A 60,948-nucleotide genomic window follows, 5' to 3' on the forward strand; every position below is an offset into this window, starting at 1 on the left:
TGATTTATTTATTGATTTCTAATTAACTGAATCTCCCCTATTTACGGACTCCTGAAACCTAAAACTTATTGTCACTGAAGGTAGAGCCCAGTCTTTCCCTGTTATGATTACGTAGATGATTCGACACTAAGTCCCTGGGTGATCTGTTTGCCATTTCTGAATGTTCTGTCTGTCGAATATTCACTACCTGGTTGTGTCTGATGAATATTGACCTTGGGTTTAAATTAAATATATAGGCTTTCAAAGAACACATTATGCATATCAAACATTTAAAATTTACACAAAAATTAAACATCCATAAGGTGTATAACAGACTGCTCATATTTTTTGTACAAAAACCTAGTCTTTCTTCTGCTCAGAGAATTACATACTTAAATTACAGACATCATAATACCTCTACGTGTCTTGTAGCCATCACTCCCACAGGTTCCTTCTGTTTTGTCTCTGATTTCTATACTGGTAGCATGTCTGACCAGAAAATATTTCAAAGTACTGGTCTTTTGGGTAATATTGAACTTGTCGATGAAATTATTGTAGATCGTGGGTTTCTTATTAGAGTTGACTTATCAATGAAGGGTGCCACGTCAAACATTACTCCATTTTCTATTAGAAAGCAATTGTGCAGCAATGCAACCACTAAAAATAGGAGGATTGCACGAGCTAGCATCCATGTAAGAAGAGCGATTAGACGTTCAAAAACAACAATTTTGCAGGGTGTTATTGCACTCCATATTACAAGCAAATTGTAAGAGTGTGTACAATGTTATGCAACATTGACACTCAACTTTTAAAATCAGGACATCTGTAAATCTGCAGCCCTTTTCACAAAAAGAATTAAAAAAAAATAATTCCAGAATCTATGTACTAGCTTTTCACAAATCTAAGCACTGATAAGATTTTTTTTTACCTCATAGCAACTATATCTCAAGTCGCTTTATAATCATGTTTAAAGCATATATGATGTTAATAAAAATAATTGATTTTTTTCAAGACAATTAATTACAACAAAACTCATTGTGTGAACACACATATTGAATACAATCAAAGTGAAATATGAATGATTGAAATATCCTAATATCTTACAATTATCAAAATAACTTTTTGTGTGTAAAGGGCTATTGGTAGCTGAGCATTATACATTGATATATAGCATGTGTATAATATATTCATTTATATCTGAATTCCTCATAATAAAAAGCAAAATGATAATCTTCTTGTCGATATTTCCGTGTTTATTGATTTCAATGTATAAAATTTTCAAAATATAAAATATAAACTTAGCCATGAATGTTCTGAAAAAAAGTATTTCTATCAAAAGTATCAACTTTCACCAACTTGCATGTATACATCGTGTACATACCAGCAGTTAATGTTGCATAAACACTTTATAATTTGCCGTTTAAAAAGGTGTTAAGTTTGATGAGCATTTTATCAAAAAAGTAAGTATCAAACTCAGTCTGAGCAACACAGATTCCTTTTTTTGTGTAAACAATGAGATTGGAGTGATAGATGCTATATACATACAATGTACCCATTTTTCCTTGAATTTGATGATGGTATTCAGAGTTTTCAGTTATAATGATTTCACCTTTCTTATCCACAACCTTATCTTAGACACACTGTTTTGGATCTTCATCCCTTAAATTAAATGGGTACTTTACCTCAAGAATAGTACTTTCATGACATTTGCATGTGAAAAGACCATCAATAAAACAACCAATAAAATTCATAGTAGGATGTATTCTTAAACCTCTGTGTGACAAAAGTTGATAATTTATCGTTATAAGTGTACCTTGATTTCATGATCTTAGTTGTTTCATGGGAACTGGGCAATCATGTTGACATGGTCGTTAAGCCCATGAATTGCCCCAATCAGAGACTGACTTGATTTCGAAGGCTTCTATTTCATATAATGTTGCTCCAATGTGACGGTATCTACCATCAGCTCTGTAGAGAAAAAGTGTATGAGATGAAGCTTACACACATTCTGTTGGACAATATTTTTTCTCAGCTATAATAGTGTATATTGTATACACAAATGTTAACACATATGTATACACATTTGACTACTTGTCCATTCGTAAGTGTCAATTATCTCGATATACTGCCACAGGCGTATGTGGTCAGTAAAGCACGGCTTATTGGTTGACGCTATCCCTGTTGTAAAAAATGCAAAGGCAGACAAGGTACATGCATTTAAGTGATTAAACAAGAATTAAATAAACAATAATTTTAGCATGAACTATTAGATTAATTTTTTCTGTTTAATGAAAAAAACATTTAGTCACAGCTTCGCCACGAAAATGGTCATTGCTAATGTAATAACAATTTTATTTTGATGATCTCTCCTTTAAACAATGGCAAGTTTGCTGAAAAATAATTATGCGGTGTAAATTGAGAACGTTTAATTAACAATGATGCCAGAAACAATGAATTTATCCAAGAATTCACTTTACGTACAATCGGCAATAATATCACGACGATCGACCAAGCATGTTTTTTTAATATCCGACGTGCAGATTTTTTTATGCATACACAAGTACTTATCTTTATTTCATAACTGCAGTCCATTAAAAAATTCTTGAAGTATTTTCAATCAGAAATATGTTTTTAAATGCGTGTTCATGTAATGATAAATATAGAAACGCTAAATGGTATTTCTAAGAAGGGTAACTCTACTTCTTGTTTTCTAAAAGATGGGAAGTTCAATTCATCGCCAAAATCGTTATACCTCCATAATTTCTAAATTACAAAAGGTGGCGGTTTATCGAGAATTAACTATAGGAGTTTTAATGTAGCTTTGTTAGTTCATTCGACAGCCCCTGGATCCGGAAGGAATCTTCTTCTGTGAATTCATTCAGAATATCATGCACAGACAGAGGCTGATCATGATCATCTGGTAAACCAAGGTTCACCACTTCATCACAAAGCCTCAATAAATCCATAGGTTTTAATTTTGAAACAGAAATCCCCATTCTTTTCAAGAGAATTTGTACCTCATTAACTTCATACGTTGAAAACGTTGTAGTCGCCATTTTATCTATAGATTCTGTGTCGGGTATCATGTGACTTTGTAAAAAACGAAAGGTTAAAACCAGACCAGATAGAAGAATCAGTGCAGATGAAAGAGGGAGAAAACTTTCATCTATATTACTCTGAAAAACAATGCTAACTTTTACTGCAGCAATTAATTACCCATATCCTTATTTTCAAGCTAGTACTAAAGTACTTAGCTACTGAGCTGTAGTATTCCGTTAACATCTACACATTGTTTTAAAAACTCAAGTTTCTTCGATACTTAAGAACATGATCCAAGAATGATCATGATCCAAGCAAACACTCTCAGACTAATGTTATTTCAAAGCATTTTATAATAGAAAAGGATTTACTTATTTTTTTGAAAATCATATAATTTGATTAGCAGTTATTTTAAATCAGTACAGATTGCTTTGAGGTCTTTCGAAAAGGGGAATTTTTGAATATAATTGGAAAAAAGACAAAGCATATCAATAACTGCTGTAATGGAAAAATGCATTTAATCACTCGGAATTGAAATTTAAATAAAAACTATTTTTCAAGCAGGTGGTCGCCCGCCTGGCGCAGTAGTAAGAGCGTCTGCTCTAGAGTCGCAAAGTAAAGAGCCAATACTTACGTCGCAGGTTCGAATCCTACTGCGGGACATGGAGGCCCGTCCTTCGGATGAGACCGTATAAACCGAGGCCCCGTGTCACTGTAAGTGCTGGCACGACAGAGATCCCTCCCTGCTCAATGGCCCTAAGTGCCGAGTATAGGTCAAAATTTGCAGCTCTACACCGGGAAGTGGTGGCGTCTCCATATGAGTGAAAAATTCTCGAGAGGGACGTTAAACAATATACATTCAATCAACCAAACAATCAATCAAGCAGGTCATATTTCTAATGAGTAAAAAATGTGAATAATACACCAAAGACGTATAAGGTTATAAACAAGACACCTTCCTTTTTGCATACCGATACTAACACATGAAAATTATATTTCTTCATATGCTGAGCATTTAGCTCATTTGTATATATTTTGCATTCAATGCCATTAAATTTAAGGCTAATGCGAGTCGGATACCTTAAAGCTAACATTTGTAATTTCTATGGTCGTTATAATGACCTTGAATTTACCGGAAATCTGGAAATTTTTACGTTTATTTTATTTTGCGAATCTAGGTAAAAAACCTGTTGATTTTTTTACGCTTCAAAATTTTGCGAACTCGCAAACTAATTGCTAAAAAATAATCGACAACAAAAAATTCCAGATTTATGGTAAACTTTCATAAGGTCGTATTTTGGCTGATTTTTTTCATACCAATTGCTAGGCCCTTTTTATATTTTTTTGACTATGGAGTGTTCCTTCTATTTGATCAACATACATAGTTCATGTCGTGTGTGACCGGTCAACAGCCAGGGGATGCTACCTCCTCCTAGGCACCTGAACCCCCTTTTGATTTTTCTAGGGGTCGATTATGTTCTGTCCTCTTCACAGTTTTGAATTGTTCATAGATTTTTGGAAAATCGATTTTTTTTTCGTTATCATCGACCTTTTCATTTGATATTGTCTATGTTGTGTTCTTTATAAGATACTAGTATTTGTTGTGTTTTGTTTTGAATGACCTATAATTTGATTAGTTTTTAGTTTATATAAGAAATTAGCTGTGTTGTTTTTTTTTAATTGATTTGTATGAGCGACAACAAAATCATTGTCAATATTTTTAACGACCTTTTTCTTCTTTAAGGAAAAACTACTTTATAAATGTTTACAAATTTATTATGAAGAAGAAACCGCAACTATAATTGTTAACAACGAAATGACAATTTTAACAAAAACGCCATGAAAAGTAAAAGCACAATTACGAACATTTAACATTTAAAAATTTTCTCATGAAATAATTGAGTTGCGTTAACTTCAAAAATATTCATAAAAAACAAGTTATATCAAATAACATACATATTGTTTATATATCAATATTGAACTACGTACATTGAAAGAAAACAAGTTTTAAAAGTTTACGAATTTATTTAGAAGAAACTGCAACCAATGATTTTATAGCACGAACACATATCATAGTCAGATCAAATTTTAATGACGATGCCATAACTTGTTGATTTTCTTGGTACCCATGTTACTAATCCGAATGTGGTCAGCATCTGTTTTGCAGCTCAAATTAAAGTTAACGTTTGCCAAAATTTTAATTTCATACTTTGTAAACTCAATCTGTTTGGCAATTTCTGATATACTCAACTAGTTTTAAGATTGTTTTTTAGAACAACACTGACCACATACAGAATTTACAATATGTATTTATTACGCTTTTATGGTATGTGAGCAATCTTTACTTGATAAGTACAAAGAAAAGGCCCACAATAATAATAAATGGATGATAATATGAAGCAATACAAAAAATGAAATACAGAATGTAATACAAAAATTTTATATTTAACTAAATACCAATTTCAAAAATTAAATCGTGCATAAATAAAACAAGTTGACCATGGGCCACAATGCTCACCTGAAACTTTATGTCTGAAATAGCAGATGTTTTTTTAACTATTTAAAACTTTGATCACATATTGTGGCATCACCGACCCCTGGGGCCATGATTTGAACAAAAGTGATTAAACACAACCTGAGGATGTCTTCTTATATGAATATGAACTTAACTTGAGTTTGTTGTTCTTTGAAAGAAAATCTTAAGAATTGTCCTCCATGTATTACTTTGTAATGCTCCGATTACCCATTGAACCCATTAACTTTGCAAGAGGAAGTGATGTCGAGAAATTTTAATTTAAATTATTTAAATCCATACTACCTAATGGTTGCTTTCATATATGGTTAATAATCACGGCTCTGGTGGCCTTGACACGTTTTTACCCTACTATTCATCTGTAAAATTTCGATCGCCCATTGTGGCCCAACGTTATTCTTGGGATCCATGATATTTGAGCAATTTTGATTCTAAATCATTTGAGTATGCTTCCATAGACATTTAAGTAATCATAATCTTTTTAAAGAATTTTTTTAGAGTTTTTCTGTATATTCCTATGTTAAGTTTTTTTTGTCCTTTTTGTCCCCACTCTTTCCTAGGGGTCATGTTTTGTACAAACTGGAATCTGCACTACAAGAAATCCGTTCTTGTCCAGTATCTCTTTATCAGGTTTTAATAAGTGCCATTTAATTTTTCACTTACTCTTTGTTATCTCCCATTATAAGGTTAGACCTTTATTGAACAACTTTAAATTCAATATAAGGATGTATTGTTGATTTACTCAAAATTAAGCCTGTGATTCTTGAGAAAAATTGTAAAATATGTAAAAATTCCAAACAGATGGACAGCTAGACAGACAGAGAAACAATAGAAAAACTACGATCAGAACAGCTCACTTATCTTTGAGCTCCAATTAGCTAAAAACTTTTGATATTTTGTCGCAAAAAATGGATGTTCACTGGATCTCAGAGTCACATAGTTATTGAAATAGCATCTGGTACCTTTGAAGAAGGAATGTTGGTTTACTAAAGAGCTCTTCAAAGAAATGCTTATTCTTATCGTAAAATCAATCTATCATACACAGTTTTTCAAAGCATATACATGTATTAATTGTAAAAATTACACCAAGTTTAATAAAAATAAAATCGGTGGTAACCACCATCATCGTACAAAGTTTCATCAATCATATAAGAAATATAGTATATATATATATATATATTTATAAAATATATAAAATCGGGAAAAAAGTCCCAATTTGTATAAGTAGAAAAGGGAATTAATATCAAGAAGTTGATTTCCATATGTCTTTATTTCCTGTTAATCATTTTGAGATCATTTTTATGATTAAAAATTTCAACTATATTTATCACATAACTTTCAGATTCTATAATTATAAATTTTATGAAAATTGTACAAATACCTTCCGAGCTGCCACAAACATAAATTCCGAGCTGCCACAAACATAAATTCCTAGCCGCCAGAAACAAAAAAATCTTCTAAATAATTCATTGCTGACATGTAAAAGGAAAATGTCAATTAAATATTTTTTTAAATATATGAAATGAAAACGGAGCATTCGAAGTTTTTACATTTTACTAATGCTCTTACTTATTCATTTTTCCTTCAATATATTTCAATAAATTAAAAGTTCGATATGTATCTTATATGTATCATATATATCTTTTAAAATGAACTGAAAATGTATTCATAGAATGTCTATATTTTTATGGAAATAGAAACAGCGGGTCATTTAGCTTTACATGTAATAGTGTGCAAGAATGAAAAATTGCAAACACTAGAAATAAACTGCAGGATTTAAAACAAAGTATCTCTTCCTGCTAAACACAAAGTGTAATATATATAAATGGAATTGTTTTTCCGTAATTAGTGGTAACAATTCAATTTCCAGCGTTTAAAATTCGCGGGATTTCAAAAAGGGTTCTAATAAATTATAAGTAGTATGGAAAATTTACAGTTCTACCACGATTATTGACGAGATCAAAGGAATGCCGCGGACATTATTCTCCGCGACGGTCATCAAAAATTAGCAAACATTGAAATAAATTTTAAATATAATTTCCCTTTAAATTCTCAATTTCAGACTTTTGCACAAAAAGTTTGTTTCTTAAGAAAACAAGAATATTTCTTCGGAACAAATTAAAGGACGATTGAAGTGTACTAGACCATCATTTTCCTACAATATAGGAATATAACGTCAAACTCAAAGTGACATTTTATAATCCTCATTTAGAAGATTCATGATTCTTTTCTTACCAAACTATCTTTAGTAAAGAAGAATAATGAAACATATTGAGATAACAAAGAGTATTCAAAATAAAAAAAAAATTAAACAATACAAAATAGGAACACAGCAAACATGGACCCCAAAACCATCGTAGATAGGATCAAGTTCCATGGATGAGTAAGAATCTCTTGCCGGCCGGTCACACCTACCGTGTGCTCCTTGTCATAATCGGGAAATAACACTTAGTATGAAAAAAAAAACAATCAGCAGTTGAATTAATAAATTGTACCTGCTGTCAAACTGTTCATACGTAGAGCATGCTCTAGCATATCGAATCAAATGAGATGTATAAACTGTGTATGCATGCAGGTGATGAATGTATATTGCTGCATAAGTAAGGGAAGTTTAAGATGGAAAAGTTAAAGTAATCATGTTTATCAAAGAAACTTGGATGTAAGATTACCATGAATGTCTCTTTCAAGAAAACATCAAAGTATAAACAGATCTGTCATACTCTTTTATCTCAAGCTTATCTGGATATATCGTATCAACATAGGAATGGAAATTCCCATTGTTTATTGACAATACGTCTTAGATATATCTAAATGTCGAGTTGAAGTTCTAGTGTTTTCTTCTTTTCACGCATAAAAATTTGCACAAACTTTGCTTTATATGAATACAAAAACGGGTCTGCTAATAAGGGAGCGCATCTAGTACCATGGGAATTCCAATAGATTAGTCGAAGACCTTGTCTCCAAAAACCCATAGGTATTGTGAATCAGAAACTCAAGCATCTTTTTGATGTCCACTTTAGAGTACATGTGTGTGCAATTAGAATGAGTTTTTTGCAAAATAAATTTGCAAATGACCAAAACAAGATGAGTAAACTCTGAAAGACCCCACAAATCAGGGGCCAAAAAGGGCCTCAGCCAATCTTGTTCTTTTTTCAGATTTACTTCATTTCACTATAAAACCTTGACACCCATCTTAACTTATAAATTGAATAAAACTTGTAATACCGAAACAATGTTCGAACAAATTTACCTTAAAAACGTTTTCTTTCGCATTGATTATGAATTCGAACTTCTTGTCGCAATTAACTTGAGTAAATGTTAGACAATTTCATCATATTTTTCAAAGGATAAAGTATTTCTGATATTACCTTTCGATATCATGTACACTAAGTACATATAAATTCAAATACTGCACTAAATTTGTTTGATATTCAATGGATATTTCTTACTGTCAATAAGACATTTTTTCAATGTTTAAAATTTTGAAATAACTTTGAAGTCTTTTTAACATGTGCATAATTAATATCAAGAAACCGAGGGAACTAAGCAAACTTAATCAAAGGAAAACTTGCAGGATTTTTTTTTTCAAGTTTATTTTTAAATTTTCGTTGAACTAAAAATCCATGAGTGTCACACTCAGAGCTTCAAGGACAGATGAAATTGGAGTGGCAAAAGATAAACCCCCACCCCCACCAACAATCATACCTATACATCTCAAATCATTGAGATCGCTATACTGAAATACTAGAGCCCCAGAATCCCCCTTTTCAGAAAAGGGCACATTTTGTATTCCACGTATGACAAGTTGTGACATATAAGTGGTTGAAACGCGTTGTTGATCATCGGAGAGTGCGATATTTCGGTATCTGGCAAATATTTCCCCTTCTACCAATTTTCCAAGGGTTAATCCTGATACCATTCCACATTTCAAGACTCCTTCATTTGAATGATCTTGTGATTCTTCCCCAGAACGTATTTTACCACAGCAAAACTTTGGAAGTAAACTTCTAGAAAAACCTACAAAAATTGGAATATTTGATATTATGATAAAAAGATGGTATTTCTAACAAAGAAGGCTCTCACATAAAAATAATATTACAAATGTCTTAAACAAGAATACAATTATATAAGAGAAAAATTTAATTAAACCAAATCAAGTAAGAATGAAAACTACAGACATGGTGAATAGTAGTACAGGACTTGATTTCTTTTTACTACTTTAGTCACCTTTGCGACTTAAAATTTTTATTGTCGCCAACTATTAAATTAACGTTTTTATCATAATAATTCTAATAGGCTAAAATTTCTAATTCTAAGCCAAAGAGGTAGATCCAAGTTATGCATAAAATGGCCCTGTACTTATATCAATTAATAAACTATCACCCTCTTTCCCATTTCATATATCAAAATAACGTAGACACTTGGTGCTTTCATATTCCTGTAATAAAATTTCATTTTGAAAATCCAGATATTGGAAAACAGGTTTGAAAAGTTGCAATGTTCTTGAAATTTGCAGAAAACACGCGTATTTGACTACCTTCAGCAAAGAATTAAAAAATGAGCACAGCCCACGATCCAAAAAATAAAACATGTTTTTTGATCTTCAGAAACAGAGCTTTCATAATGTATTTGCATATTTTGGTTTTTGAGGTTGTGCTCTATATGAAATTTTGAAATGATGCTTCAACTTTAGGTCATTTTCAAGGGAATTTACATGATATGAGAAAAATGACGCATTTTATGACGTCATAATGCATAAACTAGATGAGAAATTACGTCACAACAAATAGATACGTGGTCACCAACATTCCAAGTGATAAATACTGCATTTGTAACCTAAACTTATCGGTTTTGATTTTTCAGAAATTCTCAGGGCCAAATAAGGCAAAAAGTGGCTCTACCTCTTTTAGAGGTGATATAAAGGCATTCACAATTTTTTGTGAGGTGAGAATTTTTTTCAATATATATATTTCAAAGACTTCTTTATACCATCAATTTAATCTATTGATTAATTTCACACTAAACGTATCCAACTATTACATAATTTTTTTAAGTGACAATAAATACATGCATCAACCAATAACTTAAATACGAATAAAACTAAAAAAAAGGACCCAGAAGTCTCTGTCGAGACTGTAGCTCTATTGGTTTGTACTTCTTACAAAGGATGAGAAAAAAAGTATCTCAGTGTAGTCTACTAGTGTGCCACTTTATATTAAAATCAAACCAAAACTGTACGAGGAGTAGCATTTTGAAAAATTGTTTACAGACGGACGGACATCTAGACAGACAGACGGACGGACAACTCACTGACGCATAAGCTCTTCTGGTCTCAGACCAATAGAGCTAAAAATGAAACGATTTTGATAAAATAATACCAAGTCTTTTCAATCTTGCCGTCGTCAGATCTGCAAGTAATGCTTTCCTTGGAATCCGATTTGTCAATTTGACAACTGCTGCATCAACACTAACTCCGTCTACAATGGCAGAGGAAGGAAAAACTGACTTAAAAACATTACCACATCTCTGTGACCCTTCGTACCATACAGATGGCTGAACAACAGGATATTGCAAATTAGATGCATTTCTCAACATTTCATCTGCCGAATGCAAAACATGGGCACATGTTATGAATTCAATTTCACCATCGTTCAACTGGACGAATCCACCAAGTGTTCCATGTCCATCTCCGCCTGTAAATTTAGAATTATATACATTTAGATACTCACATAACAAAATTTCATGAGCGTATTTTTTATTATACACAAGAAGCGCATTCAGGTACTTGAATTTACAGGTTTAATGTAGGCACCAATCAGTACATTTTTCAAAATGAAATTTAAGAATTAAAGAAAAAAAGGTTTTGTCTTAAAGTAAGGGATATATTCAGCTGCTTTGTTTTAAATTTTATGATGAAGATACTAACATCACTATTTCCTACATAAAATATATGATATATTTTGAATCTTGATTATTTACTTCAATATTCCTTACCAGCTAACAAATAACATTAATCAAAATTTTCCCTGGGTTCTGTCAAAACAGAGATGGTAGATTTTGTTTTATTTGTTTTTTATATCGATTTTGATTTGGTGCATCAATGAACCTTGTGAATATCAATGCAATACAAATATACTGGTATATTTATATGTACATTTTTGCTTCAATGGTGCTTCTAAAATTGATGTTATATTAATAATTTTATATGTTATTCATTCAATCCCAAGTTTAAAAACAATACAATGATTTTGCCACCATTTATTATGTACTGATTCAAAGGGGATATACTGTAAATGTATTATATTTAGCGTGTACAATATTTGTGGAATTTTATTTTTTTAACATGTTAGAGTAGATTTGACTTAGCGAAATTTTAAATCTTCTTATTTATGTTTATGTGTTTAAGACATTTAGCGTTTTACTTGAATTAGCGGCAGTGCTTTTCCGCCAAAACCGCTAAAAGAATACACAGCCAAATGTAATACGTTTACAGTAATATATTAAATCACATACCATCCCATCCTTAACCCCCTTCCCAACAATCACGCATTTTAACGCATATACCAATTCCTATTTCTAACGCAAAATCACACATACACCGTTTCCCCGCAATCACACCTTTTAATGTACTTAAAAAATCATTGAATCTTAAATTTTAATGCCAATTTCCTTATATTTTATACTTGAAAAATCTCAAAATAAAAAAAGTTATTTTTGCATTAAAATATTACGTTCTTATATTATTTACGCTAATATTAGAGAAGCGTTTTCCCACGCTTCTAGGTGCTTAAAGGAAATAGTAAATTTCTATTTCAATGACGTGAACATTAAGTGTTTGTTGCATAACAGTCCAGTAACTAATAAAGAGGCATCCCTCAAAAGAACCAATTCTCCACTAAAAAAAAAAACAAATGGTAGAGGTCAGCGGCTAGGATAAGACTGTTCGAAAAATATCAAACGGTTCAAACTGCAGTAACTTCTCCAAACTACCTTGATATGAGGTTATAATAGAAATTGACGTCACGTCACTGCATACTTGACCTTACTTGACGGGGAAAGTGTCATAATTTTAACATTCCTTTTTGATGACGTACATATCTTTAAGCATTATCATTTAATTTAAGTGTTCGGGTTGTTTTTTAAGTTACTGTGAGGTGTTTTGATGTTGAACATTTAAAATTTGAATATCCTTGTTCATTTTGCTTGTCTGATATATTCAAATAATAGCGAAAAACCGAAGGTCAAACGCTCCCCTTGCTCGCCCGTAGACAGGGTTAAAATTTCTTAACCGTGTTTATATTTGACATGTACAAGTGATTAACAAGAAAAAATGAAAAATATTCTGTGTGAATCTAAAGGAGAAGTATGTCGTCTAACTGAAGTTTGCTGGGAGATTGTATGTACATGTTGTTAATTCATTTTTGTATAAATTGCGGTAACTGACACCTTCTTATATTGGTAAGTTAAATTCCTCGTCTGATATTTTCTTAAGATATAAAAATCACACTAGCCCCCAAGGTAACTTTATATGTACCAGAGATCATGACGAATTTAATTATGTATCAAACTTTTCACAATAATTTTGTTTTGCACTTTTGCAGATCCGAATAAATGTTCGTCACGTGATCAACAGAATCACGTGACATAAAAAAAAATACTTTATTATGATACCCGATTAAACTGTTATCACAAGTTGATTGCAAATTCAAACAAGAATAACTTTTTGAAATTAAAAAAGGTATATTTTCGATGCATTTTAAGCCTTCTGACAGCCTTATCATAATTGCGTGATCTTAAATTAGCTCAATTGACTGCATACAGACGCCCAAGGAACGTAAAGGGCATGGAAGTAAGAATAAGAGTGGCCATTCCATTAGCTAACTCGGGCCTTAAAACTTGTTCTGACAGAAGATGTCTTCTCTGTAAGCACAGTTCTGACACAGACAGCTTTATCAGCCCCGTTACTGGCCGCACGTACATGTACAAAGTACTAGGGTATTGTCCTGTCATACTGACAACTGCAATACGTAATATCGCGACTACCAATGAGTACCTTGCAGTTATCTAACTTACTCCCGCTCTTTTGCGGGGGAGTCGAGAAAAGTGTACATTTCTGGGGGCAAATGACATTGTTTACAGTAGTGACAATCGAATGATTCGAACAATTTAATGCCGAAATCACGATGTTTTGCCAGATATTGAACTTCAAATAGTAGATCGTCAAATAAGGCAAGCTAAGAATATTTTATCTGCTTAAAAATGTGACGATTTTCAATGAAAATTTAACGAGAAGAGTCCGCTTGATTAAAGATATCGTTAAAAATGTGACAATTTAGAATTGGCTCCTCTCAAAAATATATTAAGCTGGTTCAGGGATTGTTTAGCGAGGTATTCTACCAGGATTTTTTACTTATCTGTCCTTATAAATGCTACAATGATCGATCTTGCATTGTATTGAATAGCACATTGCCCCCACCCAACAGACGATTCCTACCTCCATCGCGAAAGAGTTCCGCTAAGTTAAGTAATCGCGATATCAAGTATTATCATCAGTTGCCAAGTTTTCACCAAACAGTATGTTGGAAAAACAGGAGACCTCCGAAGAAGATTTAATAATCAGCGTTTAGCCATTTGGACCAAAAAACTGAATGAACCCATTGGAAAACATTTCAGCATTGAAGGTCAAAAATGGAAGGACATGGCAGTTATTGACAACAATTCAAGATGGACAAAAGCTCAGAGAAAAAGCAAGGGAAAGTTCTAGGTGCACAGATTGAAATCATTCCGCCTTAAGGACAGATGATACAAACAAATATTTTTCTTTGGAAGAGAATATACATCATGTCACAAGTTTATGATTCTAAGAATTCTTTCTCCTAAGAACTGGAAAATGAAATAGACTTGGAAAATATTCGTAATATTTCAATATAATTACAAATATGGACATAACACACTTAGAAAAGGTGTACAGATTAAAAACAAATTTCAGAATATGTTACGTTGGTGCCAAATGTGTAATTTAAATTTTCGAAAAATATACCAAGCCGGGTGTATTTAAAAATGAAAGCAAAATCGTAAAAATCAGCCAATGGTTTATTGTTAGTTTTTTTGTCATTTTGTATTTCCTCATGAAATTCACCCGGCTTGGTATATTTTTCTAAAGTTTATATTATACTTTTAGCACCAAGGTATCGTATTATTCTGAAATTTGTTTTCACTTGTTAACCTTTACTGAGTATGCTTTGTCTATATTTGTTTGTTTTTTATTGAAATATTAGTAATATTTCCCAAGCCTATTTCATTTCCCAGTTATTAGGAGAAAAATGCTATGAATTATCCACTTTTCAAAAATTTTGACACGATATGAAATCTTTTCAAAGGAAAGAATTTGTTTGTATCATCTGTTCTTTATGGTATTTACAAACTACAGACTTGACCAAGATAAACGTGAACTATAGAAAATCTCTGATTGTAACAAGCAATTTTATTCTCTCTATATAGGGTAAACGTTACGGTTCATTGGCAAAACAAAAAGAGTGAGGCTGAAAACACCATGGAGATGAACGGTGGAAAATGGAATGAAAGATGTACACCAAACCTGGGAGTCTTTATCTAGGCTGTGCCAGGATAGGCAAGCGAGGAGAAAGTTTGTTGCAGCTTTTCTCATCACAGGGTGTAAACGTCGATGAACATGTTTACAAATTTCAAAGGAGTTGAAAGAAAATGTTTCCATACATATTTACAAACCTACAAAGTTGTGTACAAATGAGCGATACAAAGGAAAAGAACATGATTTTAAATTGCCATGCAGATGCAGGCTTTTTTTTTTTGGCGACTGGTACAGTGTAAATAGACCTTTTGAAAAAATCTCCTAATGAAAAGTTTTCCCCTGTCAATCAACAGATATATTGCAAGAGTATAAAAAGGAAGAGAAATATTTACTCTTACCATTTTCCCGTGATATGCTTGCGCCCATTCTTAGGGGATCAAGCTGATCTTTTGAGTTTGCACAAATATCATAGTTGCCATGCAAATGAAAAAAACCCTCCCTTACATCCGTAGCGAATCCATCAAATTCTTTTGGAAATGCTTCTTCACCGACGGGAACAACGCCTTTATAGGAACAATATATGGCTATACAAGGTTCAGAAACGGCCTTTTTCTTCTTTGCTTTGTTCCGCTTTATCCGAAATCTCGATGCACGGATCATTTCCAGGTTTGAGTGTTTTTTCATTATTGAATCTCCATTTTCTTTCAGGTACTTGGTGATTTCTTTAATCTTTTCATGACCATAAACTTCAAATTCCTCCGTTTCATCCGACACAGTATTTTCCCTCCAAAGTTTATAAACGACAGTGAATTTTTCTCCATTGCATTGGTATTTTTCATTTTCAATAGCTTTCTCACTCTCGATAACGGAAACAATAACTCTTGTCCCTTTTGTCAAATTGTCTGTACTTGAGTAGACATCACCTATGTATAGATGTCTAATGTTAATTGCTCCATGCTTCTCATGAAACCACTCTTCAAAGGTTTGCAAGATGTCTTTTTTCGAAATATCTAAGTACAATTAAGGACAGAAAATACAAGAAATTATTGTATGCTTGCATTGATATAAATTTTTGTACATGTAAGCGTTCTGTGAGCATGATAAAAAATTTAATTTTATTATGAATATCTACAATATTTTTATAACTTACTTTAACATTATTATTAAACTATGAATGGAAAAGTAATGTATGCTGATAAGGTTTTTTTTTCAGTTTATTTTATTAAACATACATTAAGATATTTATCTTAAAATTTTTAAGAACAAAATTCTTTATAAAACTTATCTTTAGGATTGATCGAAGTTTAAACGAACGAACAAGCATTTTGTTCAGGCAATGTAATATTGTGTCTTCCAGAGAAGCATATCATTTTTGCTACATGGTCATAATTATGTTCAGTTCTATAAAACAAAATTCATAGGTATAATCTCCATACCGTTTATACCTTTTTCTGGCTTGCGACTTTTATTAGGTAGCATATCTCCTGAGCCATTACCAGGTCGTTTCCTGCTTACAGAAGCCATTTTATCCTAATGCTTTTATTTTTTTATCTGAAAAGAATGTCAACGAATTGAAATTAGAAAAGTACAAGAATTAGTATTAGTATTATGAAAATCACATAAACAAAAAACAAAATCAATGAAGATGATCAATTTATATCCCATTTCTGTTCCACCCTACATCCGGCGGCATTATTTGAATGGACTTTAATCCATAATTGCAGAGAATACTTTCATATCAAAAAATGACAAAGCTTCTTTTTAGCTAACGTGCGAAAAAAGATCGAGTGAGCTTTTCTGATCACCCTTGTCCGTTGTCTGTCCGTCTGTAAAATGTACAACTTCCTCGAAAAAATCACCGAGCCAATGTGAACCAAAGTTAAAACAAAGCATCCTTGGATAAATGAAAGTTTTAATTCTCAAAATGATAGACCACTCCGCCTTACACTGGGGAGATCAACAGGAAAAGATAAAACTAAGGTGGGGCAATTGAACAGATCTTCTCTGGAACCACTTAGTCAGAAATGTTGAAACTTATGTAGAAGCATCTTTGCGTTAAGTAGATTCTAAATTTTCAAATTTATGAACCTGGGGGTTGGGCAAGGCCACAAAAGAGGATCAAAGTTTAAAATTGAAGAAGTAAAAAAAAATCTTTTAAAATGTGCACTAAAGAACCACTAAGCCAGAAAAGTTGTGGAAGCATCCTGGTGTTTAGTGGATTCTAAATTGTTAAAATATTGACCACTGGGGGTAGGGCGAGGCCACAATAGGTTATTCAAGTTGAAGCCACGTTTTCTTTTGAAATACATAATAAAAAAAAATTATGCCCTTCCCTGACAAATGAATAGTGATTCAATCGTATCTTTTACTCAAAATTATGAAACTGTATGTTTTATAAACGGTTTCAATTAGCATGAATCTATTTGTAATGTCAAAATTATTTTACTTATTCAACTTGACTCAACAACTATTAGGTACATACTGTTCACTTATGTATTAAGCAAAATGTCTGACAAAAGAGAATTTTGCATTGTGTTGTTCTTGTAAATGTTTAACATAAAAATCTTAGTAGATTTTCCGCTTTAGTACATATATTTCTCAGCCAAGGTCCAAGGTAATTGATATCAATTTGATGTTCCACTTAATCTTGCATTTTATAATTAATGTTATAAATGCATCATACTAAAGTCAAGTGTTTTGTTTTCTTATGAAAGGGGCAAGGGACGCTGTATGAAAAATTGTCACTTTTCTGTTAACACACTTGAGAAATACTTTTTTTTCAAGGACAGAAACTCACAAAAATGAAGAAAGTGAAACCACGCCCCGTAACACTTCCTGGGCAGTAATTGTAAAGAAGTTTAAAGTGTTCAGCGATTGAAAATCTTAGCTAAACAACAGCAACTTGGTGAATTTAAAGTCATTCCCCAAATACTCAGAAGAAAATACTAAGAACTTGCAAACACTATATCATGTTTATAATACTGATTGAAGCCAGGCGCACAGATGGTTTTCCTCACCACAGAGGACTTTATATCATATCTGTTCCAACATAATACGAGAACAAGGTGTTCATGATATGAATTTTTAATAGGATGCCGGGAAAAAAATTTCTACTATTAGATGTGCAAATTCATAAGGGAGATAAAATTATCCGCTTCGAGAATTGCTCCGGCAATCTTTGTGATAAAGAGTGATTTTAACATGTGTGCATCATGATTTAAACTGTGTTTTCTGTTTCAGAGGGGTCGGGGAAATTATCAATATTTAAAACATATCATTATCAATTGTGTGATAATTGTAAAGTTTTGTGCTTCTTTTTAATTGTTTTGGTTGGTTCATTAAAATCTAGAAACGAATTATTGTCTCATGCATTCGCATATATCTTTCAACATACAGAATCTTACAGTTGGATAGCATTAGCTTTATACCATGTGAGTGATATTTAATATATCATTACACTTTTGTTTATTTGAGAAATACACCCTTTTGAAGATCAAAGAAAAATCTATCAGTCAGGGAAACATCATGTTATACCGCAACTACTCCGTAAAACAATTTTCCTTTCTTTTCAAAGAGTGCTGCCAGAGCTTTATGAAAATGATCTTTGTAGTACGCATTTCCATTGGTTAAGTTGGAAAATCTCAAAATTAGTGTGATGGACATTTGTAGCTGCAAATATTCGCTACAATTATTATAATGAACGACAGTCTGTGAACTGTTACTCAAATGCTCTAGTTAAGAGAAAATCCGACCGCATCATCTGTAAACAGACACTTAGAAATGCTAAAGGATAGTGTTTTGTGATTAAAATGCCTAATGTATAATGGAAATCAAGTTACAATCAAGCTTTTTCTGCATGCTGGTCTTGCACGCTGTATTGAATGCCCGGGGGTAGGGAGGTGGTTAACAGTTATGTGTACCTTTTTTAAAGTTTAAAGAAATCCATTCATCTTTTTTTATAAATTCTCTAATTTTTTTAAATCAAGTTCTATCGTACTGTATTAATTCTTGAAAGTTATTCAAGAAATTCAAATATTCGTAGATTACTGGGTTTTGCAGTTCATGATATAATTGTATGATGATTTGGTCGTATATTGCATTGAAATTCATTTTTATCCACAGAGGCACGATACTGTTATATGGTCACATTTTGTACAATACTGTAGTGAAATCAACAACAAAATAACATATTTTTATCGAGTTATATATACACTCAGCTTAATAATGGAAAATAATATAATAAGAGAAAAGGGCATCCTAATTGTTACTGAAAACATTTAAATACATATCGCAATACACATAGTACACATGTATCCGCATCCGTTTGTAAAAAGAAATACTTATATAGTCCGATCCTCAGGTTTATAAACCCAGCAGTAAATGATAAAAAATTACTGAATTCACAAAATTTTGTTCATTTACCCACAGTACATGTAATTGTTCTACGTGTAAGTAATTAATTAAAATTGGTCATATTATTGTTTTTAGAAAAAACTTTTTAATGTCCGATGTATATTCAGGAGAAGTGAAAATAATCTGTGCATTTTTTAAATTGAAAATTGATCGACAAATTTATTTTAGGCAAAAAAAAAAAAACTATAGGCTATAAGGTATCCAGGCATACAGAGAAATTTGCGTGATTTTTAAACTTTTTTGGTGTTCTTCAAGATCTAATCCCTTGTATTGTTATAAAATACATAGTTTTAAAAGCTTCTTTCTACAAATTACAGAACATCACCCGTAGATAACGTCTTACTAAATATCTTGCTAATAAGCTCTGACTTGTATCTAAGACTTTTATGAAGAAAATCCATTTTGCCTAAAAATGTATTTTATTTCGTTTTTAGCTCACCTGAGCCAAAGGCTCAGGTGAGCTTTTGTGATCAAAATTTGTCCGTTGTCTGTCGTTGTAGTCGTTGTTGTCGTCGTCGTTGGCGTCGTTGTCTTAAACTTTTCATATTTTCATCTTCTTCTCAAGACCACTGGGCCAATTTCAACCAAACTTGCTACAAAGTATCCTTGGGTAAAGGGGATTCAAGTTTGTTCAAAGAAAGAGCCACGCCCTTTTCCAAGGGGAGATAATAATGGATAAGTGAAAAAAATTCTCCAGAAAAACTGGGCCAGAAAAGATGAAACTCATGTGGAATCATCCTCAGGTAGTGTAGATTCAAATTTGTTCAAATCATGACCCCCAGGGGTAGGGTGGGGCCAAAATGGCCGATCAAATTTTTACATGTACATAGGAATATATAGGAACAATCTTTAAAAAATTTCTTCTCAAAACCACTGGGCCAGAAAAGATGAAACTCGTGTGGAATCATCCTCAGGTAGTGTAGATTCAAGTTTGTTCAAATCATGACCCCCAGGGGAAGGGTGGGGCCAAAATAGCCGATCAAAGTTTTACATAGGAATATATAGGGAAAATCTTTAAAAATCTTCTTCTCAAAACCACTGGGCCAGAAAAGATGAAACTCATGTGGAATCATCTTCAGGTAGTGTAGATTCAAGTTTGTTCAAATCATGACCCCCAGGGGTAGGGTGGGGCCAAATGGCCGATCAAAATATTACATAGGAATATAAATGGAAAATCTTTAAAAATCTTCTCCTCAAGAACCACTGGACCAGGAAAGATGAAACTCATGTGGAATCATCTTCAGGTAGTGTAGATTCAAATTTGTTCAAATCATGACCCCCGGGGGTAGGGTGGGGCTAAAATGACCGATCAAAATTTAACATAGAAAAATTGGGAATATATAGGAAAAATCTTCTTCTCAAGAACCATTGAGACTGGAAAGATGAAACTCCTATGGAATCATCTCCAGGTAGTGTAGATTCAAATTTGTTCAAATTATGACCCCGGCAATAGGGTGGGGCCAAATGGCCGATAAAAGTTTTACATAGGAATTTCTAGGGAAACCTTTTAAAATCTTCTTTACTAGTACTTTAAAGCCATGCTTAGTGATATTTATAGGGAATCATCCTTAGGTAGTGTGGATTCAAGTTTGTTCAAATCATGACCCCCTGGGGGGTTAAAATTCAAGCCCCCCCTCCCGTCAGTAAACTTTCAGTTCTGGTCTGATGTGTGCTTTTTCCAAGCCAATTGCTCAGGTGAGCAATGTGGCCCCTGGGCCTCTAGTTTATCAATGTCAACCTTTCAGAAAACCCTTTCTTAGCACCTTGATTCATACTGAATATTAAGATGTATAAAATAAAAAAATGTTGTACAATATGGAGCGTTTTGATAGGATATTATTAACTAGAGATTAATTTTGAGTTATTCTTCGTGGGTGAAGTTTGGATATCCTTAAAGAATAAAGATGAACATGAACATTTCTCAGATGTATTTATCACAAGTAAAAGAAACGATAAAATTAATATCGTTGAATTTGTCAACAAATAAGCTACAGCTACACATCACATGAATGCAGTCAGTACTCACCACAATATGTGTCATAGTGTGACACTGACAAATGTTTCTCACAGATTATATACTTCCGAGCAAAAGCCAAAAACCTTGAAAGAGGTACAGGGCAATTTAGTGCAATTACTGACATTCAAAATAATTTTTAAAAATATGATTTTAAAGAAATGTAGCTTTAATCATATATCAGTACCTGGCAAAATAGTCATATGCTCCTGGTCATATATGTACTTGAAAAATGACCTATTTGAATAATGGATATATAATTCTTTATTTATGTAGCTGCACATTTATTTTTGATTATAAAGTGTGTTGATATCTAAGTTTTGCGAATAAAATCAATAATGTTTACAAAATTTGTATGGGAAATAAGGAGAACAATGAAATGGGCATTACAAAATTCAGATTTATGTTTGAATATGATTAAACCAGGAGCATTATGAAAGGATAATTTCTTTAATAACACAGTTTTGATTTCATAAAATCTTCATATCAAAATTTGATTACATCCGGTCCATATCTTTCTCATAGATAAATTGGGTAGGTTCTCATTTCACAGAAAGATTGCCATTGACCTAACGGTATTTCATGACCTTGAACCAAAGTCATTTGGGAAATTCAAGGTCACTGGAAGCAAAAAAAATTATAATTCTATTCGGTCCATATCTTTCTTATGGATAAACCAGGTAGATTATCATTTCACACAAAATTCCTCATGACCTAAGGGTGTGTCATGACCTTGGGTCAAGGTCATCTGTGCAAGTTCAAGGGCACTGAAAGAAAAATTGTATAATTCATGTTTGTTATATATCTTTATTATGGAAAAACTTGAATCTACTAATTCACAAAAAACATTGATTATGATCCAAGGTTGTGTCATGACTTTAAACAAAGGTCATTAATGCAAGTTCAAGGTCACTGACAGAAAAAAGTTCATGATTTGTGTCTGGTCTGTATATTTTAGGCTGCGCCTTCGTTTTATTTATTTAAAATATAATGAGCAATTACATTCATCTAAAACCTTTAAAGTATCTGCAAATAATATTTGTTTTCAATAAAAAAAATACCCTTTTTTCAATGCGAAAAAATTACTTGATCAGAGATAAGTGCTTCAACATCAAAACCGAGAAAATTTCAGCAAAATAACTTTCATATGATTGCAACATTTCAGTATCTTTCTTATCGCACATAAAAAATACAACCAATGCGTGGGTCTAGATTTTGTTTACTAAATGGGTACACTATCAATCATCTACTTTACTTTTTTATCGTAAATCAGTCATGTCAACAAAAAACAAATATATTTGAGCTTTAAATGTTATTTGCTTTAAATGAGACATAGTAGACCAAAACACTTAAACATATATACGTAATGAACTAACCCCTAATGACATCAAATTCCTTACCCTTAAATATCCGTCAAGAAAATAATACTCTAATATAATATTTAAGCATTTTATAGTAAAAAAAAGATTGACCGCGAGAAAGTTTCAAAAATGTCATTTATTAAACAGTAGTTAATTAACAAATATTGCATTGAAGTCTATGGGGAAAAGCGTTTTTTTTTTCAAAATAAAAATTCAAAAAAATTGAATATCAAAAAATCCTGCGGTGGAAAGATCCATTAAAACATTAAAAATAAAATGACAATTTATAACAATTTTTTTTACCAGTTAATTTTTTTTAATTGTTAACGTTTTTTTTTTAATAAAAAAGGGGGAGATAACTCTTACCAAAATTCAAGGTCATATATTAGGACAGATCCCACTATATATACTTATAGTAATTTATGGGAAGTATAAACTTAAAATTCAATGCCTACAAATCTGTTATGTATTTAATTTCACTGACTTTGTTCCTGTAAGGGATTGAATCCCTTAGGAAAACATAACAGTGGCATATTTATGCTCTGCTCCGTCATTACATGGCATTTTAACATTATGCAGAAAAAATGTAACATCTTGTAAAATATTTACTACTTGCAAGAAAAATGTAAAAAGGAAAGTAAAATGAAACATTTGGAGATAACGAACACACAACACAGTTAAGGTTAAATTAAGGAGGCGGGGCCTAATTTGTACGGGAAATGTTTACTATGACGTCACATATAATATAAGGTTTTCAAAATACCACAAAATGAACTTATTAAATATTTCAAACAGCTGGATAGCTGTATTCTACATACAAACTTACTATTACATGCAGTTTTGTCCTTTGTTAAATCCCACACAACGGTATATCGATCGCAATGCACTTATCAATGTGACGTCATCTCGCAAAAATGACGCAGTTTGTACACAGTGAGATGCTGATCAAGTCACATTTTGTACAAGGAAAAATGTCGTTTCTTCTAAAAAAAAATATCATTTGCAACTAAATAGAGGCTGTTAACTTGGACGCGTTGTCTATATTAGTATTTTATTCATAAACTGTCAGTACATTCTCCAGGCAAGTGTGTTTGTATGCAGATTCATTGAAAAAGTAATGGAAGGGCCATATTTAATTGATTTATTGCAAAGGCATACACTCCATGTACCTTGTCAAGTTTTTACACATAAAAATCAAGAAGCATTAAGTTATTTGAAAAGTGATGCGAAGCTCATGAAATCTTACAAAAAAATTAATTATAGCTTTATTTAATGTAGTTGACCAGCAAAATATTCAATTTGCCGTCCAACAAATTAAATTTTAGCAATTAAAAAAGGGAATATATACAGGTTCGCAGTATTTTTCACAAAATACATGTAGTATTGAAAAGAATTATAAGTTAAACTAAGATTTTTAACTTGCTTATGCCCTTGCAATATTGGAATTTATAGATTACCTCTAAACTGAAAGTATAATTGCTAAAATTATGTGACGTCGACATCATGTGACAAGTCTTGATAAAAAATCTAAATGTCGCAGACATGTAAATCTAAACCACATTACATTCTTTTATATCAGTGAAGTCCTAAAAATATCGCTCATCCTAATAAAGTTTGTATTTTTTGTTTAAAAATAGCCGATATTTCCATTTGTATTTTAAACTAGGCTGCGCAGTATTCAATATCAAAGTCCATTAAACAATACAAAATAAAAGCAGAGCAAACACGCACCTCCAAAGCATTAGATTGAAATTGAGCACACCCGGCGTGTGTTCGTTGTCATGATCATGAAATAACGGAAAAATCCGTCGTCAATTCAGTGTATAAATAATGGACTACATGTAACAGTTGGTATGAAAAACGTCAGTCACCATTTGACTCAATGATAAATTGTATTTTCTGACAAGGTCATTTTATCGACCATAGAACTTACGAAAGAATGACTTTAAACGAGACTGCTGATATTCATGATTCATCAACTTGCTATTCAAAAATTTAACTCGTTTAAGAAAAAGTTCTTACGTAGAGCATGCTCTTGCGTATAGAATCAAATGAGATATACACTCGTATGCAGGTGATGAAGGTATATTGCTGCATAAGTAAGGGAAGTTAATAATAAAAAATTAGATTTAGATTTAGAAAAATAGATTTAAAGTCGTCACGTTTATGATATAACTTGGTTGTTAGGTTACCTTTAACGTCTTTTTCAAGTACAATATCCAAGTATAAAACAGATGTGTCAGACTCTGTGGTGTCTTTTATCTCAATCTCTCCTGGGTTTATCGTATCGACGTAGGAATTGAAATTACCATTGTTAATCAACAATACGTCGTCGATATAGCTGAAGGTCGACTTGAAGGCCACAGCAAGTGTTTTCTTCCTTTCACGCATAAAATCATAAAATTTTGCATAAATTCTGCTTTATATGAATACAAAAATATGTCTGCTAATAACGGAGAGCAATTGGTTTTCATGGGAATTCCAATAGAATGTTGGAAGACTTGGAAAAAATTTACAAATCCATAATTCCACCTTGTCTTCATCTATTGATTCCCTGTGTTTTGATTGGACGAGAGCAACTTCAAGAAAAAAAAAAATGACACATCGATAATTTTTTTCAATCAGAACTACTTTCTTGACTAAGCTTCCAGGCTATTGTACGAGAAGCCGTTCAAAAATTACGCGGACTTGTTGCTCAGAAAAAATATTTGACGACATAATCGGGCAAAATTTCACAAATAATATAAAAGAATCTTTACTTATATGGTCTTCAAAATTTCATATCAATATGTTGTTAATTGGTTTCAATTTTGAGTGATTTTTAAGGATATACCATTAGGTCACGGCGCAGCAAAATCTTCGACGTCACAAGCATAATAAAAATATGTGATTGAGCTTTTTTTTCCTAACATTTTCCCTTGAATACCTGTATAGTTTGAGTTACCTTATCTACTCAACATCAAAACACCATTTCTCGTCAAGCTTAAAATATATTAAACAAGTAAAGAATATTCTTTTTTCTGTTTTAAAACCAAAAACTACTTATAAGATATAGCGTGATATTGGTGACTCTCAATCACGTTCTTTAAAGTTAACTTTTCGTCTATAATCTTCTTCCCGTTCTCCCGTATAGCCTTTTTACAGAGGTCTTACTGTCTAAAATTTCAATTCGCTTTTTGTCACGAGTAGCCTAGTTTACTACATGTTTTTATGCAGATTTTGGATCTATGTTGCCGATATCTCGAGCATTACACATATTTTAACAAAAGTGTGGTGCGCCATCAATTCAGAAGACGTCATTTTCACAGTAGTTTTCACGGGAATTGCCTCAGAGAAAAATCACTATATTTCTGTTAGTACTTCAAATATTACGTCCGAAATCTAAATAAATCTAAATGAAAAATATCGCTAATTTTAGAAAATCAATGAGTTAAATTTTTGATTCTGAATGCTTTTGCTTCCATTCTTTTGTCGTGCGTCGTACCTCACCATCAACGATATAAACATACCGATAATTTTGGTAGAATTTTTTTAAAATACAAAAATTTTGCCCAAAAATTGGAATATTTAAGATACATATTTCTGTGAAATTTTATAATTATATGACGTCTGTAAGAGTAAATAATAGCACAGTCCGCGTAATTTTTGAACGGCCCTCGTAAAACAAAGAAAACAGTTACTTCTAGTCTGTTTAAGAAAAATTATGATTATGAAATTAAATAAAACAAAGCTGTTGACATGCAACCAGTACCGAAATGATAGTATTTTGTTTATGTCACCGTCGGATCACTGGTTTCAATGTTGAAAATTGCTCAACGTTCGATCCAATACGAAGAAACGTACCTCAGACTCTTTCCTCAAATTCATTTTTTTACATCCTAGGCCTCTATTCTTCCTCAGTCTTTGAACAAATCAGAGCAAATCGAGGGTATCGTCGCTCTGAAAGTTGTCGTTAATGTCAACATGGCCATGGTCAAGGACGATTTTGTTGACTTAAACAACATTCGATGGGTTTTTATAAGCTAATTTATTGATTGTTTTGACAATTTAAGTTGAATTTTTATCGATATTCAACTCAATTTCATTTCTTTACGGCAAAAAAATTCCTACCCGGTATCAAAATAACGGATTGTATTGAGGCCTCACAGTGAAAAAAAATTAACAATTCAAGAATTCATAATTAGAATAATAAGAATTAAACGTTCTTTTTTTCCAGAATTTATCAACTTTAAATAAAACTGCTTCGCACTTTCATTCAATTTGTGAGTTAAAAGACATGAGTTTACACATCGATAAATTCTGAAAAAAGGGCGTTTAATCCTTTAGTATATTATACACTTTAATGTGTAAATCTAACACTTTAAAGGGTCAATTTTACACCCTATTTTTATTTAAATTTTCACTAAAATGTATTTACACTAGTATCTACAGGTAGTGTAGATTTAAATATGTTCAAATCATAACTCTAACGAGTATTGTGGGGTAAATGTGGACAATCTATAATTTATATAGAACATATTAGAAAATCATTTAAATCTTCTTTTAATGAGCAACAAAGCAGTACAAAAAAAATGTAATTGGTCAGGTGATAAGAGTCAACAATATTCAAATAATGATCTTCGGGTGGAGGGCAGGGCCACCGTAGACGATCGAATTTCAAATAGAATTATATAGCAAAAATCAAAGAAAACCCACTTCTCTAGATTAGTAAAGCCATGATTGGTCATATTTATATGGAATCATCAGCAGCTAGTGTTAGGTTAAGTTTATTTAAATCTTGACCACTTAGGTTAGGATGGGACCAAAGTGTCAGTTTCAGTTTTATATAGGAATATTTAGGAAAAAATCTTTCAAAATCTTCTTCTAGAGAATAGCAATGCCATGATTGGTATAATTCGTAAAGAAATATCCAAAGGAAATGTACATTCAATTTTGTATAAATAATTACCATTTGATTAGGATTGAGCAACAGTAGAGGTTCAGAGTGAATATAGGGATATTGAGGAAAACGAATTTAAATCTTTATAAAGAACAGCATAGAAATGATTGGCCAGGATTGTATTAGTTTTTTTTTTCTTTTTTCAAATCATGACCCTTGGAAAAAGGCGGGGCCACAGTGAATGATCGAAGTTTTATAAAGAAATATATAGGGTCAAATCTTTGAAAAATCTTCTCCCTGAGAACAGCAAAGCCGAGAAAGGTATTTTTATGAGGAAGCATCCTCAGACAGGCTTCATTTAAGTTTGTTTATATAATAACCACTTTGGTTAATGTAAAGCCACAGTGGATGAACAATGTTTTGCTCAGGAAAATACAGGAAAATATTTTAAATATATGCTTTTGAAAAAACACTAAATCCATGATTGGTAATATTTTTATTTTTTTAAGTGTACTTTCATGTATGTCCAAATCATGACACCCTGGGGTAGAATGGGACCACAGTGATAGTATGTCACGTGGTACCGTCGTGGTGAAGTGCCTCCTGTAGTATAAGTCCTATTGAAGTCTATAGAATGCATCCTTATAGCAAAAGTTTTATCCTTGACTTTTCCGATTTATCAGGGTTACATAATTATAAAAAAGTGTTAATTCGCCGAATTCTGATCCATGAGCTGCCTTAACATACCCGCGTAGGTAACGTTTCCTTAAGATATAAATAGAATTATCAAGACATGTTAACACTTGTGTTTAGTCTAAGAATACATAAATTATCATAAATTATCATATAGATCCAGACATTAACTTCGGTAATTGTTGGAAATGCATATAAAATAAAACATTTCAGCGTCTAGAAAAATTCTTATCTCTTTATACTTCCATTTCTATTTTTTTGTCTCTGTGATAACTCTTTGAAAGTTAGCGATGTTGATTTCTTGATAATTCTACAGGAATGTAAATTAGGCAGGTCGATAAGTCAGGGGCTAAGTAGGCCTTATATGCATGCAAATTACGTGCGCATTTGTCTCTGTGTTTGACGCTTAGGAGGCCTAATATGTTTGCAAATCTATTCACCTGCTTCGACCGTTATGCAAATTATCCCACATTTCCAACTATCGTGGATGCCCTGACATACTATACTCACTAGACAGTGATTCCTCAAATAATTTACGTATAAATCAGACATAGAGTTTAAGACAGAGTTTAAGACCAAATGTTAACTAATGTTAACTAAAAAAACGACTCATAGGCAAGTAATTATGGTATGCATGTAATCTTTTCAAAACTGAACAGATGTTTGGTTTCTTTATTAGCCACTGTGCTCAGGTGAGCAATTTACATATTCAAATGTAAGTAGTTAACTGTCTCCTTCGTAATACACTGACTAACGGCTAACGCAAGGGAAATAAACAACAACAAAATTTAAAAAAAATGTTTAAGTGCTAGAAAAATAAAAAGAGTCACATGGGACTAGTGTAACCTTCTAACACCTCCGACTTCAGAACTTGTGTCTTTAAGGACTTGGAAAAATGCAAAGGATGGAGGCTTGATCAATAGAGTGTCATATAATATGCACAAGCTATTTTGAATTCATAGTACTTATGTTCATTCTTATGTCGACACAATATATCCCAGTGAATTTGAAATAAAAAACACAACTGAGTTTGACAGATATGTATCATGTTCCGATTTTTCACAGGAGTTGTTAACGGTAACTTTACAACCAAGCTCAGTCTTGTGATAAACGTGATGATTTCAGTCGTTTAGTTCAATTAATCATGAAGCAATATATCTTTGACACTGCAAATGGGTTTTTTTTATTCTGAGTTGATTCGATATGCAAGAGTGGTATTTACGAATAAACACTTTCTTAAAGTAAGTGCATTATTGATGAACAAGTTGATGAAGTAAGAATATCAACAGTTTTGTTAAGGTCATCATTTTGCAAGTTTATTGGTTGATACAATGACTTATATATTTCAAAATCATTTCACAAGAAAATATAATTAAAATCTTATTTCATTTCGAAGTTATTGAAACTACAAATTTCTGGTGGGATATGAATCACATGTCCTGGCACTTTCACAAATTAGAATTTTATTCTTAATACTTAAAAAACGTGGCAATTTGTTGTATATTATTAATATATATTAAAACAATAATCCAAAAATGTTAAAAAGCAAAATCTGCGCACAGTAAATTGTCATTCCGTGCTCAGTGGTGTGAGCTGACTTTAACAATTGAATATATCCAGTAATTCGTAAATATTCACAATAACAGAACTTGTGTACTGTTTACAAACCAGTTTAAGTTTCGTGGGTGTATTTTATTCGTTAAACTCTATAGTTATGGCGTTTTACTTTCGAACATTTCTACTCTGAATTTTATTTTCTGTATTATAGTTTACAGAACACTGAGCACGGACTGACTCTGAATTAACAGTATTATAGTTTTAATATTTTTCCATAATACACAATAAAATTGCAACTTTTCATGAATATTAAAAAATGAATTATTTTCAGTGCTTGATAAACTAATATCCTTTGCAGAACATTCCACATTCTGCCACGATCCCGATCGTGGTTTTTATCGGATTCGAAATATAATATCATTTTCTTCATATCGTGTTTCAATGATTCAAAATCAGTTTTGATATTTTTTTTTATTTGAAACGCTATTTTCTATTAAATAAAAAGACATACCTTTAGATGTAATGTTCTTTTCTCATGATTAGATGATATTCCAGTTTTCCATTTAATTTGCACGGAAATGTGTCCCTAAAGTGTCAAATAGCTTTATGAATAAAATATCTGTAGAATGTAAAGCCAAAGTATATGAAGGTAATTTAGTATCGATCTACAGGAAAAAAATACAATAATAAATTCAAAATGTCTTTCCAATTAGTTATGCAACGTTTCTTTAATAATAACAGACGTGTTCGGATATGTAATATCCGTGCCTTTCATCGAAAAACAATTTTTAAACCAAACAAATATTATCAAAGGATAAAAAGTCTTGAAAGTTGTGCAAATGTAAATTGACGAATAATTGTTCTCCATTGATCCTTTGTACAAAACATGAATACTACTAGTAGTTTTCTTTATAAGAGTGTCCTAATCGAGACCTTCTCTGAGTAATCATACCTAACAAATGAATGAAACATTTTCGTCTATTTTCACAGGATTAAATTACATCATTCTGTCGATAGAATGGTAACCGAGTGCCCAATGAAAGGTCACTGAAAATTCTTTCCCGAGACTTCTCCGTGATCATTCAGTTTCCATTTAGTCGACTGAATAGCACATACATTTCGGTGATTTTTCAGGTCTCATTCAGTCGCATCTTTTTACTGAATAATTGGCTTATTTTTTAGCTTTAAAATGTTAGTTTACTATTTCTCGATGTAAAACTATTAAATTTGTCAAGTTTTGAATGGAAAATGAAAAACAGAAATCAATCAAAGAAAAGAAATCCCGCACAAGCCGTGAATAGACTACAGCTTCAGAGGCTGCGACATGTATTACCCTACAACTTCATCAGAGTCTGCGACATGTATTACGCTACAACTTTTTCTTGAATAAGAACAAATTGAAATCGATCAATTTGTAGAAATCAATGGGACACTGGTTTCACCTGTTGTATCAAGGAGGTGCGACGTGTATAAATCTTATATATTTTATATATTCTTTGTTAGTTACACGGATTTTGGGGACAGACTGATTATTGACATATCTCTTATCGGTATGTTGACACTCATTAGCGACTGGCACATGTTGCTGTGTCAAGAAAAAATAAAACAATCTTATACGACATTTAATCTAATTTTGATTCGATCATCAAATCAATATTTTTTTATCACTTGAAGAATTTTTTTGTTCTTGAAATCTAAGCGGAAAATTAAAAATCATTTTGCATTAGTGCCATTTATTTTATAAATCTATAGTGATAATTTAGACATATTATAGTTACAGTTCAACAATCTAGTAAACTCTAGACAATTGAACTTCAAAACGTGATTACCTGTTTAAGTACCTGAACTTTATCACGATGAGAAGAATGACACAGTTCAAACTGGATAATAAATTTATTCCAAATATTGCTTAGGAAAAAATAAACTAATAACCCAGTGAAAAAAAGTGAAAAAAAATCGTTGAATTGAGACTCAAATGAATTTCGTTCTTTTTCCTTATTTTTTCCAAAAAGATAAGGATCAAGATATGTGCGAACGTTTAAAATCTGTTTAAAAAAAAACTATGATTAAATTGATTTTTCACCCATAAAACAGTACTTTCGACTGGGTAATCGTGGCTTAATGCTTGTTTAATGGTAGCTTAATGATGATTTAATGTTCGTCTTAAAGCTACCATTAAGGACCTGTAAGACACCATTAAGCTACATTTAAGCACCCATTTTGGACTTTGAGATGGCTTAATGGTAACTTAATAGTGGTGTAAATGTTACTTAAAGGTGCTTAATTGTGACTTAAAGACAACGATTAAACCATCATTAAGGACCTATAAGCCACCATATGACCAGGCTTACAGGGGTGTTTCATGTTGTGTAGGTACGTCTTGGTTAAAGTAAATAAAGGATTCTCTGAATACGAAACAAGTGATGATATTCCAAATTTGAAACGAAAAATGCACGTACAGTTAATTCTCGATAAACCGCCATATTTTGTAATTTAGAAATCATGGCGGTATAACGAATTTGGAAATTAATTGAATTTCTCATCTTTAAGGAAACAAGAAGTAGAGTTATCGTTCTTAGAAATCCGATTTAGCGTTTTTATTGTTATTATTACATGTTTGAGTATATATTAAAAACATATTTCTAAATTTGAAAATATTTTAAGTAATTTTTTATGTACATTCCTCTAAAGCAAAATGAGCAGTTCTGAAATAAAGATATCTTTATTTCAGAACTGCTCATTTTGTTTTAGAGGTTAACATCAATGTAAACAATTATTATATGAAAATATTTGATTATATTAATAAGCACATTTTGTATATATGTTATATGTCATGCTCATGCATCTATGTATATATGTTATAATAATATGTACGATTTCTATGTTGTTAAAATAACAACGAAAGAGATTTTAATAAACTGGTAAACTGGTAAAAAAAACTGATAGCGTCAACAAATTAGCCGCTTCACTGACCACATGCACCTATGGAATTAATGATGATTGATACTTAAATATGGACGTTTGTTTTGAAAACAAGGTGGCAGAGGGCGGTATGTGAATTTGGCATTATAAAGAGAATTTAATATAGCAGGAAAAACGTTCTTGGGAAATAATGGCGTTATTGTGAAAATGAATCGAATGTTGACAATTCGAGAATTGACTGTATTTCAAATCTGTTATAATGGTGCGATATGCTCCTAAAATTTTCTTCACTATCCCACAAAACCAATTTTATATATAGATTCCATATCTGTTTGAATATTGATTATCATTTTTTTCTTTTAATGGGGTTTCTAAACATTTTTATTTCGATAGATATTTGGTTTGACAAGTCCATTAAAAATTAAAGATCAGAAAGTGAAAATTGGAAAATATCGATAACTACATAAAGTAAAATCACGACAGTAAAAAGTATTTTTGCACTTAACCCTAACAAAATGACGCACCAGACAATCTATCAATCCAAGAAATATCAATATCGACTCAATATTTTTCAAAATGGAGATAATGACATGTACATGTAAAACACGTACGTTGGAATTAGCTACAATAATGTACAATGGATCGGACACTACTCAACAGGCATCGGACAAATTGGTATATCGTACTTAAAAATGCCCTATAATTATCGCGATGCCCTCTTAAACACCTGATTTGTTCATATATGAAATACGTGTATGTAATAAGCAATTTTATCCTTTGGAATATATTAGACAATTTCAATCTAATGATGAAGATGGTATTCATTGTATGAGGTCAGTTTTCACTATAATCATTTAAATGAGAAATAATAGAACTTTTGCTTTTAATGTAAAAATACCTTACAAGTTGAATTCACTTTCTTAAAGTAAGAAAAATACGACAAACCAAATTATATGAATTTAACATTGACTTCTTAACTATTTTTTCCCAAACAAACCAACATAAGTTTTATTTACCCTTGCTAAACTGGGTTTTAAAACTTCGTAAAAATCCAAACAGACAAAGATACATTAAAAATACATTGCTACATTGAAAAAAAGGTCAAGTAACATTCATTACGTTACTTTAATATATTACTTAGATCTGTTTTATTGTTCAGATCACACAAGCACCCGAAATGTGCTGTTACAACAAATGAACTTACCTTACAGACATTAAATTATAGCTGTTTCTATCAGCAATTCTTTGAATAAAACTTTGAATGAAGCAGTGTGAATTACAAATTCCCCGCATTCTTTTACGGGGGAGGTTCATTGGAAAGCACGATTAACCGGACAATGAGGTGTTTTGATTCAATACCGCTGGATCCAGCTAACTAATTGGAACTTAAAGGTGTCTTAACAGTATTTCACCAGAGTTCACGAAAAAAATCATGGCTGACGCAAAATAATCCCTAAATCTCCCCTTTTGAATCGAGTATTTTAATACGACACTGGAGCTGATTGTTTTTATGAGATGAGAAACAACATGTGTACTTCCTGTATTGACCAGATTTAAAAAAAATTCAGGGCGTGTGATTTTTTTTATATACTATACTTGAGTGTGTAGTGATTAGGCCCAGTACTAGATTTTCAAGCACCTGCTTGACTTCGACTAGCGTGCCTTCCTGGATGGCCATGTAATTTTTGGTACTTAACATGCATTCTCTGTAAGCACCAAAAAATTTACTATAGGGCTTGGAAACGACATATCTCTGATTTTGATGAAATTTGCACCACAGGTGCACCTTGGTACAAAACCAGCAAATATGGTGTTAGAAGTTTCCAACGTGCAGCCGGTTGCCATGGAGACGGATCCATTGAGTTTGGCCATTTTGGGCCATTTTTGATCAAACAAAAGCATGAAAATTGAGGAAATATATGTAGTGAACTCAAATATAAATCTTTGTATCATAAGAAAACATCAATTGTTAAAAATACAGGGCATATAACCAGTTATTCGAATTGACCCCACTCTTAGAAAATGGTTCGGCAAATAAGCATAGTGTCTCAAAAAGTGAAAAATGGAAAATTTTGCATTTTTTGAGAATTTAAGGCTAAATAAAAAAAATATCTATGGAAATTTTTAAATCATATGCGTGTCTCCAAACGTCAGTATTAGAAGTGTCCACTCATGAAAAAGTTGGAGTGGGATCTCAATGCTATTTTTAGTAACATGTATCTAAAAATAGACATATTTCAGAAAAATCCAAAAAAAGAAATTTGGGCAGAGTTTTAGATGTCATTGCTAGGTAATTATGAAATATACTGTAAAAGTCAATGTGCTAATGTCAGAAACTGGACACCAATAACTACCATGCATATTATTTTCAGGGATTTCCGTTTTCTATGTATAGCATCAAATGTTTAAATATAGACATGTCTCATAAAATGATGAAAAATGTCAATTTTTCCTCATTTTGAAGCTCCACTGAATCATAAATAATAAAAATATGGATCTCTCCAATATTTCATCAATAAGAACAAGGAATAGTATAATATCCCATAAATTATTGAGGACAGGCTCTCATCTCTATAAATAGTACAAGTGTCTAAAAATAGACACATGAAATAAACTGTTTAATGTTGATTTTCCACTAATTCTCAAATTAGAGATGGGAAATTTACCAATTAACTGTCACTAAATGTAACTGATATTATGTGACTGACAAGAACAAAAGAACATTCAATGGAATGCAGCATGATAGGCAAAGGTTTTCATTTCTATTTATAGTAACACCTGTTTAAAAATAAACGTAATGCAAAATATAGTGAAAAAATCGTTTTTTTGTACTTTTCTCTAAAATTTTGGAAGAATAATTGCTGACTATCTGTTTTATAATTGCTTTTGGCATATGGTAACCAACAAGTAAATGAAAGACTTATATCAAAAACAGAATGAGAAACAGGGGTTTCCATTTCTATTTATAGTAACTTATGTTTGAAAATAGAAGTACTGCAAAATATCAGAAAAATGTAGTTTTTTGTACTTTTGCCTCACATTTTGGATGAAGCATTGCAGACTATATGTTTTTAACTGCTGATTGGCTTATGGTGACCAACAAGTAAAAGAAAGCATAAACGAAATGCAGAATGAGAAGCAGAGGTTTTCATACCATTTATAGTAACACATATTTTAAAAAAAGACGTGATACAAAACATTGCCAAAGTGTCACTTTTTATACTTTTTTCTAAATTTTTAGATGAATAATTGCTGACTATCTTTATTTAACTGCTATTGGCATAAAGTGACCAACAAGTAAAAGAAAGCATTATATCAAACACAAAATGAAAAGCAGCGCAGGTACAATAAGGCTTCCCAGAGAATATTGTAGTGTACTCTCTGCATGCATTTCTCTGAACTACAAATGTATGACGTCATAATTGAAAATAACGTCAAGTCACTGCTACTTGAGCTGTAATAATGGGGAGAGTGTCATAAACTTTACACCTCATTTCAATCTGCATACAAATTTGCAGAAAGCTAGTTTAAAATAAAGGTGTTCTTAAAATTTTTCAAAAGTCTAATATATCTGAATAATAAAGATAGCTTTGATTCATTACTATTGTATAAGAGTTAGCGTGTTCAAACTACGTACGGAAATATACGTTTGACATTTACCCTTATTTACACCCGTGGACAGAGGCAGAATTCATAATATGTGTATAAAAGAGCCGGGTGCAGGTTGTTAAAGAGGATTTATCTAATATCTCTTGTGGAATATGTAAGAGGAGTTTCCCCTCTAACTGAATCCTGCTTGGGAAAAATGAACGATGGCTTTGTTTTAAAACAAATGAAGATATTCAGCGGAAAATACCCTCAGATTTGTCGGTAAGTTAAAGTTAATATGAAATAAATTGTTCCAAAGAAAAGGTTTAAAATTTCCCAAGCACTTTTCGGTTTCACAAGGATGCACTGAGTTATTTATGTGACAAAAAGATAATAATAATTGTGTTAACAGCCTGCGCCGAAGCGATTTATGAGGAACATTTCCAAAAAGAAGGAATGACCCTCATGTGATCAAGATGGTCATGTGACATCGTAACAAATATGTTTATAAATAGCCTAGAGGATTCTCTCTATGAATTTGGCGTACTGAAGTACAAAACTTATAAATAAAACTCAAAATCAGCTTTGCAATGCAGTGTTACATGTACGTTATAAATACATTTATGTTTCCTCATGCTGCACAATCTCACCACAGCTCTGTTTTTGCTGTGATAAATTCAAATAAAATCAACACCGTTGTTGAGATGAAAAATGTCATTTATCAAAATGACGAAATAAGAAAAAAATATATACAATACATGATAGGGGATCAGAACAAAAGGTAATCGCACAAATACATATTAATATACTGATCCCCTAAATTTACCGATAAACGATATTTGCAAAAAAATATAAAAACATTAGGTATACAGCAAAAAGATGGCACTACAAAAATAAATATGCCAATGTGTCAAATGTAATTTGTATATCAATTTAAAACATATAAATGCAAGGTAGGAAAAGCTGGGGTGGTGGTGGGTGTGCCAAATTTTTTGCTGTTATTGATAGCGTCAACAAAGCGAGAATGACCCAGCGCTGACTGGTCAGTTACAGACAGCATCAAAACACGTGATTATAATGGACAACTCTGATTGGCTGCTTGTCTGCGAAGGGGTCTGGTTTGAACATGGAAAATTTTGGAGTTGTGTAACAAGCAGCCGAAAAAGAAAAACTGGGGAAAATTACATAACATGGAACCCGACACTTCAAAGGCCTGGGAGAATTCCACCAAATGGAGAAAATCAAAACATTGAATTTTAACAACAAAATAGAACATCTAATTACTTACATTTAGACAAAAGAAATTAAAAAATACTGCATTCAACACATAAATGAAATTATTTACATAATTGTTGTTTTTCAGCTCCGGGAAGCCTTAACAGTACTGCGAGAGGTTTCCATTTCTATTTATAGTCACATGTGTGTAAATAATAGACTTACTGTTAACTATCAGAGAAATATCATTTATTTTTATTTCAAGATGTGACATGTAAAGTTACATAAGTTTTTTAGTCACATTCACACACACATTCACACTTCCCCTCTGAATTTAAACAAGAATGAAATATAAAATATATAAAATTCGAGAAATATTTAAAGTTGTGTTTAAATAAGTGTAATAACCCAAAAATATTTATCCATTCTGACCATAGATTATCAAAATTGTTCATTGTAAAATTATGAATTGATACACATTTTTCTACTTTGTACTTAAGAGTTAAATGATGTAGCAGCCCAGTAATCAAAGGTATTTTATTCTGCTTTAAACAAGAAAATATATATTGCTTTGTATGTAAAATAATGAAATTTATCACCCTATTATGATAAGAAAATGGCGTTTCACCTAAAATAATATTGCATATATTAAATCCAACTCTTTTAGAAGTTTTTGTAAATATGTGCATGCTAAGATTACTCCATAATGAAGAAATTTTTGTACAATTTAAAAATATATGTTGTTTTGTTTCTATATCCTGTTTACAAAATGTGTAATGTTCATCAGATAAAATATTTATTTTCTTCAAATAATATTTCACTGGAAGCCACTATGTAGGATTCTATACTGTAACCATTGAGCAGAAGTATCCATAGTTGTTCTGAAACAAACCTTAAAAGCATCTTGAACACAAATTTCAGATTCTTAAAGCATTGATATTTCCTGGTTCTATCTAAATATTGATGTAGGACTGATGTTGTTACTATTCAAATATTTAGAAATAATTTTAATGCACTTTTCATATGCAATAATATTTTCAAAATAAAAAGGAATAACAGGGGTACATTCCCTCTTAACAGATGATTTATCTACAGACATTTTTTTTAAAAACCTGGATATAGCACAAATAATACTGTTATATTGCATGATGCATACATTAGACAAATGAAATATATTTCCAAAATCAGTAACATTTAAAAAATTTCCTTCATTGTCTAAAAAATCACAAACACTTTTAACGCCATTTACTTACCAAGACTTTACAAAAATTATTTTGTTTCCAATTTTTATATTGGAATTGTACCACACAGGTAAGTTCAGAAACTTAGTTTTCATATATGAATTGTTGTTGAGTGTTCTCATGAAATATAACCATGAATTAAACATATCTTTCCAAAAAATGTTGTTATTTTTTACAATAAAGCAAGACACATACTCTTCACCAAAATCAAAAGCTTTATGCAATATGTCTTTACCATTATTTGCCAAAAATATATCTAACCATGGTTGATTACTTTTTGTTAATCTTTTAATCCAGGAGCATTTAAGAGATGTAATAAAGTTATTTATATCCAACATTTTTAATCCTCCTTGTAAAAAATCCTGTGTAATAACTTTCCTTTTAATTTTATCACATTTTGATTTCCATATAAACTCAAAGACTTCCCTGTTCAATAATGATAGAGTTTCTTTACTTGGATTTGGCAAAGATATAAAAAGATGGTTAAGTTTTGGTAAAACTAATGTTTTAAGAACTGTAACTCTGCCAATAGGAGTAAGAACCCTTCTTTTCCATTGCTGAATTAATGCTTTGATCTTTGGTATTTGAACATTGTAGTTTAAATCAATAACTTTATCTATTTCTACTGAAAAATTAATTTTATTTGTTGGTCACCATATGCCAACAGCAATTAAAAACAGAGAGTCAGCAATTATTCATCCAAAATTTTAGAAAAAAGTACAAAAAACGACATTTTCCCGATATTTTGCATTATTTCTATTTTTAACTATGTGTTACTATAAATAGAAATGGAAACCTCTGCTTATCATTCTGCATTCCATTGAATGTTATTTTGTACTTGTCAGTCACATAATATCAGTTACAGTTAGTGACAGTAAATTGGTAAATTTCCCATCTCTAATTTGAGAATTAGTGGAAAATCAACATTAAACAGTTAATTTCCTATGTGTCTATTTTAAGACATCTGTACTATTTATAGAGATAAGTGCCTGTCCTCAATAATTTGTGAGATATTATACTATTCCTTGTTCTTATTGATGAAATATTGGAGAGATCCATATTTTTATTTTTTATGATTCAGTGCAGCTTCAAAATGAGGAAAATTTGACATTTTTCATAATTTTATGAGACATGTCTATATTTAAGCATTTGATGCTATACATAGAAAAGGGAAATCCTTGAAAATAATATGCATGGTAGTTATTGGTGTCCAGTTTCTAACATTAGCACATTGACTTTTACAGTATATTTCATAATTACCCAGCAATGGCATCTAAAACTCTGCCCAAATTTCATTTTTTGGATTTTTCTGAAATATGTCTATTTTTAGATACATGTTACTAAAAATAGCATTGAGATCCCACTCCAATTTTTTCATGAGTGGACACTACTAATACTGACGTTTGGCAACATTTTTTAGCCTTAAATTTCTCAAAAAATGACAAGTTTTCCATTTTTCACATTTTGAGAAACTATGCTATTTTGCCGAACCATTTTCTAAGATTGGGGTCAATTCTGGAATAACTGGCTATACGCCCTGTATTCTTTATCAGTTAATGTTTTCTTATGATACAAAGATTTATATTTGTGTTCACTACATGAAGACAAAAATGCATTCATATTTTCTCAATTTTCATGCTTTTGTTTGGTCAAAAATGGCCGAAAATGGTCAAATTTAATGGATCCGTCTGCATGGCAACCGGGTGCATGTCGAAAACTTCTAACACCATATTTGCTGGTTTTGTACCAAGGTACACCTGTGGTGCAAATTTCATCAAAATTGGAGACATGTCGTTTCCAAGATTTTTTGGTGCTTACAGAGAATGCATGTTAAATCTTTATAAAGAATTGTTTTACAAGATATGAAAAGGAAACTTCTCAGATATCTGTTTTCTATTGATTAAATTTGCTCAAACTTGCACATTTTGGTAAGAATATAGAGCAGAATTTAATACTGTTGTGAAACTTTATCCGCTTTCATGACAAATGTTTGCGCCACTATGAATTAAAGATATTTGGTACAGGTAGGGTGGATCGTTCATGCAATAATGCAGTTTTACTTGGAATTTATTCGTCTCAAATTCAAGAAATTCAAATACCGAGAATATTTTTGTCGCTTCCAAACATTTAAAACGTAAAAATATAAGGACTGTTTTTTATGTTAAGTGTGAAATATTGGTGTGTGAATCACACCGAATTGCACGTATGCATATTTTTCTCGAGCGATAGCACGCTTCATGAAATATGCGTACGTGACAAGTGTGTGTGATTCACACACCAATATCTCACTCAATACTTAAAAACATCCCTTAGTTAAATCATGACCATTGGAGAGTTGGGGCCAGAGTGAATAAACGGAATCCAATAAAGAAATTTTGAATCGAGCATTTTGATACGACATTGGAGCTAATTGTTTTTATGAGATGAAAAACAACATGTGTGCTTCCCGTATTGACCAGATTTAAAAAATTCAGGGCGTGCGATTTTTTTATATACTATACTTCAGTGTGTTGTGATTAGGCTCAGTACTAGATTTCCAAGCACCTGCTCGACTTGGACTAAAAAAACTAGAGTGCCTTACTGGATGGCCATGTAATTTTTGGTACTTAAATCTTAAAAAGGAATTGTTTTACAAGATATGAAAAGGAAACTTCTCAGATATTTGTTTTTCTATTGATTAAATATGCTCAAACTTGCACATTTTGGTAAGAATATAGAGCAGAATTTAATACTGTTGTTAAACCTTATCCGCTTTCATGACAAATGTTTGCGCCACTATGAATTAAAGATATTTGGTACAGGTAGGGTGGATCGTTCATGCAATAATGCAGTTTTACTTGGAATTTATTCGTCTCAAATTCAAGAAATTCAAATACCGAGAATATTTTTGGCGCTTCTAAACATTTAAAACGTAAAGATATAAGGACTGTTTTTTTATGTTAAGTGTGAAATATTGGTGTGTGAATCACACCGAATTGCACGTATGCATATTTTTCTCGAGCAATAGCACGCTTCATGAAATATGCGTACGTGACAAGTGTGTGTGATTCACACACCAATATCTCACACAAAACTTTAAAACATCCCTTAGTTAAATCATGACCATTGGAGAGCTGAGGTCAGAGTGAATGAACGAAATCCAATAAAGAAATTTATTGGCACAATCTTCAATAATTCATCTCCTGAAGAACAGCGAAGTCATGATTTGTATTATTTATGTGGAAGCATCCACAGGCAGTCACCGTTCAAGTGTTTTTTTTTTTTTAAATCATGACCCCTTCGGTTAAGTTAGGGCTACAGGTAATGATCAAAGTTTTAAGTAGGAAAATGCAGGAGGAATATTTAAAATATATTCTTTTCAATAACAGTAAGGGCATGACTGGTCATATTTAAGTAAACGATTCCCCGGAAAGTATACATTCATTTTTTTCCAAATCTTGACCCCGGGGATAGGATGGGACCACAATGATTGTTTAAACTTACAGGAAAAAAGCCACCCTTAATATAAAAAATATGTATCCATACCTAGTCATCGTTTAAATCATATCTTCACTCTTTTTAAGTGAAGATCTGGGGGAAGGTATATATGTAAACAATTTAAACTGCATTGATTTTGTTAGATTTCTTAGCCACTATGCTGAAGTGAGCAATGCACCTATTTAAATGGGACGCTAAGCAACTTATAATCAAACAAGCAAAGGCATTCGTCGTAAATAGTGAAACGTTCATAATTATTACAAGGTGTCTCCGAGGTTTAAAATAAAAAAAAAACCCGTCACCTTGCTAACACAATTACTAACGGCTACGACCAGGGGTTTTAGGGAAATAAAACAACAACAATAACTTTTTAACGAGGCTCGGGGGTGGCAGCCATTTTCAGACTATTTCGATCTCATTTAAAAGAAGAGCTCCATATAAAGATATAAAAAAATGATAAAATATTAAAACTAAAATGTTGGAATTTTTTCTTTGCCAAATAATAGATGACAGCTTAATATACCATATCTAAAAAAATAAGTTAATTCTCATGGTTAAATTTTGGTTTATTTGTTGACCCCCTAGCCTCCTTAAGTGTAAGAAAAAGAAAAAAATCGCATATGGCTAGGACGTGTGACCTTCTCGGACTTCAACAAAAATTGCTTTAAAAGCCCATATGTCTCTTAAAGACTTAGAGTAATGTGCAGAACTTAGATGGAGGCGTGGACAGTGTAGTGTCACAAGTTGCAAAGGGTATTTTAAATTCACACAGTTATTTCTATTCTGATGCCGACAAAAACACTTTTTTAAAGTAATTAGTTAATGATAGACAAGTTGATGAAGCAAGTTTCATTAAAGTAATCCTTTGGCAAGTTTAATGGTTGATACAAAAACATTAACAGCAATTATTATACCTCTTTTGATAATATTCGAATTTGATTGTCTGGAAAGAAAATTTTAAAACACAGCAATGACTCTAAATGGTACTGATTACAGCAATTATGACCTAGGAATCATTGCACGTTGGATATATAATGACCCGGTCCTTATAATCAACGACCGCTAAAAAATGACCTCTTCATCAAAAATTCCCTTTTGAGTGAAGTTAATTCATAACATAATAGTTAGTTGAGAAAAACAACATGTTTTCTTTAAATAATACATGGTCTATTTTGCATTACCATGCAGAATACGGTAAAATTTTATCGGTAAATTAAACGGTTTTACTCATTTCTAAATATCGTTGAATGAAATGTAGAAGCGACTCTTTTAAGAGTTGAATTTTGTGTTTGATTTTGACTGTGTAGAGGAAAAGTAGTGGCTAGTTTTAACAATGTATGTGGCTATCAACCTAATATTGTTTTGATCAGTAAATCATGTTACAAAAACTTACACGACTTACACGCCAATGTAAACACCTTCACTATAACTAGTGAAGGGAATCCCCATCCCGATCAAAGAAAGAATTGGTAACGGTTATAGATTAATATTTTTCAATAGATATCGGTTTAATAAAACAATCGATTACCCCCTTGTGAGTTCAAATTGGTGAAATAAGGACTCTCGACCTTGCCCACTCGATGACCTGCCCTGACCTCGGCCGCTATGCGGCCTTGTGCAGGTTAGGTCACCTCGTGGGCCAGGTCTCAGGTCCTTATTTCACCATGTTGACCTCAAAAAGGGTAACTGATTGTATTATACGGTATATCATTAATCCAAATATTGATTGACGTTTTTCAATCTAATTGTTAGGCCATTATTTGCACATTGATTTGTCTTGGATTTTCCTTTATTTTATTTAATTTTATTTTATGACAAGGAGGACACATTGGAAATGATCCGTGATTGCTCTGATCCTTATTCAAATATTCAATCGATTCAATTATGAGATTCCTATTGCCGGAGATATTACTCTATCATAAAATGCATTATCAAATTCTATCTTACAAAAACCACATGATTAAAATATTTTGAAAAGTCTAAAATCTAAAGCTTCCACAACTGCAAAAACAAAATAAGAATGCTAACAGATAAAGAAGTGAAATGAAAGAACAATTTTCAATCAATACTTAACAATTTTGATAAAATTTAACAATTTCAATACTATTCAGTAACCAATAAGAAAGCATGTACATACACCATCAAATGCTATACAGCGTATTGAATGTTCATTAATGAAGGATACCTCAACAATCAAAATTATTTGATTTTATCTTAATTTGTACGACTCATTGAAATGTTCACTTTCTAATTTCTAAAAAAAAAACCACCACAATGAAACAAAATAAAAAGTATAAAAAGTATTGAATTTTTTTTTATTTCTTGGACTTATCTAATCCATAAAAATGTAAATACTTCGTAGTTTACTCTATATATATTATTATAACAGTAACTTGATCCGAAGGGTCGTATCACGTCAAGTTGACAGGCGCGGATCATCAGATCTAACGAGACGCGAAGCGCAGAAACGCAGAATTACTGTTATAATGATAAATTTATTATATACCCCCTTATAACTGGCTAAATATATTAAAATAAACCTTTAGAGATCAATTGTTTAATATAAATCCATTAAACAAAGCATAATTACAAGGTACTTTTTAACGCGCAAGAAAAATAACGTCATATTTATGTGTACTACGTCATCAGTTTCAGAGAGTGGTGATATAGATTCAGAAAACAACATGTTGGTGATCCGGAAAGTCGGATCACGACGTCACGTGATTGCGTTTAATCTACAGTAAAATTGAGTAATACACATTAGGTATATAATAAATTGAGATATTTATTATTTTTACGTTACCTATCAATAATTAGACTACAAGTATCTCGAATACGTTCTATTTCCAGTATTGAAGAGTTATAGTTCTTCGTGCGCTCTTTTTTTTTAAAAAGTCGGAGAATGTACAAATCTCGCGGGATTTCTGGGACAAAGGTAACATTAACATGTAAACAGCATGTTGAAAGTCGAAGAACAAATACTAACACATTGCATATGAGATATTTAATACTTATGGACTTTATTTATATCAAGAGTAGAGATGACAAGAAAAATTAATTTACATCTATTGGACATCGTATGTATCGATTTATCGTAATGGTAAATTTAAAGACAATAAACATACATTGGAAATGTCATATATTTTTTTATTAATGGATGATAAACTTGAGTGTTCGCTCTCTTTCATATGTCTTTTAGTTCTTCAATTTTTTAGTTAGAATGACAAATGCACAAAACATTTTAAATTAGATTGAGACTGGTATGTTTTGTATTATCCTCAACGCCAAGTTGTCCCAGTCAGACGACCAAACGCGCCTCTAATTCTGAAGAGTTCACTAATGGAAATATAGTGTATTACGTAAGCCATTTTAAAAAAAAGGAATAAGTTAGCAATGCTTTGTCATAAATATTGTGATATCAATGTAGGGTATTGAATTCAAATTAAACAATATTGAATAAAATTATTTATGACATATGGATTTTACATTGTACACTTATACATGGCCTTTAAAATCCGAAGCATTTTTTGTGGGGGGGGGGGGCAATTTCAGCTTGGAGGGTGCAGAAAAAATGACTTGAAATGAATAAAGTTAATTGCCATTCTCTGTAACCACTTAAACTTCGTTGCCACGCATGGTCACCGATTTTGATGAAACTTCACCCATGCTTAGTGCTTGACACCAGAAACAAATATCAAACAAAATTTCGTTGCTAAGTGTCTCGGTTGCTATGGCAACAGCCGGAAAAGTTTGAAAAATCGAGATTTTCAGCCACTTTAAATCCTGACTGTGGCTTAATAAAAACTAGAAAAAGCAAACAAACCATTCTAACAAAAACATGACACCTTGATGTCACTTATACTGTGAAGAAACTGTTTAGAATAAATCTCTAAGTAAGTGGTAACCAAGGGTACATTTGGAATACATTTAAAATGCTGAAATATGCTGAAAAACACTCCATATTCACTAATGGTAGGTGTTACATGCTTAAACTCAATCATTGACTTAAGAAAAACAATGAAAATGTTTGACCTTAAGTATATAAGTATAAGCAATATTATTCTATAAATAACGTTTATGGTTGCCATGGTAACACAGTGTAACCAAGCAAAATCAGACACTAAGATTGGGTTAATGCTACTGTCTTGAGGAAAAACATGAAAATTCAAGACTGGCAAATATGCATCCTTAGGACCTTGCAACACCAAAACCATAAGAAAAATTGGGTATAATTGCTACCTTGTAGTGTTACCATGGAAACAAAGTACCAGTGCTTAAAAGTGAATTTTTTTCCGCTGCATTAAGAATTAAATTGCCATTTAATCAAGAAACAAATTAAAGAGCTCAGCTGGAATAGTCTTATCTGTTAGAACTGAAGTTAAATATCATATATCGATAAAATTTGATGAATAAAACAACACTGTTGCTATGGTTACCAAGAAGGGAAAATGTTCGATTTTTTTAACTTTATATCAATATTAAACCCTGTGTGCCAACTTCTTGCATCCACTTAGAGATTGGATGATAGTCAAAATTAAAAGTCAAGTTAGCTGTTAATAAATATCAATCATTAAAGTTTTGGGAATCTACATTTAAGGGTACGTATCCAAGGAAACAAAATATTTTTCAGGTTTTTAAGCATATATTTTCTGCTTATTTCCATAGCAACGCCCTATTTAAAGAATCTAATCTGAATTTTTCGAAACGGGAAAATTTGGAGCACACCAACATCTTATAAAATTGATCATTAGTTATGAGGAAATGTGCTTTTTTTAAAAGATAGGATCATATTTAAACATACATAGTGTTACTTTGAAGGCTCTATGGGGCATAAAAACCTTGGCAACCATTGCCAACCAAAATGAAATATCATATTTTTTCTTGGTATGTGTTTCAAGGCTCTTTTTTCTATTATTTGGTAACATTTCATCCTATAATTGCTTTTCATTTTTACGAGTATGACTTCATAAAATTCAATGAATATTTTTTTTTACTTTTGAATACTTTGTTACCATAGTAACGTATGTAAAAGTTGATTTAGCGAACATGTTTATCATGCATTTGAGACATCTTACCTTCAACTTTTGGAAACAGTCATTAACAATTGTTTGCTTTGCCGCAAATGTTAACTATGGGGCTCTAAACATGTTAAAAAATGCCATTTTTCGAACTTTAAGACATGTTGCCATGGTAACTATAAAACATAGCAACCAATTTTTGCCTGATTTCAGTTCAGGGTATCAATGCCTTTTATCATAGAGAGTTTGGAGAAATTCTGAGACTATGCGTGCCACAGCTCCTATATAAAATTTCAAATCATTACAGAGAATGGCTCTTAAAAAACATGAAACATACATTTTAGGTTTCTATCGTTTATTTATTGTCATTTTTTCTTTTTTTTTATTTTTCTATGGTGGGGGGGGGGTTAATGATCGGAATTGTCTGATATAGTCCAAATGATTGTTTAATCCCTAAAAACCCTTTATCTTTAAATTTTCTTGTTTTTTTTAGCCAAAAGATAAACTGTAGCCAGTTTCACTTTAGACTTATAGCATGTATCTAGTTGTCTTAAGATTTTGAAAGATCTTAAGATTATCAAATTATATGACATTTTTGTGAAAAGACTATGGTGCAATCTCAAGATAATTTTCTTTCTTAAGAAATATCTTAGCCATGAGAGAGTTTTGTGAAACAGGCCCCGGTATTTATGTTTCGCGAGTGTATTCAATTTGTTAAACTATGGACAGAATACTGAGCAGGAGCTGACGACCGAAGAGGGGGTTTTAATTTTGTAGATTTCTACTTTTAATGTTTTGTATATTTTTAAATAATACACAACGAATTGCCACATTTGTTAAGTATAAAAAAAGAATTATTTTCAGTGGTTAAAGTAGGATTCTTCTCATACTTTTTTTTTAAATAAATGAAAATTTCACAGAATCAACAAGACAATATCGGTAAGTGATGGTATCAGTGATGGTATCAGTGAAATTAAATTTGACCCTTTAATATTAGAGGCAAGGTAAAGTCAAGCTTAAGATTACATTTTTCTGAACATGACAAATGAAATATTACTTTTGGCAATCATTCTTCCGTATCAAAAGATTGTATGTTTTTTCTTTTTGCATTAAAAAATGAAACCACATAGGGTTCATAACATGACATTATATAATGGACATAAATAATTTAACTGAAATGGATATTGGCTAGTTTGAAAATTCTCTTTCTGTTTTTCTTTATTTTTAAAGATATATTAGTGATTTTCAAATGCTTCTTACTTTAAAATATTTCTTTTTTAACATGTTGTAAACTTGTCACAAGAAAATACAAAATGACACAAAAACATTTAAATTTGATTGTTTAGTAAGATAGAACAAAATTGCGGATTTTTGGCTGAAATCTGTACTTTGATTGGAAGACTTTAAATCTAACATTGTTCTTGTTTGTTTGAAAATCATATTTATTAGATAAATTTCGAAAATCCCTTTTATTTAATTTAACTTACATTTGATTTGTTATTTCATGTTTTTGATTATGCAAAAGCTACAACTTAATTCATTGTTCTATAACAATTGTGATAGGCAGAACAGAAGATATTTTCATAAGACACAATTTTGCCAAAAATATAGTCTCTGCTCGTTTTCAAACGCTCTTTACCATTTCTATTTAAAGTTGACAACCGTGCTGAGGAAAGAAAAATATGGTCTTTTTTATCTTTTACACCTAAATATATGACATATAAGCACATATACATTGAATATTATTTAGTCAGAAACCAGAGTAGAATCCTACCTTAATAAATGAATCTTTTGCAAAACATTCCACATTCCTATCTCATAGTTTTTAACACGTATAAAATCTAAAGTTATTTTCCTTATTTCATGTTCCAATAATTCAAAAAAAAAGTTTTTGTAATTTTTCTGATTTGAAACGCTTTTTCATGTCAAAGAAAAATACATACCTATAGATATAATGAGATTTTGATAGTATTCCAATTTTTCATTCAGTTCGAACGCAAATTTGTCTCTACGGTGTCAAGAAAAAAAACAAATGAAGGTACATCAGAATCGATCAATTTAAATGTCTTTCCAGAACGTTATGCTTTTTTAATTATAATAATTGATTGGAAATGGAATATCCGTGCATTACATCGAAAAACAATTTTCAAACCAAACAGATAAAATCAAAGGATATAAATTTTTGAAAGTTGTGCAATGTGAATCGATTAATAATTGCTCTCCGTTCTGTTTATTCCGTTTTGAAGGGTAGATTTTGTTATAACAAGTACTGAAATAGTGCTTTAGCAAGGTCATAACTGAAATTGATACTCTCTACCTAGGGAAACTGACACTTTGTACAAAACATGAAATCAATACTACTAGAATTTTTTTGTCAGAGTTTCCTAATCGAAACCTCCTCTGAGAAATTATAGCTATCAAATGAAGAAAAAATTTTCTTTTATTTTCACAGGATGAAATAACACCATTCGGTCGACAGAATGGTAACTGAATGTCCTGGAAAAGGTCACTGAAAAGATTCTTTTCCGAGACTTTTCCGTGATCATTCAGTTTCCATTCGGTCGATTAAATGGAAAAAACATTTCAGTAAATTTTCAGTTCTCATTCAGTAGCATCTTTTTACTGAATAATTGGTTTGTTTTTAACTTTAAAAATTTATTTTACTATTTAGTGGTATAATACCATTAAATTTGTCAAATTATGAATGAAAAATTGAAAAAAAAATAATGCAAAAAAAAAAAAAAAAAAATCATGCAGAAGGCCAAAATCAAAACCTGGACTAGAGCTTCAGAGTCTGCGACATCTACATATTACGCTGCAAATTCTTGTTTAATAAGAGGGAATAAAAAACAATCAATGTGTAGAAATCGATTGAATACTGGTTTCACCTGTTGTATCGATGTGTATAAATCTTGTATATAATTTGTAAATTCTCTATTAGTTATGCAAAATTTGGGGACAGACTGACTAATAACCGAATTTTATCGGGGTGATGACAATTATTGGTGACAAGCACCTCTTCCTGTTTCAAAGATTTGAGATTGTTGTTAATTCTCTATTTAAAAAATTAGTAAAATAATTTTAAAACATTATCACATCAAAATTTCTAATATTAAGTTTCTTCCAGAAAAGTTGTAAATAGTATAAATTCGGTCTTATTGTTCAAATCTAGATATTTCCATTAAAATAGAGGGATGTGTTAGATTGACGTACGAATGTTGAAATCTATTTTTAAACTGTAAAAATAAAATAATATACATTGATTGCATGATAGTGAGGGAAATATGAAAACTCATTCAGGAAAGAAAAATCAAATTATTTCCCGAACATTCATGCAATCAATTGTTTGTTATACCGGAACAACCAAAAACTTTGAAAGAGAATTAAACTTTCAAATTCGACACCACTCTCAAATTCACTTTCAGTTTTAACGTAAAAGTTCCTGAAACCTTTTGAAACATTTCTAACGTGCAATTTTATGCCTTTAATAGTATATTGTTACGTTGATTCATTGCTTAAATAACTGTTTACAGAGTGTGATCTGCAGAAGCGTATTAGTAATGCTTTAATCTGAAATTTTATACTTTAATATGTTAATTTTACACTTATATCTGTAAAAGTTTCACTTTACTCTGTAAATTTTACACTTTAAAGTGTTAATTTACATTTTAAAGTGTAAAATTTACAGAGTAAAATTGTAAAATATATTTTTAATTTGTACATTGTACACTTTATTTTGAAAATTTTACACTTTAATTTGTAAATAGTGCACATTTATTTGAAAAATGTGCACTTTTATTTGAAAACTGTACATGATAATCTGTAAATTTTAGACATTAATGCGTAAAGTTTACACTTCAATCTGAAAGATTCACACATTAATGTGTTAAATTAACACTTCAATTGCAATATGAAAAATTTACAAATCTTGAAATTCTACACTTTAATGTGTAAATCTTTTTCTTTAACGTGTAAATTTTACACTCTAAATTTTTATTTATAATTTGCACTAAAAAATGTAAGTTTTACACATGTATCTGTGTAATGAACACTTTTGAGTGTAAATTTTACACCTTAATCTGTAAAATTTACACATTATTCTGAACAATCTGTACAGCGCAGTAGGTACAAATGGAAGGATAATATACATACTTTAAAGGGATAAACGATTCTTATTATGACTTTCCTGATATCAAAAAATGTAATATGATTTAAATGAACATGTTGAGGACATTTAGATGTTTTTAATTTATAATTTCCACATAATATCGAAGTCACATAATTTTAGCACTTATACGTGCGGTTTATGGGTCATTTATGATTTGCAATATTACAAAGGCATAGCCATTTAAAATTTCAGTTAAATTTATAAACTATGAATTTATGATAAGTGCTGCGAACCTATGTATATTCCTTTATTTAATTGCTAAAATTTAATTTTTTGGACGACAGGTTGTACATATTGCTGGTCAACTACCTTGAGTATAGCTACAGCTATAGTTATTTTTTTCAGTTTAAATTACGTAATAACATTGTGCACCTCCTATTTTACTTTTCAATTAGATACTTGTTTCGGGTATCCCATGGCAAAGCATTAAATTATTTTCATAATTCTAAAGCAGGAAGGGTATCATTTAGTGAGCTCAGTTTTACATTATACTGTGTGAAAATTTTTTTGTCACTTGGGAGAAGGTCATTCAAGTGTTTTTTTTTTTGTTTTTTTTTCAAATGAATGTCGATGTCCTATTTGAAGGGGAGATAATAGCAAATTATTGGAAAGCGTTTTTGAAATCTTTTCAATTGACGATCAAACTTAATATAATAATAAATAGAACAAATCTTTTAAACATCGTCTTCTAAAGAAAGGTAAAGCCATCATTGGTCATATTCATGTTGAAGTATCTACAGGTATAGTGTAGATTCAATTATGTTCAAACCATTACCCCATTAAATCTTTGGGGTGACTGTGGACGATCTATAATTTACATATATATATATATATAAAATATTTCAGAGAATCATTTAAATCTCCTTCTAAGGACCTCTAGAGAAAGGCCGGAGGCACAGTGAATGATCAAACTTTTATAAAAAAAAATATATAGGGTCAAATCTTAGAAAAATTTTCTCCCTGAGAACAGCAAAGCCAAGAATTATTTTTTATAATAAAGCATCCTCAAGCAAGCTTGGTTTAAGTTTGTTTATATGATAACCACTTTAGTTAAGTTGTGGCCACAGTTGGTGATAAATGATTATTCAGAAAAACACTGGGAAAATAATTTCAATACATTCTTTTGAAAAAACACTAAATCCATGATTTGTAATATTTTTTCCACGGGAAGTGTACTTTCATTTATGTCCAAATCATTACCCCCTGGGGTAGAATCGGGCCACAGCAAATGTTCAAACTTACAGGGAACAAGCCACAGTTTATCAAAAAATATGTAATCATACTTACTTTTCGTTCAACTCATACCCTCCCAATTTTTTATCTATGTTGGGGCCATATTTACCGTATATACTTGACTATAAGTCGGTCCGAGTAAAAGTCTTGGGGTGGTTGACGTTATTTTGGTGTGATTTGACAATGACACGCTTATAAGTTGGTACAAAATTTTGCCAAAACCGGTTGACAATATCAAGTAAATCCCTTACAATTTTGAAATGGTTTCAAATAATATTTTTTTGGAATGACATTAACGTTACATTTTCATCATTAAACAAATAGGTAACGCTTCCTTAAGATACAAATAAAATTTTCTAAATAGGTAAACACTTGTGTTAAATCTAAAAATACATAAATTATCAAATATATCCAGGCATTAACTTCGAAAATTGTCGGAAATGCATATAAAATAAAATATTTCAGGCGTCTAGAAAAATTCTTATCTCTTTTTACTTCCCTTTCTATTTTTTTCTTTGTGATAACTTGTGTGGGAAATTAGCGGTGGTGATTTCTCGATAATTCTACCGGAATGTAAATTAGGCAGGTCGATAGGTCAGGGGCTAAGTAGACCGTATATGCATGCAAATCTCGTGTGCATCTATCTCTGTGTCTGATGCTTGGGAGGCCTAATATGTTTATGTTGTCTTCACACGCTTCGCCCCCGTTATGCAAATTATCCCATATTCCCAATTCTCTTTGATGCCCTGGCGTACTCTACTCACTAGTCAGTGATTCCTTAAATAACTCGCGTATAAATTGAACACAAAATTACAGACCAAAATTTAATCCGAGAAAAGAATTATAGGCAAATAAAGTATATATGTAATCTTTTCAAAACTGAACAGATTTTTGGTCTCTTTTCTAGTCACTGTGCTCAGGTGAGCAATTAACATATTCATATTGGACGTTAAACAACTTATGATTGATCAATGAAGATCACTTGTTCTAAATTGTAAATAATCATAATGATTATCTTCGCAGTAAAAAATAAAAAGATAAATGTCTCCTTCCTAAACACTGACTAACTGATTTATGGAAATGAAACCACAACAAATAAAAAAAAAAGGTTTAAGTGTACGATTGATTGATTGTATACTGTTTAACGTCCCTCTCCAGAATATTTCACTGATATGGAGACGTCACCATTGCCGGTGAAGGGCTGCAAATTTGGGCCTATGCTCGGCACTCAGGGCCATTGAGCAGGGAGGGATCTTTATGTCGTGCCACACCTGCTGTGACATGGGGCCTCGGTTTATACGGTCTCATCCGAAGGACCACCCCATTTAGTCGCCTTTTAACGACAAGCAAGGGGGTACTGAGGACCTATTCTAACCCGGTTTCACACGGGAGGTACTTGGGACCTATTCTATCCCGAATGGGATATTTAAGTGTTAGAAAACAAAAAAAAGTCACGTTGGACAAGTGTAACCTTCTCCGGCTTTGGAACTTGTGTATTTGGTGTATTGTGTATTTTAATGACCTGGGAAAGTGTGTCACATAATATGCAAAAGGTATTTTGAATTCACAATAGTTATGTACATTCTTATATCGAAAAAATATATCCCAGTGATTCTGAAATAAAAAATACAACAGAGTTTGACAGGTATGTTTCATGTTTCGATATTTCACTGGAGTCGTTAATGGTAACGTTACAACAAAGCTTTATGAAAAACGTGATGTTCTTTCAGGCATCCACTTCCATTTTTTTTAAAACGACTGCAAATGGGGTTTTTATCTCACAGATGATTCGATATGCAAGAGTAGTATTCACGAACGAACACCTTCTTGAAGTAATTAGTAAATTATTGATGAACAAGATGATGAAGCAAGAATATCAACAGTATCGTTAAATCATCATTTCAAAAAGTTTATGGTTGAAACAATGACATTAACAGCACATAAAATCTATCAATATTCCAAGTATTGATTGCCGTTTTTTTAAACTAATTGTAAGGCCATTATCTTCACACAGAATTGCCTATTGATATTTTTTGAAATTTCTAGATTATGACAAGGAACACACATTGGGTTCGGGCGGTGTACTTCCCCAAGGTACCTGCTGTTTTAAGGTCTGTGATTGCTTTGATCCTCATTCTATTCAATCAACTCAATTGGGAGAGATACACCCCTTATGCTAGTGATGTTGCTGTACAATGAAAATGTTTTCCCTTCATTTTTTTTTCTTTCATACTTCGATAAAAAAATGTAACATTGTAATATCCTGTGGAAAACCATTCAGTGCGCCAAAATGATAAAACACGTGCTGTTTCAATTCTTTATCTAAAGGGAACTGACTATTCATAAACATAATAATTTGAATCTTGATCCCGATCACAAATACAATTACATGTACAAATACTACACTCCTCCCCTCTTACATTTGATCCCTTCAAAACTTTACTACAAATCAATTTAAACCTCAAATAATTTTAGCCAGTCAATAAACTTTAACAAGTCAATACAGCATCTTTAAATTCACAAGTAACTATTTAAATTTCCTCGATCAGTCTTTTGGGTGCATTTCTTTCACGTGCGGGATTACGCTTGACCGGTGTTATTGGAACGGGTGTGTTTGGATTGGACGGCGGAGAGTCAGCTGAAGAAATGGGTTGATTGTCACTCGGGTCCGGTGACTGGGTTTGAGCTCTGGAATGTGGAATGCGTTCAGGTGCATTAGACGGAGATGTTACACGTGCATGAATTGGTGTAGAGTTAACATCTACAGCGGAGTCGAAGATATTGATGTTCAGTTTTTCCTGTGGAAGATCAGCTTTACAACTCAGCAAGTGATCGCAATGACAATATCGGGTGCGGTTGCCAACCTTCACGAGATATGTCAGAGGTCCCATCACCTTGTGAATATAGCCTGGAATCCATTTCCATTTGCCAGCTTGAATGGTTGTTTTCACCTGTACTTTCTCCCCAGTGTGGAATTTCTATACTTTAAAGACTCCTCTTTCATGATTTTGTTTCATCTTCTGCTGAAAATTTTCCACTCGTTTTCCATTATCAGGTTTTATTAGAGACAGGCGGGATCTAAGCTGCCTTTTTAGGAAAAGCTCTGCAGGAGCAACTCCTGTGGTAGTATGTGGTGTTATCCTATATTTAAGAAGTAGGTCAGCCAGTTTATGTTCGAGGGAGTGCGGCTTCCCATCAACTTCCTTACATTTCAATGCCTTTTTGACTATCTGAACACCTCTCTCAGCAAATCCGTTTGACTGTGGGTGGTAAGGTGGTACCAATGTGTGCTTTATTCCGTTCAGTCGTGCAAACTCCTTAAATTCACTTGAGGTGAATTGTGTCCTGTTATCACTAACTATCTCTTCGGGTAGTCCTGTGGATGCAAACAGCATTCTGAGCTTGTCGATTGTCATTAAGCTTGTCATGGATCTTACCGGAATGGCGTCTATCCACTTAGAATAGCTGTCATAAACTATAAGTAAGGATTGACCCTTGTAGTCAGCATAATCAATATGTATCCTCTGAAATGGTCTTGTAGCCCAGATCCAGGGATGCAGTGGTGCTGATTTTGGACTGTTTCTTACGGATATACATGTACATGACGGACATTTTTCGACAACTTCCTCTATGTCCTTATCTAGGTTAGGCCACCATAGATATCCACGCGCTAGTGACTTCATCCTGCACATACCCAGATGTTCCACATGAAGTTCTTCAAGTATGCGCTTTCTTAGAGTCTTAGGAATCACAACTCGGATTCCCCATAACACAACTCCTTGCTCTACACTCAGAGATATCCTCCTCTCAAAGAATGGTTGAAGTTCTGGATCTGCATTGTGATTGGGCCATCCAGTTAAGGTAAGTTCATGTACCTTAGATAGCACCGGATCCATTTTTGTTGCTTTAGCAATGTCAGTGTTTGAAATAAGAAGTTCTACATCATCCAGTTCAGAGAAGTAGACATCTTCATAGTCTTCCTGTGCCTGGTTATCAGAAATAGGAGGTCTCGATAATGAATCACAGTTTCCATGTTCCTGCGATGCTCGATACTGTATCTGGTACTGGTATCCTGATAGTATGAGAGCCCATCTCTGCATTATCGCAGCAGCTAAGGTAGGTACTCCATTCTTTGGTCCAAAAATAGTGACCAATGGCTTGTGGTCTGTGATTAGAGTGAATGTCCTTCCATACAGGTATTTATGGAATTTTTTTACCCCAAATATGATGGACAATGCTTCCTTTTCCACTTGTGCATAGTTACGTTCACTGGAATTCAAAGTCCTTGAAGCAAAGGCAACAGGCCTTTCTGATCCATCCTCCATAATGTGAGACACTACAGCTCCAAGGCCGTATGAAGAAGAATCACATGCTAGACGAAGAGGTTTGTTCATATCATAAAAAACTAACAGTTTTCCTTTCGTAATCATCTGTTTGCTGTTCTCGAAACTCTCTTCACACTTGTCTGTCCATGACCAATTTTCCCCCTTTTTCAGTAATTGGTGTAAAGGCTGTAGTACCGTACTTAAATTTGGTAAGAATGCTCCATAATAGTTTAAGAGTCCTAAGTATGCTTTTACTTCCTTTACATCTTTGGGTCTAGGAGCATCACGTATTGCAGCAATCTTCTCATCTGTAGGATGTATCCCCTGTTTGTCTACCAAAAATCCCATGTATATCACTTGATCAGCCATGAAGATGCATTTGTCCTTCCGAAGTGTGATATTGTGCTCTCGCAGACGGCGAAACACTTCTTGGATGGTCTTGACATGAGAATCATCATCTGGAGCCGTGATCAGGATATCATCAATGCGACACACCACATACGGAAGTCCGCTTAAAATCTTGTCCATTACTCCTTGGAAAATGGCACTAGCTGAACTCACCCCATAGGCTAGTCTTCTATAACGATAAAGTCCTAAATGGGTGTTTACTGTGAGATACTCTTCCGAGTCACTACTCAGCTCCAACTGAGAATACGCTTGTCGCAAATCAAGTTTTGTGAACTTCTGTCCTCCTGCTAGAGTCGCAAACATATCATCCGTATTAGGTAAGGGATACTGTTCTTCACTGATGACACGATTTACAGTGACTTTGTAGTCACCACAAAGTCTCACGGATTTATCTGGTTTTGGAACCACCACTATCGGGGCGGCCCACTCGCTTGTTTTTACCGGATAAATCACTCCTCTTTCTTCGAGTTTCTTTAATTCTGCCTCCACTTTTTCCTTGAGGGCATAAGGGACTGGACGGGCCTTGCAAAAAATTGGTTGGCAGTGTTCTTTGATTCTGATCTGAGCTTTGAAGTTCTTTATTGGATCTGAATTTTCCTTGAATAAATCCTCGTACTCCTTTAGTAAAGTGTCTACCGATCCACTTGTCACCGAGAAAATGTTTTCCCAATTCAGTCTGATCTTTGACAACCAATCTCTTCCTAGAAGACAGGGCTGGTTTCCCTTAACCACAAGAAGTAACATTTGTGGCACACATTGTTCACCATACTTGGCAGTCACTTCAAATTCACCTAGAATTGGAATTTCCTCCTTGGTGTAGGATTTAAGCGATGCTGACGATTTCTTGAGATTAAACTCAGAGAGTCTATTTCGGTAGACTGATTCATTCACTATTGTTCTCGCACTGCCTGTGTCGATCTGAAACTTCACAAGTTTGTCTCCTAGCTCTAGGTCAACTGAATAGTCCTTCGTTTTGCCTGATGTCTCCATGTTGAAAACAGAGTAGATACTGTGCTCTTCATGATGATACTCTTCACTGTGATCAAATTTGGAGTCCTCATTCACATATAGAGTAGGTTTTCCATTGAACTTTGGATTCCCCCTTTCATGTCTGCATTTCTTTGCCAAATGTCCAATCTTATCACATTTGAAACACTTCGTGTTCTTAAATTTACATGTATCTGCATCATGTTTTCCCCCACAACGAAAACACTGTCTTACTGTCACCATGGGCTTCGGGTTTTTACCTTTTCTGTCCCTCCAATGATTTGGCTTTGATTTCACATAATGAACTGGTGTAGAATTACCGGTGAATGACAAAGTATCCTTTTCCGCAGTTTCCATTGCTGTGGCTATCCGTATTGCTTTTTCGAAAGTGAGATCTGCCTCGGACAGTAATTTCTTTTGAATGGCTTCATATTTTAGTCCACAAACAAGTCTATCTCTCAGTGCCTCCTTCAAAAAGTCCTTAAATTCACAATATTTGGACAAGTTCTTTAACTCACATACATACTCATTTACTGTCTCACCTTCTCTCTGGTTTCTCTTGTTGAATTTGAAGCGTTCCGAGATCACTAAAGGTTTTGGCATGTAGTAGTCTGTGAGAGTTTTTACTATGTCTTTAAATGACTTTTCTTTCGGCAAGGCAGGCTGAAGTAGATTCTTAAGGGCACCATACGTCGATGGTCCAACTACCGACAGAAACACCGCTACCCTTTTTTCATTTTTGACTTCATTTGCTTCAAAATACTGCTCCATCCTCTCCACGTAGTTCACAAATGTCTCCTTACCATCGCTGAATTCTCCGAGTTTCCCGATATGCGCCATTTTTGTTTATGCACAAATGTCTCCGACACCTTTATGCCTCGAAATAAACAATATGTCCACCTCGTCGCCACTGTAATATCCTGTGGAAAACCATTCAGTGCGCCAAAATGATAAAACACGTGCTGTTTCAATTCTTTATCTAAAGGGAACTAACTATTCATAAACATAATAATTTGAATCTTGATCCCGATCACAAATACAGTTACATGTACAAATACTACAAACATATGCTAAGATATTTAAAATGACTTAGCCTACTTCCAGGGCCTACCGAAAATAAAAGTTCTCAAATGTTGTCGTGTCATTAGTCATTACAGTTATTCAACAGAAAACCTTACCTTTTGTGGCATTATATTCTGCTAAATCCCAATGGGTTTTATTTCCCCCTTTAGGTTCGTAAAAGTAAACATGGTTAAGGGAGGCTACTCAAATATTCTTCTAGATCATAGAAATTTTCATTTGGATTTCCTATTCGCTCTTTTTGATCTGAATTTCAATTCAAACAAATAAATACGTATCACAACCTGCCAATGCTGTTAAATCTGAAATAGTATGTTACTTGCTGTTAAGAATTCCGTCCTAATTCATGCGTTGTCGTTTTTCTCGATCAATCATTTCCTAAGATTTAACACATCAACGATATTTTTTTAAGCTTTAATAGCATTAAATCATGTTTTCATCGTTTTTTTGTTCATACCACTTATTTCAAAGAATTCATTTAACATGCTGATTTCCTTCATTCTTTCCCATAACTTTATTGTTGTCATACAGCGCTTTTGGTTAGTTTAGCACAGATTTAGGGAAAATTCAGGGAAATATCTATTAAAGTAAAACTATTTAATTATTCCCTAAAAAAGTAATTTGGAAGCGGGAAATATACACGTATAAAGCCTTAAGTCAGCCAAAGTAGTTCCGATTGCTTAGTGCAATCAGAACTCTATATTTTGTTGATGCAGTTATCAAAATATTTTCTTATCCAACCAGAATCAAGTATTTTATAGAAATTAAATGATTTAAGAAATAAATGTAATATTTTTTTCATCATAAAAATTTTGACTGAAAAACAGGCGTTGCTGTATCAAAAATACATTTTCAAATTGAAGCTTTCTCTTGAAAAAAAAACATGATAAAAATAATAAAAAAAATTCTGATGATGACAACCTTAATACTGTATTTTAACCTGCTGAGATTGGATTTTTCTTTTCAAAATTTTAATCAAGTCATTAACTAGTTGGTAAATTACATTATACTCACTGGCATAGATTTCAAAGTTGCCCGATTCATAACAGTCATCTTTAGTTCCGATTGGTCAATTTAAAGGTTCAAAGACACAGATTTGAAGTTAATATTTCAAATTTTCTGTATAATATTACGACTTTTATATTGCCATAGCATTTTACAAGAATATATGATAAAAAAATTATTTCATTTCAAAGTTATTAAAGCTTAAAATTTCTGGTCGGGGTTGATTCACTCGTTCTGCATTTTCAGAAATTATGAGAGCGCAG

The 60,948-nt window shown here is 32.2% G+C and overlaps 2 protein-coding genes across 2 annotated transcripts; both read right to left on the bottom strand.

Moving 5' to 3' along the window:
- Nucleotides 1-9,164: 9,164 nt before the first annotated feature.
- LOC134266103 (uncharacterized) lies at nt 9,165-16,625 on the bottom strand. The gene is made up of 4 exons (XM_062748337.1): nt 16,547-16,625; nt 15,500-16,024; nt 10,930-11,244; nt 9,165-9,568 (listed from the first exon to the last, which is right to left on the bottom strand). The coding sequence occupies exons 1-4, from the start codon at nt 16,623-16,625 to the stop codon at nt 9,165-9,167; spliced, it is 1,323 nt and encodes a 440-aa protein (XP_062604321.1).
- A 39,233-nt stretch (nt 16,626-55,858) lies between these two features.
- On the bottom strand, nt 55,859-59,440 carry LOC134266105 (uncharacterized protein K02A2.6-like). Its single transcript, XM_062748339.1, has one exon. It carries the CDS (start codon nt 59,438-59,440, stop codon nt 55,859-55,861), a length of 3,582 nt encoding a protein of 1,193 aa, XP_062604323.1.
- Between the last annotated feature and the right edge of the window lie 1,508 nt (nt 59,441-60,948).

This window comes from Saccostrea cucullata, unplaced genomic scaffold (genome assembly GCF_032062105.1).
Source record: "Saccostrea cucullata isolate Sc308-1 unplaced genomic scaffold, CSIRO_AGI_Scuc_v1 ctg2915, whole genome shotgun sequence".
Taxonomy (NCBI): Eukaryota; Metazoa; Mollusca; class Bivalvia; order Ostreida; family Ostreidae; genus Saccostrea; species Saccostrea cuccullata.

Coding starts and splice junctions, on each gene's coding strand:
- LOC134266103 (XM_062748337.1), bottom strand. CDS start 16,625: ATGGCTTCTGTAAGCAGGAAACGACCTGGTAATGGCTCAGGAGATATG. Junction 16,025..16,546: donor AAGTCGCAAGCCAGAAAAAG/GTATAAACGGTA, acceptor ATCTATACATAG/GTGATGTCTACTCAAGTACA. Junction 11,245..15,499: donor AAGCATATCACGGGAAAATG/GTAAGAGTAAAT, acceptor CTAAATTTACAG/GCGGAGATGGACATGGAACA.
- LOC134266105 (XM_062748339.1), bottom strand. CDS start 59,440: ATGGCGCATATCGGGAAACTCGGAGAATTCAGCGATGGTAAGGAGACA.